At 37.7% G+C, this 72,089-nt stretch overlaps 2 protein-coding genes, 1 long non-coding RNA gene and 1 other non-coding gene across 4 annotated transcripts; 1 reads left to right on the top strand and 3 right to left on the bottom strand.

Annotated features, from left to right (window-relative positions):
* Positions 1-25,065: 25,065 nt before the first annotated feature.
* LOC110892978 lies at positions 25,066-25,695 on the bottom strand. Its single transcript, XM_022140105.1, has one exon. It carries the CDS (start codon positions 25,693-25,695, stop codon positions 25,066-25,068), a length of 630 nt encoding a protein of 209 aa, XP_021995797.1.
* Positions 25,696-28,157: 2,462 nt separating this feature from the next.
* On the bottom strand, positions 28,158-43,905 carry LOC110895130 (uncharacterized oxidoreductase At4g09670). The gene is made up of 2 exons (XM_022142412.2): positions 43,375-43,905; positions 28,158-28,876 (listed from the first exon to the last, which is right to left on the bottom strand). Exons 1-2 carry the CDS (start codon positions 43,834-43,836, stop codon positions 28,253-28,255), a joined length of 1,086 nt encoding a protein of 361 aa, XP_021998104.1. The 5' UTR covers positions 43,837-43,905; the 3' UTR covers positions 28,158-28,252.
* LOC110895131 lies at positions 37,284-37,679 on the top strand. The gene is made up of 2 exons (XR_002566914.2): positions 37,284-37,362; positions 37,445-37,679. It is a non-coding gene; the product is annotated as an uncharacterized LOC110895131 (long non-coding RNA).
* Positions 43,906-48,471: 4,566 nt separating the features above from the next.
* On the bottom strand, positions 48,472-48,578 carry LOC118491750. The gene has a single exon (XR_004892195.1). It is a non-coding gene; the product is annotated as a small nucleolar RNA R71 (small nucleolar RNA).
* Positions 48,579-72,089: the final 23,511 nt, after the last annotated feature.

The following is a 72,089-nucleotide window of genomic DNA, read 5'->3' as shown; positions in this document are numbered from 1 at the left end:
AAGTAACCTCTGAGTGACCTTTTAACGAACCCAAAAACATTGTAATGATTATATATTTTTCTCTCCAGAATATTGGATATTAATTTTGTGGAGTTACGAAGAAAACAAGACTTTTCGGGTGATCGTACAACTAACCGGGAGCTTAACGGAGTTAGTTTATGACCCAAGGCCCTTAAAAGTTAACTATGGGGGTCATAAGTGCAATAAATATAAGTTAAATAAACTTATTTTGGACCAGGGACTGAAATTGCAAAGCTTGCAAAGTTGTTACCGGAATTACCCATTGTCGCGGTCCGCGTAGACTCCTTAGGAGTCTTACGCGGCCCGCGTACGACTGCCAAATGCAGAAAACATGCACAGCTGCAGGTTCAGTCAGTTCCACCGCCTTTGCATGCCTCAAATCGATACCAGGGTCTGAGCCAACAGTTTTTCATGCACTAGGGACACCTGGTAACATATGGGATCAATGTAGGGGCATGTGGAGTGATCTTATGAAGTGAAAAATCCTATATAAGGCCCTTGTTTTTCATTGTTCATTTGCACATTCTCAAAATCACTTCACAACTCATTCCATGGAGTCCCTTGGAGCTCTAGGAAGCTTTCCTCGGTTCATATTTCCTGCTAAGAGTTCTTGTATGCATTATTAGCCTCTCTAGTTTAAGTTTTATTAGCTTAATGACCGAAAGTCAAAGATATCATAATTAAGCTTTGACTTTGTGATTAATCACAAACGGTCCAGCCATTATTCGAATTGAAAGTGGCTATGAGTTGGTAATTATGTAGGTAATAAACCCTTAAAAGGGGCACCTACTGATTTTCACTCTAACTTGGTCAATTGTCGGGTCAAACTTATTAAAAAAAAGTCAACATAATCTATTTTTGCAAATAAATTCATAACTAGCAATACAGATGTTATGAAACATGTTTAAACACTAAAATAACTTGGTCAATAATATAAGAACATGTTTAGGCATGTTCAACCCGACAATTCCGAGTTTAGGCTCGGTTCGCAACCGAAAGTCGCAAAAGTAGACTTTTGCTTTAACTTTCAGTTCTGACCCGAATTAGCTTGTTTTAGATATGCCTTAGGGTTCCTTTAGGACCATATTACATGTTAGTGTAACCCTCTGAGATTATACTATATGGTTCCTATTAAATCCGAATCATTTGCATATTTCTGTTATTTGCTTAAAAGTTGACCATTATGCCCTTTTGATATAAAAACGAGATTTTTGAAAATGTGAGAGGACAAAAACCTTTATTACTGATTTATAAGCATATCCTAAAAAATTGACATTAGTTTATGGTCTAAATTAGGAGTTATGCTCGATATCGTAAATTGAAGTCTTTTTATTAATTAAATGACATTTTTAGCATAAATCACATTCAAACCCAATTTTTGTCACCAAACTTTATACCTACTAATATAATATAATATTTAGGAATTTTTGGAAATTTTTATTGAATTTTAAACTGATTAAACTATAGAGTTTTAATGTAAATTCGGTATTGACAAAATTGCCCTTTTCTTGGATAAAATGAGTTTTACATAACATTTTGATACCAAACGTTTTCCTACTGACTTCATATGTTAAATCAAATATTTTAAGCCTTATAGACTGATCAAAATCTCAGCTTTCCTTATATAACCCGAAAATCGCCAAATACCGACTTTTACGCTTTTTAAACGCATAGTACGAGTTAAAACTATATTTGACACTTAAGACTCATTACCTACTGATATTTTAAGTAAATTTTTATACTTTAATAGTAAGTAAAAATTTTGAAGTCAGATTTCCAAATTTGACCCTTAAAGCTTATGTGAAATGACCAAAATGCCCCTACGGTGCATAGTTTGGCCATAGATGATAAATTTCACATATATACAATATCTTACTGACATTGGCTGACTCGTTGGCTGACTCGTTGTTCAATAGTAAGGAATTACTAGTAGGGTATACAAACCCCCACATACCGGCAGCAATTGTAGAATACATAGGCTCAATCACTGTTAAGTATAATTGAAAACATTTGAGGTTTTGGTTAAACAGTTTGATAGAAAAAGAGAATGACTCACATTGTAGACCTAGGTGTTTCTATAGCTTCCTTGGGGTGTTCCTGATTATAATCTATTAAAAATAAACAATGCACACGTGTTAGTAAGATAACCCAAATCACATTAGCCATACAACACGAGACAGAACTCCAACGAACTTAGCCAGGCAAAGCCTCGACATGTGTTACGTAGCCCTCGATCAATCGGGTAGGGTAATGAATTAGTGATCGGGGGTTAAAATACTTACAACGAGGCAGAACTTCATGTTTTAGGTGTATAATACCTGATTATTTTTGCACTTAAAGGGACAGGGAGAAAGAAGATTTTGAACGATTTGAAATGAAGCTGGAAGCCTCAATATATATAGGCTGGTTCAGGGACTCGCTCGCGCCCCGCGAGCCCCGTCCCTCTCTCGCTAGCGCCCCGCGAGCCAGACCTAGCTAGGGCTAGGTCTGGTTAGTCACCAGTATAGGTTCAACACATAACCGGACACGTGGCAACCTGAGGTTTCGCCAGGCAACAGATCCTCGCGGCCCGTGAAACTTCTGGTGGGCTTGGTCGCTGCCCGCGAGCGACCTATATTGTTTGCTTTATTTTATTTTTGTTAAAATTAAGGTTATTCGGGTCCGTTTATGTATATACGGGGTATATTAGGAGCGTTTTTCGAGGATTGTTATATCTGACTGGCCCAAGATTTCTCCACCCGCGTTTAATTTGGAACGCCGCAACCCAAATTCGCAACAAAACGCCCCTAGGGGCGATGGAAGGGCGTGGTTGGGCATTTTTTTTGGGGGGGGGGGGGGGACCGCCAAAAACCCCCTACTATGGGTGGTGTAAGTAAAATAAAACAAAACATCAAATGATGTTTTAAATCCAAGACTAAGAAACAGAATTTGTTGTGCTATGAAACAGATGCATTAATTGGTTAGAATTTTTTTTTTTAAATCCAAGACTATTTATATAAAACTCATCCTCCTTTAGAATATTATTATTATTATTATTATTATTATTATTATTATTATTATTATTATTATTATTGTTGTTATTATTATTATTATTATTATTATTATTATTATTATTATTATTATTATCATTGTTATTATTATTGTTATTGTTATTGTTATTGTTATTGTTATTGTTATTGTTATTGTTATTGTTATTGTTATTGTTACTGTTACTGTTACTGTTACTGTTACTGTTACTGTTACTGTTACTGTTACTGTTACTGTTACTGTTACTGTTACTGTTACTGTTACTGTTACTGTTACTGTTACTGTTACTGTTACTGTTACTGTTACTGTTACTGTTACTGTTACTGTTACTGTTACTGTTACTGTTACTGTTACTGTTACTGTTACTGTTACTGTTACTGTTACTGTTACTGTTACTGTTACTGTTACTGTTACTGTTACTGTTACTGTTACTGTTACTGTTACTATTACTATTACTATTACTATTACTATTACTATTATTATTATTATTATTATTATTATTATTATTATTATTATTATTATTATCACAAAGAGGAGGTAATACCAATTTGTGCTGTCCAAATCTTTGTTCATCAGAAAGGAGCTGCTTCAGCTTTGTTGTCCGCAATGGCAAAGCTTGAAAAAAATTTCGGGGGGTCGGAAGGTAACGGACCTAAAAAAATTTCTATCACGTAGTTTCGAGGTGTATGTTCGGGTCGGACGTTGGTGATTTGATTCGGGTCGGGTTGGGTCGGGTCAAATATTAATATCAAATAAAAAACGTTCTCAAACATTAGAACATAAACATTGTTTAAAAAGGATAGAGGAAAGTGGGTACCCGGTTCTCCTAGATGAAGAATTATAGTTCTGCCTGTCTTCCTTTAAGATTTTTGAATTTTTCAATTATGGACTCCGAATCAAAGTTCATAGCAATCTCCTTTTCTATGTAAATCACCATACTATTTGCTAGATACTGATCTAACATCTTATTGCGAAGCTGATTGTTAAATATTTTCATTGCTGAAAATCCTCTTTCCGTTGTTGCAGTCGAAACTAGAAGTGTCAAGATTAGCAGACACACGCTTTCAACCAATTTGTACATGTTATTTTTTTGACATTCCACAAGAGTTTTGCAAAGATCAGAAAGTTGATACCCCACTTAGCTTGGGATTATTTATTCTTTCAACTTTAAAATTATCCAATTGACCATGTTATAGATTCCTCTCTTGCTCTATAAAATCATTAGGATAATATTTCTGTAACAACTCAAAAATATAAAACTTTATATTTTATTATAAAGTATTAATCAAACAAGAATCAACTAACTAGAACCTATAACCCAGTTAGCTACAAGTCTTGAAGTAACTTATAATAAGGTTAAAACACTTAAACTTAAAGTTAAATAAAAAGTTGAGGGACTAAACTTGTAAAAACTGAAACTTAAATGCTAAAATAGTAAACAAAACACACCAAACACACACTTGTGTGTGTGCTTGGATCAAACAGAAGGAAGGGCGACCAGGAGTTTTCCCCAAACCCTGGTTTCACACAAAATTCAAGAATTGAAGCCTCTAATCTACTCTAAATCAAGTTCCAAACACGAATTAGTGATCACCTCGTTGCAGGGATCAAAAGGTAAGCACAATTTTGGTATTTTGATTCAAGTTCAATCTTAGGTTAAATGAGAAAATCAAGAATTGAGCTTGAATGTATGTTATATAGTTGAAATAAGAAGTTAATGAGCTGGAATGTCTTGAATGGTGGCCTCCATTCGGCATCCAAACGGGTCAAAACAAGTTGTGTTGTGAACATTGAAGTTAATGACCATCACTTGATGAATGGTTAAAAACAAAGTGTAAGTTGTGTAGCGGATACGCTAAACTCGTGTGAAATTGAGCCCTTAATATGCGAATTCAAGTTTGGAAATTTAAGCATGTCAAATAGAGTATTAAAGCAAGTTAGAAATTTTGAAAACAAGCATGAAGGTTATTGCGTAAGCAATCCCTCGAGAGGGAAGCGAAACGCCATAGTTGGTAAAATCTAGACATGTGTAAAAGGCCCTAATCATGTGGTGACTAAAACACAAGTTGTGGAACTTGTAAACAAGTGAGTCAAATAAACAAGGAACCGAATTGTATGCCAAATTATCCTTGAACTGATATTTTATGTAAACGGCATAGATAACCGGGTCCGTAATTAAATTACGGACGCATAGGAAAAAGAATCGGCCAAATCGGACTTACGGATCCAAAGCTATGACCATTTGAAGCTGAACTTAGTGAAAATCCGGAGCTGGCAGGAAATGCAGGTTAATAACCTGCATCTGCTGGAAAACCGTTTCCCTCGCGCCACGCGACAGGATCGCATGGATCCGGCGCGACACGCGAGAGCTGTCGCGCCACGCGAAGACCCGTCGCGCCACGCAACACTTAATATAAATGTCTAAACTAATATTTGAAGTGGTTTTGACCTTAGGTGACAATGGGACTTTCCAGATGGCGATCAAGCAACAATTGTCAAGAACCGAACGCACTAAACGAAGCTTCCGCACTTGATCTATTTTGTCTTAGTAATTTGTAAACACTTGAAGTTATGACTTGAAAGTTCATTCAGTAGGTTGATAACTTGAATATTATGAACATGTATGGTCTTAAAACACGAATCTTTTTGTAAACTCGAAATTTTGTACGAAATGCATGTAATATATTATTAAATTCAGTCCTTTCTAAGAAGGGTCTTACAAGTTGGTAATTAGAGCGCCAGGTTATCAATAAGTGTGTTTGGTTCAAGCTTGATCAAACATTCGGTAAGAGTTAATAGTTTTAAGTAGATTTAGTGAATATAGGAATGAAACATGAATTGATATGCACGAAAAGAGTGTGTAAACTCACTCAAACACGAGAAGTGCATTAAACAAGAATGGTTGAAGCAAGTCATGAACTTGATTAAACCAAAACAAGTAAACCATATGTTATAAATGAAATGTTTAACGGTTGATGTAAACATTTCAGTATTAATGATGGCGGATGGAGGTAACTATGATGCGGTGCCAAGAGTCACCGAACAAATGAGAGAAGTGATTGCCGAGGAGGTTGGAAAGGCAATCGAAAATAGTTTGTCGGGTTTTATCGATAAGATTCAAAACACGGTTCTGTCGATAGTAGACGAGAGAATCACGAAATTGGAAGATAGCGCTAATCTAGCAAAGGAAAAGTCCGGAGGACGAAAGCCTTGTTCATACAAGGAATTCATGGCGTGCAAACTGCCAGTATATAATGGGGAGGTTGACCCAGTGGTATGCCAGCGATGGCTAAGCGATATCGAGGGGGTATTCGAGAGGACCCATTGTGATGAAGATGACTATGTAGCCTATGGTACGGGTCAATTAAGGGGTCAACCGAAAGACTGGTGGGATAACAAAAAGAAAGAATTGGAAGTGAAGCGGCTAAGGCCATGACATGGGATGAATTTAAGACGCCGTTTCTTAAACATCATAGTCCCAAGGCGGTCATTAATCGAATCAAGGAAGATTTCATGCAACTTAGGCACAAGGGCGAGTCCACAGACAAGATCACGGGAATGTTTATGGATAAGATGAAGTTTTGCGACGAATTGGTGACAAATTAAGAACAGAAGATATATTATTACTATAACATGTTGAGTGCCGAGTATAGGGAGTTTATGACTCCTTCAAAATACGAGACCCTTACCGAGATCATAAACGTTGCTCGGGAACGGGAGATTGAATTGAAAAAGCAGGTTGAATGGGGCGAAAGAAGGGCATATATTGCTAATCCAAGCCCTACCAAGAAGGCGCGAACGAATGAAACGGGGAAGAAATCGGATGTAAAAGGCGGATCGCCAAGTTGCAAGATTTGCGGAAAAGGTAATAAAGGCGAGTGTCACTTCAAGGATAAACCTTGCCCCATATGTCGGAAAACAGGACATATGGCTACATCATGCCCGGAAAAATTGACGGTTTGCTACAATTGCTATCGACCGGGTCACAAAAAGTCGGAATGCCCGGGGCTAGTGGGAAAGAAAGACGGGTAAGACACGAAGGGTGAAGCCCCAAAGGCAAAGGCTAGATCTTTCCACTTGACTGCCGCAGAAGCAAAAGTTGAACCCGAAGTGGTCTCAGATATATTTGCTGTAAACTGGATTCCTGCACGTGTATTATTTGATACGGGTACGAATAAATACTTTATTTCGTATGAGTTTATTCGACACCCTTCATTTGTTCTAACAAAATTACCTATGCCTTTAGAAGTAAAGATAGGTAATAACAAGAGTTTTATCGTTTGTGATGTATGTGAAAATTGCAATTTGAGCATTGATGACGAAGAATACACAATAGACTTGATCCCGATGTCGATGGGTGAGTTTCAAGTGATCGTGGGTATGGACTGGTTGTCCCGATACCACGCAAAAGTGGCATGTTTCCGAAAGGAAATAAAACTGACGTCTCCTAGTGGAAAGCACGTTACGATACATGGTGAAAAAGGCAGTAGCCTGGTGGTATACACTATGCTAGATGCTCACAGACTTATAAAACGTGGATGCAATGCTTATATGGTGTACGTAAGTGAGTCGAGGAATGAATCCCTAAAAATTGGAGATGTGCCGTTGGTACGTGATTATGAGGATGTGTTCCCGGAAGATTTACCGGGAATACCACTAGAACGAGAGGTAGAGTTCGGAATCGAATTGATTCCGGGCGCAAAACTTGTGGCCAAGGCACCGTATTGGCTCGCGCCGTCGGAGCTGCAAGCACTGATGTCTCAGATCCAAGAACTACTCGACAAGGGGTTTACCCGACCGAGTGTATCCCCGTGGGGCGCACCGGTACTATTCGTGAAAAAGAAAGATTGTAGTATGTGCATGTGTATCGACTACCGAGAGTTAAACAAACTCACGGTGAAAAATCGATACCCACTTCCAAGAATTGATGACTTGTTTGACCAGCTACAAGGAGCGAGTTGGTTCTCAAAGATTGACCTCAGATCGGGTTATCAGTAGTTGAAAGTCAAAGAGGAAGACGTACCAAAGACGGCCTTTCGTACGCGGTACGGGCATTATGAGTTCCTCGTAATGCCCTTTGGGTTGACTAATGCACCCGCGGCTTTCATGGACCTCATGAACCGGGTTTGCAAACCTATGCTGGATAAGTCGGTAATCGTATTTATCGATGACATTTTAGTGTATTCGAAGAATGAAGCTAAGCATGTTTACCATGTGCACGAAGTGTTAGAGACACTCAGACGAGAAAAGCTGTATGCAAAATTCTCAAAGTGCGCCTTCTGGTTACAAGAAGTGCAGTTTCTCGGGCATATCATTAGTGCTGACGGGGTACTAGTGGATCTGTCAAAAGTAGAAGCCGTGTCAAAATGGAACACTCCAAAGAATCCCTCAAAAATCCGAAGCTTTCTAGGGCTCGCGGGATATTATCGGAGATTCATACAAGACTTCTCCAAAATGCCTTACCATTGACCAAATTGACTCACAAGGAGGAAAAATTTATGTGGGGCGTTGAACAAGAGAAAGCCTTCCAAACACTTAAAGAAAAGTTAAATCACGCTCCGGTGTTAACATTACCGGAAGGGGTTGACGACATGGTGGTTTATTCGGATGCGTCGCATTTGGGACTTGGATGTGTTTTAATGCAACGAGGCAAGGTCATAGCCTATGCCCCGAGGCAACTAAAGATCCATGAGAAGAAATACCCGACTCATGACTTGGAGCTGGCAGCAGTGGTATTTGCTTTAAAAATATGGAGACATTACTTGTATGGGGTAAAATGTACCATCTTTACCGACCATAAAAGTTTGAAATGTTTCTTCGATTAGAAGGAATTAAACTTGAGGCAGAGGAGATGGTTGGAAACGGTCAAGGACTACAATTGTGAAATACACTATCACCCCAGGAAAGCTAATGTAGTGGCTGATGCGTTGAGCCTAAAGGCTACGCCCCGATACGAGTACAATCAATGCAGCTTATTGTGACCTCAGGCTTACTAGAACGAATCCGAGAAGCACAAGTTGAAGCAGTGAAGGTGGAAAACTGGAAAAAGGAAAGAATTATTGGCCAAATTAAGGATCTCGAAGAAGGCAACCACGGTTTGAAAACACGTTTCAATAGAATTTGGGTTCCCAACACGTGTGGAGTTAAAAAGCTTCTACTCGATGAAGCTCACAAATCTCATTATTCCATTCATCCGGGAGCGACCAAGATGTATAACGATTTGAAACAAAACTATTGGTGGCCCGGAATGAAAAGAGATGTAGTGAAATACGTGGAGAAATGTCTGACATGTCTGCAAGTCAAGGCGGAACACCAAAAACCATACGGTAAGCTCCAACCGTTGGAAATTCCGGTTTGGAAATGGGAACATATTACAATGGATCTGTTAACCAAACTACCAAGGACGAACCACGGATTTGATGCAGTATGGGTAGTTTTTGATAGACTGACAAAGAGTGCTCACTTTATTCCGATACGTGAGACTTATACGTCAGAAAAGATGTCGGAGGTTTACACTCATGAGATAGTGGCACGCCACGGAGTACCGGTATCCATCGTGTCCGATAGGGATACCCGGTTTACTTCAAATTTTTGGCGAGATTTCCAAGAGCAAATGGGAACAAAATTGTTCATTAGCACTGCGTACCATCCTCAGACGGATGGATAGAGCAAAAGAACAATACAAACATTGGAAGATATGCTATGGGCATGTATAATCGACTTTGGAGGCAGTTGGGATGTCTATCTACCGTTAGTCGAGTTTTCATATAATAACAGCTACCACGCCAGTATTGGGATGGCACCGTACGAAATGCTTTATGGTAGGAAATGCCGGACCCCAGTATGTTGGGGTGAAGTGGGTCCACGCGAACTTGCCCACCAAGATATAGTTCGAGCCACGATTGAAAAGATTGATATGGTTCGGGCACACTTGAAAGCAGCTCAAGATAGACAAAAGTCGTATGCGGACAAAAGGAGGAGACCGATCGAGTTTCAGGTTGGCGATAAAGTCATGCTTAAAGTATCCCCATGGAAGGGGGTTATTCGGTTTAGAAGGAGAGGAAAATTAAGCCCGAGATTTATCGGGCCGTGTACAGTTGTCGAACGAGTAGGAAAGGTAGCATACTGATGTGTACAAAATGCAACATATCAAATACCTCAATTGTGGCATAAAACTAATCCTTTTTTAGTACAAATGTTGGAAAAAGGGTGTTTTTGTCTTCATTTTGTATTTTCAGGATTAAATGAGCTCAAATGAACAAAAGAAGCAAAAAGGCAGCTAAATCTAACATAAATACAAGAAAAGGAACAAACGTGGCATGCCCGACCCCCCGACAGCATCTCCCCAAGCAAAAACAAGAGAACAGAAGGCTGAACACGCCCCGTGCTCAATGAGCACGGGGGCGTGCCCAAGTGTCAGCAGAAAAGACAAAGTTGTAGAAGCTTCTATCACCCACCACAGGGGCGTGCCCAGCGGACACGGGGCCGTGGTCAACTCTAAGATTCGCAGAACCTGAGGAAATCTCGAAAGTATAGATACGCTTCTGCACACGGGGTCGTGCCCAGCGGACACGGGGGCGTGGTCAACTAATGCAGACAAACTGCAATTAATGAAGAAAGAGAAGAGGGATGGACACGGGGCAGTGCCCGAGCTTCTGTTCAGGCTATAAATAGGGGTGCAGGGCATACTTACAAATCATCCCTTGGCACAAGACCTCTCTCACACTTCACCCACACTCCACCACCACCACAACACCATCATCCACCACCATCATCCATCATCCATCATAGAGTGTGTGAGTAGTCTCGGGATCCAAGATTGATTGTAAGAGTTCTTGACAATCAAAGGCCATGTTTGCCTAAGTCTCTTACATCACTTGCTGAAGACAAGCATTTAGTGTAATACTTTTTATTTTTAATCTTTTCGCACTTTTTATTTGGTTATGTATTAATGACTTTAACAACTAGTTTTATATGTTGAAGGTGATTCTTCCTTATCATTTGTCCGTGGTGTCTTGGCATTATTTTACTGTCTATATAAATTAAAAGATTTTCACCATTCGTATCTCCACGGTCTATATGGAGATATGTTGGCTACCTGGTCGGGGGTTAAGGGAATGGTTTGGTAAGAGTCTTGCCATTGTTCAGTGTATAGATCCTGCAAGGACCTGGGTCAAATTTAGTAGGACCTCCTTCAATACCTAATGGTATTGGATGGAAGGGCTCCAAACTCTTTGATCCCCTCATATGTAAACTACTATTAAAACTTTAAGCATGCTACTTAGGACTGCATTCCTGCTAACTCAGACTACTTAGCCGAGGGTAACGTCACCTTCAAAAGAGGGGCCAACCACATTATGCATTAATAACTTAATTAATTATCTTTTAATAATCCGACCCTTTAGGATTGTATCCTTGCTGACTCAAACTACTGGGTTGAGGGTAACATCACCTTCAAAAGAGGGGCCTACTACAATAACTAAGATAATCTCTTAAAAAGTGCAGAAGTGCGGAAATAATCAAAGGTTACACTAAAGGCGAGTCGGATCCAAGTGATTCATCTTGTCTATCTGTTTTTATTTTTATTTTTATTTTCGGCATTTTAGTTTTTATTTTCTAGTTTAAAACCTTTTTCCAAAATTTTTGATTTGATTAGACGTTGAGGATAAATCGGTATTAAAAGCTCTTGTGTCCTTGGACGACCTCGGTATCTTACCAACACTATACTACGCTCACGATGGGTGCACTTGCCCATATGTGTGTTTGGTGTTAGTAAATATCGTGTTTTATAAATTTAAAACTTGACTAAAGTGGTTAAAAAGGGCTAAAAATATACATAAAAATATATCACACCAACTACGCATCAAGTTTTTGGCGCCGTTTTCGGGGACACAAGGATTTTAAGAGAGCTTAAAATCAACGGCCTAATCATTTTTTCTTATTTTTCTATTTTTTTAGGATTTTTCTTAATTTTTCAGCTTCTTCAGAACTCAGCACGGGCCGTGCCCGCTGAACACGCACCGTGCCCAATCTTTGGTACCGGCAGTCTTGTTTTAAGTCAGACAGTAGCTGAACACAGGGTCGTGCCCACTCAACACGCCTCGTGCCCAAGTTTCAGTTACTGCAAACAGAACCGTAAGATCCCGACGGTTGGTAATTTCTTACACAAACATGAGTGATACTGATATTTTTTACTTTCGGCACTCTTATGGTACGTGGTGTCAAATATGTGGTGGCCCCCATAAAGAATTAGAATGTTATTTTCTAAATTACAAGCCCCACTATATAGACTCGTTGTTTTCCTGTAGCCTTTAGAGGGGCGAAAGTAAAAATAATCCCTATCTCTCCCTCGAATGCTCTCAACCAGACCTTCTAGGAGAAATGCTTCTTGATTAACTATTTCAATTAGAAGATCTAATTCCTAATTGGTTAAAAGAACTTGAGATGGATTTCAATTCATCTCAAGACGATACCCAATTAGAATTATTGAAATTGCATTCAGATAAAAACAACTTCGTTGTTCCCGACATCACCTCTAACTCTAGAAAAGACTTGAGCGATAGTCGTCCCTGTGTCGATTGTGCCGTGAAGGACTCCCCATCGACTTCATTTGATGCATACATAGACCCGAGCGATTCGACATACACCTTCTTTAACGATAGCCCGGGAAAGGGTTGGACTTGTCCACCTACATTTAGCATAGGAATCACCCTTACCGACAACCTCTTGCATTCTCGTCTTAATTTAGAGCAATTAAGGTATCTCAGGCACTTCGGTGTTGTTCCGTCCAGTAAGGAACCACCCGATCTGAGTAAATTCCTTAAAAATAGACAAACTCTATAGACAGCCTCTAGACACGGGGCCGTGTCTAGGTCAGCACGCCCCCGTGTCCACCAAAAGATTCTCGTCTGATCTATGGTCAGAATACAGACAAAATGTGTCAGGATTTTGTCTGCACACGGGGTCGCGTCCAGCCGACACGGGGCCGTGTCCAGCCGACACGGGGCCGTGTGCAGCGTGCTGTCGTTTTCCATAAATACAACAAGATTCCTGCACATTTGGACCACCCCAAAGACAAAGATCTGGTAAGATATTCACACATACCATCCTAGGTATATTCTAAAGAAGGTTCTCAACAACCATCTTGTCTTTTCCACTTTTGTTCATTACCTTCTTTTTCAATTTTCACTCAAAGACAAAGATCTGGTAAAATACGTTATACAACTCTGTTTTAAATTATTTATGCTTAAAAGTGCCTTATAAATTGGAAAAATAATTTAAAACCCCAAGATTCCTTGCTTGAAAAACCTGCAGACAGCTGAACACGGGGCCGTGTTCATTGAACATGGGGCCATGTCCGAGGTACTGTGCAAATAAAAATTGAAACCTTTTCCATCTGTTTTCTCAGAATGGCGAGCAGAACTAGCGGAACATCTTCGTCGCAATCAAGGAACAACCGACAGGGGAGGAGGTCATCAACGGTAAAGGACTCTCTTGTAAACTATGTCTACGCTTTAATATTGATGAAATGACGGGGGTGGAAGAAGCATTGGTCGACCGTATCAATCACTTAATGGTGGGACTAGAAGGGTGTCTTCGAGAGGTCAACCTTTTGCACCAAAGGTTGAACATTCTCGCATCTCCTCCTTTGGTACCAATCATCACCCAAAGGGCATGGAACGTGGTGCCTGAAGTCATCATGCCTGTCGAGTGGTACACCGTACACCCGGGGCCTCCTCACGACATACTACAAGGGGTCCCAGTTGGTGCTACTCCCCCTCCGCAAGATGCTGAGGAGAATAAAGCCACCTTCTTCCTCCCTAGAGAAATAGAAGAATGGCTTTAAACAACATCTAGGGAACACTTCTCGGCTCGGAGTTCTACTAAATCGGAAAGCTATTTCCGGAATTTTGATGAAAAAAGTAGAACTCCTTAGGATGATTTTATGTATCACTTGACCTATCTCATTTAGGACCTTTAACTTTTATTTTTCTGCTTTGTTTTTAATTTTCTAGGACTTTATGTAATGTGTTATTTTAATAAATGATGGTTTTAATTGGTGTTTGGATGATGATGTAATGGATAACACACACTCAAGATGGTGAAGGATACTAGGGGAAACTTGCACCAGCACCCCATGCATAAAAACAGAACGTCCCGAAGATTTTTCTTCGTTACAGCAAGTTCAGCACGGGCCGTGTCCACCCAACACGGCCCCGTGCTGCACAATCTGCAAGAAATGCCCAGTTCAGGTAACTGGACACGGGACGTGCTCGTTGAACACGCCCCCGTGCCCAGGCTTCTGTTTCTTTTTGCCAATTTCTGTTACTGGCGATCTGAACACGGGGCCGTGCCCGGACACCACGGGGCCGTGTCCAGACGCCCAGTAACATAAATTTTTGCTTTTCCACACCTTTTTAAACATTCAATCAATCTAAAAACTTATTTTTTGGGACACATTGATGACAATGTGTAATTTAAGTGTGGGGGGGATGCTAAAACCTTGAATTTTTTGCAAGTCCTAATCACAAGTCTTACACAAAACTCTATTAGAACCGCTAATCACCCCAAAATTTTTCAAAATTTTCATTTTTTTTACTTCTCTTGGTTTAAGTTGGGAATTACAAGTATTAAAAAGGTTATGTTTTTACAAGTTTACAACCGATAGCGTCGTGATAAAAAGAACCAACATAAGAAATTATGAAACGGCATGACAAATCTAGTTAAAATTTGATTATATATACTTGATCACATAAAAACCCATTCCCACAAAAAGTGAGTTTTGAGCCTTTATTGAGCATATAAATACATATCCTTAAACTAAATGCTCATTTTTCATTTCTTGTGTGAATAGCCGCTTGGTTTCTTACAACTCTAGAACTTGCCACGACGATACATTCTCGGTCCTTACCAACTTAAACCCAAGTAAGTAAATGATGGAGGCATTAGGACTAACCCTTTTTATTTCTACACCATTATTTTTCTTTTTTTTTTACCACCTACCCAAAATCCCCCTAGTTAACCCCTTTGAGCCTAAACCTTTTCATTTCTTAACCCAAAACAAACACCTTTTTACCCACCAAAACATCTTTATTTTAAACCCTTTATTTTAGTAACAATGCTCAGTTTTTATTAATGACTTCATAAAAAAATTGATAATGATGCTAAAAGAAATAAACAAACAACTTTGTCAAAGAACTTTGTTTGAAAGAAATGCTTCATCAAAATAAAAAAGTTATGAAAAATAAAAAGTCTTACGAAAACCGATGCTTTTTACGCCTTTCGCCCTTTTTCTACTAACCACTAACCCAACCACCTACCTTTAACCCAAGCCTAACCTTTCACCCCAAAAGTCCTCTTGATATTTATAAAGGTATATAGTTAAAAAGCAGGAGGATTGATTGCTTGGCAAGCTTATGGTAGGAGTAAGCTCCATGCCACTCTCGAGTGTTTCACAAAAATACATTTTCGGCCGAGTGTTGAGTGATCTCCTGTGAGGTATGTGAACTTGTATATAAATGGAATTTTAAAAAGGCATGTTATGCCCTAATAAAAACTAATAAAAATCTTGGAATCCTGGCACTCTATGACAAGCCCAAAAACCTTCTCTTTTACCCATTCCATTTGGGAGTGAAAAGCCACATTATAAAGAGTTTTGCTTGAGGACAAGCAAAGATTCAAGTGTGGGGGTATTTGATGTCTAGAAAATGCAACATATAAATTACATCAATTGTGGCATAAAACTAACCCTTTTTTAGTACTAATGTTGGAAAAATTGTGTTTTTGTATTCCTTTTGTATTTTCAGGATTAAATGAGCTCAAATGAACAAAAGAAGCAAAAAGGCAGCTAAATCTAACATAGATAAAAGAAATGGAACAAACGTGGCATGCCCGACCCCCCGACAGCATCTCCCCAAGCAAAAACAAGAGAACAGAAGGCTGAACGCGCCCCGTGCTCAATGAGCACGGGGGAGTGCCCAAGTGTCAGCAGAAAAGACAAAGTTGTAGAAGCTTCTATCACCCACCACGGGGGCGTGCCCAGCGGACACGGGGCCGTGGTCAACTCTAAGATTCGCAGAATCTGAGGAAATCTTGATAGTACAGATACGCTGCTACACACGGGGTCGTGCCCACTCAACACGCCCCGTGCCCAAGTTTCAGTTACTGCAAACAGAACCGTAAGATCCCGACGATTGGTAATTTCTTACACAAACATGAGTGATACTGATTATTTTTACTTTCGGCACTCTTATGGTACGTGGTGTCAAATATGTGGTGGTCCCCATAAAGAATTACAACGTTATTTTCTAAATTTCAAGCCCCACTATATAGACTCATTGTTTTCCTGTAGCCTTAAGAGGGGCGAAAGTAAAAATAATCCCTATCTCTCCCTCGAATGCTCTCAACCAGACCTTCTAAGAGAAATGCTTCTTGATGAACTATTTCAATTAGAAGATCTAATTCTTATTTGGTTAAAAGAACTTGAGATGGATTTCAATTCATCTCAAGACGATACCCAATTAGAATTATTGAAATCGCATTCGGATAAAAACAACTTCGTTGTTCCCGACATCACCTCTAACTCTAGAAAAGACTTGAGCGATAGTCGTCCCTGTGTCGATTGTGCCATGAAGGACTCCCCATCGACTTCGTTTGATGCATACATAGACCCGAGCGATTCGACATACACCTTCTTTAACGAGAGCCCGGGAAAGGGTTGGACTTGTCCACCTACATTTAGCATAGGAATCACCCTTACCGACAACCTCTTGCATTCTCGTCTTAATTTAGAGCAATTAAGGTATCTCAGGCACTTCGGTGTTGTTCCGTCCAGTAAGAAACCACCCGATCTGGGTAAATTCCTTAAAAATAGACAAACTCTATAGACAGCCTCTAGACACGGGGCCGTGTCTAGGTCAGCACGCCCCCGTGTCCACCAAAAGATTCCCGTCTGATCTATGGTCAGAATACAGACAAAATGTGTCAGGGGGTCGTGTCCAGCTGACACGGGGCCGTGTCCAGCCGACACGAGGCCGTGTGCAGCGTGCTGTCGTTTTCTATAAATACAACAAGATTCCTGCACATTTGGACCACCCCAAAGACAAAGATCTGCTGAGATCTTCACCACATACCATCTTAGGTATATTCTAAAGAAGGTTCTCAACAACCATCTTGTCTTTTCCACTTTTGTTCATTACCTTCTTTTTCAATTTTCACTCAATACCTCCATTAGAGCTTGAAATCACCATGATTCCAAGCTTTATTGAAATGTTTGTAAGGTTATTATTCAAGAAGTCTTGTTTAAAATACGTTATACAACTCTGTTTTAAATTATTTATGCTTAAAAGTGCCTTATAAATTGGAAAAATAATTTAAAACCCCAAGATTCCTTACTCGAAAAACCTGCAGACAGCTGAACACGGGGCCGTGTTCATTGAACATGGGGCCGTGTCCGAGGTACTGCCCAAATAAAAATTGAAACCTTTTCGGTTTGTTTTCTCAGAATGGCGAGCAGAACTAGCGGAACATCTTCGTCGGAATCAAGGAACAACCGACAGGGGAGGAGGTCATCAACGGTAGAGGACTCTCTTGTAAACTATGTCTACGCTTTAAGAGAGGCTATTGATGAAATGACGGGGGTGGAAGAAGCATTGGTCGACCGTATCAATCACTTAACGGTGGGACTAGAAGGGTGTCTTCGAGAGGTCAACCTTTTGCACCAAAGGTTGAACATTCTCACATCTCCTCCTTTGGTACCAATCATCACCCAAAGGGCATGGAACGTGGTGCCTGAAGTCATCATACCTGTCCAGTGGTACACCATACACCTGAGGCCTCCTCGCGACTTACTACAAGGGGTCCCAGTTGGTGCTACTCCCCCTCCGCAAGATGCTGAGGAGAATGAAGCCACCTTCTTCCTCCCTAGAGAAATAGAAGAATGGCTTTAAACAACATCTAGGGAACACCTCTCGGCTCGGAGTTCTACTAAATCGGAAAGCTATTTCCGGAATTTTGATGAAAAAAGTAGAACTCCTTAGGATGATTTCATGTATCACTTGACCTATCTCATTTAGGACCTTTAACTTTTATTTTTCTGCTTTGTTTTTAATTTTCTAGGACTTTATGTAATGTGTTATTTTAATAAATGATGGTTTTAATTGGTGTTTGGATGATGATGTAATGGATAAAATACACTCAAGATGGTGAAGGATACTAAGGGAAACTTGCACCAGCACCCCATGCACAAAAACAGAATGTCCCGAAGATTTTTCTTCGTTACAGCAAGTTCAGCACGGGCCGTGTCCACCCAACACGGCCCCGTGCTGCACAATCTGCAAGAAATGCCCAGTTCAGGTAACAGGACATGGGGCGTGCTCGTTGAACACGCCCCCGTGCCCAGGCTTCTGTTTCTTTTTGCCAATTTCTGTTACTGGCGATCTGAACACGGGGCCGTGCCTGGACACCACAGGGTCGTGTCCTGACGCCCAAGAACATACATTTTTGCTTTTCCACACTTTTTTACACATTCAATCACTCTAAAAACTTATTTTTGGGACACATTGAGGACAATGTGTAATTTAAGTGTGGGGGGGATGCTAAAACCTTGAATTTTTTGCAAGTCCTAATCACAAGTCTTACACAAAACTCTATTGGAACCGCTAATCACCCCAAAATTTTTCAAAATTTTCATTTTTTTTACTTGTCTTGGTTTAAGTTGGGAATTACAAGTTTTAAAAAGGTTATGTTTTTACAAGTTTAGAACCGATAGCGTCGTGATAAAAAGAACCAACATAAGAAATTGTGAAACGGCATGACAAATCTTGTTAAAATTTGATTATATATACTTGATCACATAAAAACCCATTCCCACAAAAGTGAGTTTTGAGCCTTTATTGAGCATATAAATACATATCTTTAAACTAAATGCTCATTTTTCGTTTCTTGTGTGAATAGCCGCTTGGTTTCTTACAGCTCTAGAACTTGCCACGACGATACATTCTCGGTCCTTACCAACTTAAACCCAAGTAAGTAAATGATGGAGGCATTAGGAATAACCCTTTTTATTTCTAGACCATTATTTTTCTTCTTTTTTTTACCACCTACCCAAAATCCCCCTAGTTAACCCCTTTGAGCCTAAACCTTTTCATTTCTTAACCCAAAACAAACACCCTTTTACCCACCAAAACCTTTTTATTTTAAACCCTTTATTTTAGTAACAAAGCTCGGTTTTTATTAATGACTTCATAAAAAAAATTTGATAATGAAGCCAAAAGAAATAAACAAACAAGATTATCGAAAGAACTTTGTTTGAAAGAAATGCTACATCAAAATAAAAAAGTTGTGAAAAATAAAAAGTCTTACGAAAACCGATGCTTTTTACGTCTTTCGCCCTTTTTTCTTCTAACCACTAACCCAACCACCTACCTTTAACCCAAGCCTAACCCTTCACCCCAAAAGTCCTCTTGATATTTACAAAGGTATATAGTTAAAAAGCAGGAGGATTGATTGCTTAGCAAGCTTATGGTAGTAGTAAGCTCCATGCTACTCTTGAGTGTTTCACAAAAATACATTTTCGGTCGAGTGTTGAGTGATCTCCTGTGAGGTAAGTGAACTTGTATATAAATGGAATTTTAAAAGGCATGTTATGCCCTAATAAGTAATTTATCTTATGTAATGTTTTAGATAAATCATGACGAATAGGATTGTAAATAAAATAAAAATAAAACCTAATAAAAATCTTAGAATTCCGACACTCTATGACAAGCCCAAAAACCTTCTCTTCTACCCATTCCATTTGGGAGTGAAAAGCCACATTATAAAGAGTTTTGCTTGAGGACAAGCAAAGATTCAAGTGTGGGGGTTTTGATGTGTACAAAATGCAACATATAAATTACATGAATTGTGGCATAAAACTAACCCTTTTTTAGTACTGATGTTGGAAAAAGTGTGTTTTTGTCTTCCTTATATATTTTCAGGATTAAATGAGCTCAAATGAACAAAAGAAGCAAAAATACAGCTAAATCTAACATAAATACAAGAAAAGGAACAAACGTGGCATGTCTGACCCCCCGACAGCATCTCCCCAAGCAAAAACAAGAGAACAGAAGGCTGAACACACCCCGTGCTCAATGAGCACGGGGGCGTGCCCAAGTGTCAGCAGAAAAGACAAAGTTGTAGAAGCTTCTATCACCCACCACGGGGGCGTGCCCAGCGGACACGGGGCCGTGGTCAACTATAAGATTCGCAGAATCTGAGGAAATCTTGATAGTACAGATACGCTTCTACACACGGGGTCATGCCCAGCGGACACGGGGACGTGGTCAACTAATGCAGACAAACTGCAATTAATGAAGAAAGAGAAGAGGGATGGACATGGGGCCGTGCCCGAGCTTCTTTTCAGGCTATAAATAGGGGTGCTTGGCTCACTTGCAAATCATCCCTTGGCACACCACCTCTCTCACACTTCACCCACATTCCACCACCACCACAACACTATTATCCACCACCATCATCCATCATCCATCATAGAGTGTGTGAGTAGTCTCGGGATCCAAGATTGATCGTAAGAGTTCTTGACAATCAAAGGCCAAGTTTGCCTAAATCTCTTACATCACTTGGTGAAGACAAGTGTTTAGTGTAATACTTTTTTTTAATCTTTTGAACTTTTTAATTGGTTTTGTATTAATGACTTTAATTACTAGTTTCTTATGTTGAAGGTGGTTCTTCCTTATCGTTTGTCCTTGGTGTCTTGGCATTATTTTACTGTCTATATAAAATAAAAGATTTTCACCATTCATATCTCCACGGTCTATATGGAGGTATGTTGGCTACCTGGTCGGGGGTTAAGGGAACGGTTTGGTAAGAGTCTTGCCATTGTTCAGTGTATAGATCCTGCAAAGGATCTGGGTCAAATTTAGTAGGACCTCCTTCAATACCCAACGGTATTGGATGGCGGGGGTCCAAACTCTTTGATCCCCTCATAAGTTAAACTACTATTAAAACTTTAACCCGGCTACTTAGGACTGTATCCCTGCTGACTCAGACTACTTAGACGAGGGTAACGTCGCCTTCAAAAGAGGAGCCTACCACATTGTGCAATAATAACTTAATTAATTATCTTTCAATAATCCGACCCTTTAGGATTGTATCCTTGCTGACTCGAACTACTGGATTGAGGGTAACGTCACCTTCAAAAGAGGGGCCTACTACAATAACTAAGATAATCTCTTAAAAAGTGAAAAAGTGCGGAAATAATCAAAGGTTACACTAAAGGCGAGTCGGATCCAAGTGATTAATCTTGTCTATTTGTTTTTATTTTTATTTTTATTTTCAGCATTTTAGTTTTTATTTTCTAGTTTAAAACCTTTTTCCTAAATTTTTGATTTGATTAGACGTTGAGGATAAACCGGTATTAAAAGCTCTTATGTCCTTGGATGACCTCGGTATCTTACCAAAACTATACTACGCTCACGATGGGTGCACTTGCCCATATGTGTGTTTGGTGTTAGTAAATATCGTGTTTTATAAATTTAAAACTTGACTAAAGTGGTTAAAAAGGGCTAAAAATATACATAAAAATATATCATACCAACTACGCATCAAGTTTTTGGCGCCGTTTCCGGGGACACAAGGATTTTAAGAAAGATTAAAATCAACGGCCTAATCATTTTTTCTTATTTTTCTATTTTTTTAGGATTTTTCTTAATTTTTCAGCTTCTGCAGAACTCAACACGGGCCGTGCCCGCTGAACACGCACCGTGCCCAATCTTTGGTACTGGCAATCTTGTCTTAAGGCAGACAGTAGCTGAACATGGGGTCGTGCCCACTCAACACGCCCCGTGCCCAAGTTTCAGTTACTGCAAACAAAACCGTAAGATCCCGACGGTTGGTAATTTCTGACACAAACATGAGTGATACTGATATTTTTTACTTTCGGCACTCTTATAGTATGTGGTGTCAAATATGTGGTGGCCCCCATAAAGAATTAGAATGTTATTTTCTAAATTACAAGCCCCACAATATAGACCCATTGGTTTCCTGTAGCCTTAAGAGGGGCGAAAGTAAAAATAATCCCTATCTCTCCCTCGAATGCTCTCAACCAGACCTTCTAGGAGAAATGCTTCTTGATGAACTATTTCAATTAGAAGATCTAATTCTTAATTGGTTAAAAGAACTTGAGATGGATTCCAATTCATCTCAAGACGATACCCAATTAGAATTATTGAAATCGCATTCGGATAAAAAACAACTTCATTGTTCCCGACATCACCTCTAACTCTAGAAAAGACTTGAGCGATAGTCGTCCCTGTGTCGATTGTGCCGTGAAGGACTCCCCATCGACTTCGTTCGATGTATACATAGACCCAAGCGATTCGACATACACCTTCTATAACGAGAGCCCGGTAAAGGGTTGGACTTGTCCACCTACATTTAGCAATGGAATCACCCTTACCGACAACCTCTTGCGTTCTCGTCTTAATTTAGAGCAATTAAGGTATCTCAAGCTAAATTTGTAAAAACTGAAACTTAAATGCTAAAATAGTAAACAAAACACACCAAACACACACTTGTGTGTGTGCTTGGATCGAACAGAAGGAAGGGCGACCAGGAGTTTTCCCCAAACCCTTGTTTCACACAAAATTCAAGAATTGAACCCTCTAATCTACTCTAAATCAAGTTCCAAACACGAATTAGTGATCACCTCATTGCAGGGATCAATAGGTAAGCACAATTTTGGTATTTTGATTCAAGTTCAATCTTAGGTTAAAAGAGAAAATCAAGAATTGAGCTTGAATGTATGTTGTATAGTTGAAATAAGAAGTAGTGTGATGTCTAGGGATAAACCCTAGATGAAATTTTGTTAAAAACCTTGCATAGATCACCTCATTGCAGGGATCAATAGGTAAGCACAATTTTGGTATTTTGATTCAAGTTCAATCTTAGGTTAAAAGAGAAAATCAAGAATTGAGCTTGAATGTATGTTGTATAGTTGAAATAAGAAGTAGTGTGATGTCTAGGGATAAACCCTAGATGAAATTTTGTTAAAAACCTTGCATGATGTTTGTGAAATTGAAATCACCATTTTAGGTGATTAATGAAATTATAGAAACTAGATGGACCCTAGGCTTGTGGTTACTGTTCTAGTGAAAAACTAGATTTATGTATTAAAAATTCAGTTTTTATTGATGTCAAAAATTGTGAAAATTTGCCTAATTGAAACGAAAGTGGAAGTAAATAACATGTCAAGAGCAAAGTAATGATTATGTACAAATCGGATCCGCTAGGTGTTTGTTGACACGCCTAAGTGAGGATCAAAATGTTAATAATCGGACAAAAACGCAGATTCGGATATCATAAGGAATTATGATAAATGATTGTAAAAAGGGTTCTAAAATAGTTGTGAATGGAACTCTTTAGGTAAAGAATCCGGATCATCAAGCGGGCAAGCCGGAGGTGATACACGTTCGAAGGGTGCGTTTTGAAGGTACGCAACCTATGGTTTCGTTATGTTATGTTATTTATTTATTTTAGTCTGTTGTGTTGGAAACTAGCTAAACAGGAAAACCCGTTAAGTCACAGAAGTGACGATGTGAATTAGATGATTAAAACGGGTCAAAACATGCATTAGAAATAGATTTTGGAATGTCTTGAATGGTGGCCTCCATTCGGCATCCAAATGGGTCAAAACAAGTTGTGTTGTGAACATTGAAGTTAATGACCATCACTTGATGAATGGTTAAAAACAAAGTGTAAGCCGTGTAGCGGACACGCTAAACTCGTGTGAAATTGAGCCTTTAATGTGGGAATTCAAGTTCGGAAATTTAAGCATGTCAAATAGTGTATTAAAGCAAGTTAGAAACTTTGAAAACAAGCATGAAGGTTATTGCGTAAGCAATCCCTAGAGAGGGAAGCGAAACGCCATAGTTGGTAAAATCTAGACATGTGTAAAAGGCCCTAATCATGTGGTGACTAAAACACAAGTTGTGGAACTTGTAAACACGTGGGTCAAATAAACAAGGAACCAAATTGTATGCCAAATTATCCTTGAACTGATATTTTATGTAAACGGCATAGATAACTGGGTCCGTAATTAAATTACGGACACGTAGGAAAAAGAATCGGCCAAATCGGACTTACGGATCCAAAGTTAAGACCATTTGAAGCTGAATTTAGTGAAAATCCGGAGCTGGCAGGAAATGCAGGTCAATAACCTGCATCTGCTGAAAAACCGTTTCCCTCGCGCCACGCGACAGGATCGCATGGATCCGCGTGTCGCGCCACGCGAAGACCCGTCGCGCCACGCGACAGGGCAGAATTTTATTTTTATTTTATTTTTGCATGATTCAATGATCGGGACTTGTTTATACACTTAATATAAATGTCTAAACTAATATTTGAAGTGGTTTTGACCTTAGGTGACAAGGGGACTTTCCGGATGGCGATCAAGCAACAATTGTCAAGAACTGAACGCACTAAACGAAGCTTCTGCACTTGATCTATTTTGGCTTAGTAATATGTAAACACTTGAAGTTATGACTTGAAAGTTTATTCAGTAGGTTGATAACTTGAATATTATGAACATGTATGGTCTTAAAACATGAATCTTTTTGTAAACTCGAAATTTTGTACGACATGCATGTAATATATTATTAAATTCAGTCCTTTTTAAGAAGGGTCTTACAATTTCTCAACAAGAAGAATAATCTTATCAATATTAATCTTTTTTAACATAAACCCGCACTAAGAGATAACAACTCTATCGCTTACTCATTGAATCTACTATCCAGCTCATGTAGTTGTTTGTCCAATGTCTCTGTAAACAAATCTACCCGGTAATAATGTTCAAATGTTACATGAAGATCTTTTTTACGAGGCCGATACCGAGTAAAAGTATATGGAGCACTCATATCAGGCATATCTATGTCATGCCTTTCACAAAAAAAAAACGAACCTTTTCATATAAAGAATCCGATCCAGTGTTTCTAAAATTAGTTAGACTAACCTGTGTTGCAAAAACTAACTCCATTGCATTAAGGATGTCTTGGGATTTCTTTTGTAATGCTTGACAAAGTGTATCCGTTTTTCCATTACTTCTTTCATCAAGTGAAGAACAATCTGATCAATATTAATCTTTTTTGAACATAAAGTCGCACTAAGAGATAACAATTCTTTCGCTTGCTCATTGAATCTACTATCCAGCTCATGTAGTTGTTTGTCCAATGTCTCTGTAAACAAATCTACCCAGTAATAATGTTTAAATGTAACATGAAGATCTTTTTTACGAGGCCGATACCGAGTAGAAGTATATGGAGCACTCATATCAGGCATATCTATGTCATGCCTTTCACAAAAAAAACGAACATTTTCAAATAAAGAATCCCATCCAGTGTCTCTAAAATTGGTTAGACTAACCTGTGTTGCAGAAACTAACTCCATTGCATTAAGGATGTCTTGGGATTTCTTTTGTAATGCTTGACAAAGTGTATCCGTTTTTCCCATTACTTCTTTCATCAATTGAAGAACAAGCACAAACTCAAATGATTGTAAGTAACCACAAGCTTTATTAGCATCTCCACGTTGAGAACTAGTAGCATGAGATGTGTCTTCAATTATTCCCTTGAGAACAGCACGGGTGACATCAAACATGTTAACCAAACTATAAATAGATTTAAAATGGGAACCCCAATGTATATTACCAGACCTTCTTAATGTCCCAACCTGATTTTGTCCTGATATCTTTAGACACCAGATACTTCACTTACAGACTCCCCCTTGACCAAGGATATCATGCCTGCTTTCCACTTTGGCAAAGACTTGATCTTTCCGGTAGAGCACAACGATCTTCAACCCTTCTAATGAAAGACTTGTTGACGATCACTTAAATGGGCGCTCTATGAGACCCGAAGAATCCAACATCAAGCACTGTAGATCCATCCCCTCAAACTAATCATGAATCAAGTTAACGCGAACCGACAACCAACTTCAAACAATTGTAAGAATATCGCTCGATCCTTGATCTTCAAACTTAACTCAGAGAAGAACAAAACGTAAGATTTCCAATGCCCAACATCGAACACTTCAAATTCCACAAAGACATGATGTTCAGTTCGATAAGTTAATAACAAACTGAACTTTGAAAAGTTACATCCACATTCTTGATCAATGTCTTCAACCTTACATGTATGATCTCATTTCGTCACGCATCTTCATGATTCAATCTCATATCCTCACGAATCCACTAAATCCCCGATGGCTTTCATTTCCGATCCCCCCTCAATGAAAGAACCTCCAAATTATTTCAAGAATTCGACTAGTCACTAACTTGGAAGAGGGACAAAGAAGACTAATCTTCTCTACTCTAACCGGCATATGATAAAGGCTCAATCTTCAACTAATCAACAAACGCACAATTAGCTATAACACGAACAAGCTTGATCAAACCTCGAATGAACTTGATGAAACTCAATCACACACTAGCTCTAAATTGTATCATGTTTTAAACTTTTCTGCACAGGCCAGATTAAACTTCATTTAAACCCAGGATTGTAAACACGAACTAGTTTCACTATCGCACCACAAAGCTGTTAGAAATTTACAAAGAAAATAAGATATATGAAATTTTTATTCCCCCTATTGTTTTGTAAACTTTCGAAGTCTAAGTCACTTCACCTTCATTTCTCTTTGAATGCCCGATAAAAGTCCCAAATTGTCCGTAAACTCTAATAAGGATCAAATCTAAATACCTAGAATCTAGTAAACAACCATGGTCCACCATTACAGTACCAAAATTTTAAAAAAATTTCTATCACCATCTTTACTCCTGAAATCACACTATCCTTCCGACCTACTGACAAAAATTCTGAACATATCATAAACTCGGAAAAATCTAGTAATTCGGAATCTTGGTTAAGTAACTCGGAATAAGTGCAAACTGGGATAACCAATTACAAATTCAGAATAAATAGTAAACCCTAAACAATTTCACAAACCCTGAACACTCCAAAAGCCCCTGAAAGGTTTACAAACCCTGAACACTTCACAACCCCTGAAAGGGTTACAAACCCTGAACACTTTATAAATCCGGAACAAAAGATAAACCCTGAACACTTTCATAAACCCTGAACACTTCACAAACCCTGAAAAGTTTACAAACCTTAAACACTTTATAAATCTAGAACAAAAGATAAACCCTGAAAGGTTTACAAACCCTGAACACTTCAACAAATCCAGAATTAAACACTATCTTTACAATCTCGGAATCAAAACAAACTAGTAAACTCAGAATATATTAACTCTAACAAACTCGGAACTCCCTTCCACCTTAACTAACAAACTCGGAATCAAGTCAATTGACAAACTATTAATAATCTTTCTTGGTAAAATCAGAATACTTGAAACAACAAACTCGGAACAATATGATAGTTGTGTAAATTCAGACATTTGAAAAACTCGAAATTAATTCAAAACCCGGAGTATCTTAAACCCAGATTTAACAAACTCGGAACAAGAAATTTCTAGATTCATTTTCAAGTTAACAACATACACTACTAACAATAATTTTTTGGGTTCAAAGATGAAGAAGAAGAGTGAAAACTTATTTATCTTTGACTCTAAACAACAAAAGACTTCAAATCTTGTTTTCAAACCTTCAATCCTTGGTTTGTTCAATCGTCGATTACCCATCACACACACACACACACACACACACACACACACATCTTTTTGAAGATTACGTGGGTGTTGGTCATTGAGTTTGGAAATGACTTATTGGCTTTTTCAAAAAGCCAATAAGTTAAAAAAAACTGTTTGGCATTGATAAAAATGCATTTTATTGGGCTTTTTGAGATCGAGTAAAAAGTTGTTTTCCAAAAACCATAAAAACCTGACTTTTTAAATGACTTTTGATTTTTTGAATATAAAATTACCAATCTAACCACACTCTTTAGAATAGCAATCAAACATTTAAACTTACCTCATCCTTTTTGGTTATTTTACTTTTCCCACTACAAATAAATTATTTAGCCGTCATCCGATTTTTGAAATCACTTCGACCAATTAACCGGTAAGGTAACCGGTTAAACCAACAACCTGATTATAAAAATAACATGTCGCATTAAGATCCTTTATTTCAAAGTACCACATTCGTCAACCAATGTATTATGACATATGCTAAGATACAAAACTAAAACCAAATATATGACATCTAGTAAATAACTTTAATAGGCACGAAACCATTCTTGATCGAAGCAACAACTGCATCGATGATCAGTTGGGTTTTTCTACTTACGATGGACCATTTATTCTCAGGTTTAACCTCACCACTCCTGACTCCAGCAACCAAACGACCAAATTCTTGCACCATCAATGCTTCCTGGGGTAAATCGGTTGCTATCTTAAACTCACTCGGTTCAGGAGCACACCCAAGTGCCAGTTCTATCCATTTTGAATTATCCACTGCATAAAAAGATCCCACTTGTTCACTGAATGGTATAATAAAGTCATGGACACGGAAGTTCCCTTTGGTTCCAAGCACTGTTATGTCCATGCATAAGTTCGACAAGAATGAACAGTAAAAAGTTGCAACTTTCCCATTTGTTTTCCAGTTTAAAGATGCACCACATGACAAGATGACTCCTGATTCGTTGTACCCAGGGTCATGAAAAGCGGTAACTGTGTTTGGAAGCTCGTAATTATTAGCCCATAAGATAGCACGTATGCAGTACCATCCACTGTCTCCAAGAGCTCCAAGGGAATCGAGATTAGGGTTTACACGAATATCATTCTTCAGAAAATCTTCATCTCCTAAGAATGAGTACGTGCTATGTACCTATTAAAACAAAGAGTAGATTGATAGCAAATGATTTATTGGTCATGTGTTGGTGCGAGATATATGATATATAAGGCTATTCATTGGGGTTCCTCTTATTCCCTTCATCCCCAATTGTCACCTTAACATCATATCACAATCCCTTTCCTCCTTCCCCTTTATCCTCAAACCTATGTTAAGATCATCCACATTCCCTCCCCCTTTTATAATGTCTTTAATTTTATTTTTTTTTATTTTAAAGTATAGGATTTTATATATATATGAACTGGCCGAGTTACATCAATATCGCAGGTAAGCGAGCAACAAGCTGTGCCGCTACCCCTTTCTGAATAGCAAACTCTAGCCTATTAAAGACAAACCCCTGCCCCCTGTTGATGAGCAACTGTTGTGGACAACCTCTTGGACCCTAGTCAACAATTTATTTTATTTTACTTTTCATTAATAACTAGTAACTAGACCCGCGCACGTTGCGGCGCGGGTACATTGCAAACATCGAATGAATTAGTTCAAGCGTTATGTGACATATACATCATATGAAAATGCGTGTTTTCACGTATCCGATTTAACTCAATAGTATTGTGGTTGGATCAAAATGTAAAGTTAAATTGATACAGTACACTCATAACGTATTTATATGTGACCCGACTCATATATAGGAAACATTCAAGAAAAATAGCATAAAACATGTATAAAGGGAAAACTAACACGTGTACTCAGACATGTTCAAATCAAGGGTTGAAATTTTATCCCTAGCAATTGCGGCAGGGCCAAAACGTAGAGTAACTCAAATTTATACCGTGGAATGAGAACGCATTATATTTGACCCCATTCGATTCAGAACTAAATTTACTGTGAAACGTAGACCAACTGAAAACGTCATAAAATAAGTACGAAAACGTATTATATTTGGCATGACTTGCTTAAAAAAGGTTTATGTCTAAACATAAACCAACTCGGCTTTAGATCGACACACAAATAAAAATACGCACGTAAAAATCATTTTTAGGTAAAGGAACGAAAGGGCTAAATTCAGAACTTTATAACTCGGGTGGGTTAAATGATATTTTTACAAAGTTCTTAAACATAACGACAAATTATAACAGTTTTTAAAATAAAACTAGCGAAAGAAAATTTAGTTAACTCTTTAGACTGTGGGGTGTGGGCTTTGGTTGGGGGCATGGGTTGCCCTTCAACGCCAGCTTTTCCACCCCTGGTTGGCGTTGGGCTGGGTGTTGCCCCTTTGGCGTGGGTATTCTGCCTGGCGTGGGGCGGGGGGCAGGTGAGCTGGTTGGCTTTGGTTGGCTGGTCCAATATCCACATGGCTGGCCATGCAACACCGCACCTCTCCACACCCCACTTTTCTTGGGGTGACCTGGTGGAGCCCACCTTCGCCACATGTCGTGCAAAGCCCCCAAACCCAAGCCCCCCACACCCCGCAGTCTTAGGAATTAGTTTGAGTTAGATAAAAATTGCAATTTTCAGAAGTTAAGTTATAGGCGTCGTAAAATAAACTAATAGTGTAGAGGTTAAAATCGTAATTTTTAAAAGTTGAGAGGTTGTATAGTGAGTGGAAAAAGAAGGGACTGTTTTTATAAATGCCACCGACTTTTGAATGAGTTGTAAAATGGATTAATAATACAGGGGTTAAAATTATAATTTCAAAAGTTTAGAAGATAGCATGATAGGTGAAATAAGGCAAGGGGTTAAAGTGAAAATTTTTACTAAACTTTAGGAAAGCCGGTGGAAATTTCCACAGACTTTCTCTTTTAAGATGTATGGTTGAGTTATAATACAAAGTATTTAAAAATAAGAAGTGTAAGAAGCCACCAGAGAGTGACAAGTGTCCTAGGAGGAATTAAATGAAAAGGGTAATTTTGTCTACAAGAGCAAAGAGAATATGCACATGCAAGTCACATGTTATTTCCCCCCCCCCCACAATTTTTAAACGTCCGTAACTTTTTTATACATCATTTGATTTTAAAAAAAATTATACCATAAAATCGAGCGTTTTTTTATCTTTAATATGAGTACCATATTGTTATATTTTTCAAAAAAAAATTCAAAAACCCAGTTGTATATTACACAATGGACATGATGTAAAACACAATGTAAAGTAGATCAAAAACACAATCAATCACAACAGATAAAGACACAATGGACAACATACTAAAACACAATGACTATAACGTATAACACAATAGCGATAACATATAACACAATAAGTATCAGACTAAATAAAAACACAATTGATGACAACAGATAAAAAACACAATTAATGACAGCAGATAAAAGACACAATGGAGAGCAGATGAAGACAAAATGGAAAACAAACTAAAAACACAATACACAACAAACTAAAACACAATGAACAAAGATAATAAAAAAATTGAACAAATTATTAAAACACAATGGACAACATATTAAAACACAATGAATAACATATTAAACACAATGACCTGAACTAATAACACAATGTATAGAAAACCCAGATATAACACCATCTTCATTGTATCATATATTGTGTTATAGGTTCTTAAAAAAACGCAACGGATAGAACCCAAATTAACATTGTGTTATAGGTTTTGATAATTACACAATGGACATGATGTAAAACACAATGTAAAGTAGATCAAAAACAAAATCAATCACAACAGATAAAGACACAATAGACAACATACTAAAACACAATGACCATAACACAATGGCGATAACATATAACACAATAAGTATCAGACTAAATAAAAACACAATTGATGACAACAGATAAAAAACACAATTAATGACAGCAGATAAAAGACACAACAGAGAGCAGATGAAGACACAATGGAAAACAAACTAAAAACACAATACACAACAAACTAAAACACAATGAACAAAGATAATAAAAAAATTGAACAAATTATTAAAACACAATGGACAACATATAAAAACACAATGAATAACATACTAAACACAATGACCTGAACTAAGAACACAATTTATAGAAAACCCAGATATAACACCATCTTCATTGTGTCATATATTGTGTTATAGGTTCTTAAAAAAACGCAATGGATAGATCCCCAATTAACATTGTGTTATAGGTTTTGATAATAACACAATGTATAGAAACTCTACTTACCAAAACCTAGTTAAAAGATACACTGACCTGAATCTTTAACACAATGCAAAAAAAAAACCCAGTAAAAATGAAAATTTTTATTTTATTTTTATATGATAATATGATACTCATATTAAAGATAAAAAAACGCTCGTTATTATGGTGAATTTTTTTTTAAAAAAAGATGGCGTATGAAAAAGTTATGTACGTTTTAAATCGATGGGGGAATTGGCATGTGCCTTGCATGTGGAGAGAGAAAATCCATAAATATAGGATTCCCTTTTATGCCCTTCTATTATCTTATTTTCCCTACAACAAATCTCAACCCTCCAAATCTAAGATCAATGGACTATAGAATCCTTCCTACCCTTCTTATTTATTTTATCCTTTGTATTTGATCCTAACCCTTAGTGGTTTATATATATATTTTTAATTGTTATAACTTTAACTAAAAGTGGATTGATCCAAAATTTGTTTTTTAAGTAATCTATATATATTCTAAAGTTTAGTTATATGTTCTATTTTAAAACCAAAATTTATGGTTGTTTTAAATGCATCATCCTATAAAAATCCTATTAATTGCATTTAATTTATATTAAATAAATAAGAGATAAGATAAAAAATAAAATAAAATAATTATATATCAATAATCATTAAAATTAATATCATCAATAACACATTATACTAAATAATATATTATAGATAAAGGTAGATTAGTTTAAAGTTAACTTTGATCTTAATTTGTTTTAATAATTGGTTTAAAGATAATTATTCCAAACTTATGATTATTCTATAAAATGATCTTTGACAAGGTAACCATAAATTTAAATTTCGAAGTAACTAATATATTAAAAGTAGCTCAAATATAATTCGTAATAAAAACACAACAATATATTTTCAAAGAAAACATATAATAAACAAAAATAGGTAAAGGGATCCAAATGATAACAAATATTAAGAACTTATCCATGATATTAGTATCAGAATTTAATAGATTAGGATAAAATTTAAACCGAAAGATCATAAGTATCATAAAAATATCATTAAATTAAAGTTAAAAAGTAAAGAAAAGAATTATTATTATAATATTAAAATAATAAAAATATATAAAAAACTATATATATTATTAAAATATTAAAATTACTATTTGTACCGATACCAAACAAGACCGTACCGGTATTTTCGATACCAGTACCGGTTGACACCAAGCTTATCCCACCCCGTGATACTAAAAAATCATTAAATTAAAGTTAAACAGTAAAAAAAAGGAATTATTATTATAATATTAAAATAATAAAAGTATTAAAATAACTATATATATATATATATATTATAATATATTATTAACAAGATTTTGGCTAAATTAATTAGATTATTATAAATAATAATAATAATTTACAAATAAAACAACACAATTTGCAACAAAGCAATGCATGAAACACCATATTAACATATAGTACAGTACATTAATGCTAGAACCTAATCTATACTATATTATAAAGCATTTCATAAGGATACCAACCAAATTTAAGTAATTACAATCTTTTATACTTATGGTACAACAACTTAATGATGTTAGTAAGGGGTGAAATGGTCTTTCTACATTAATATTAAAAAATAAAAAAAATAATTATCTATATCTATATCTATCTATCTATACTATATTATAAAGCATTTCATAAGGATACCAACCAAATTTAAGTAATTACAATCTTTTATACTTATGGTACAACAACTTAATGATGTTAGTAAGGGGTGAAATGGTCTTTCTACATTAATATTAAAAAATAAAAAAATAATTAAATGAGAATATAATCACAATTAATTATAATAATACAATAATAAGTTCGGTTCTTAAATGCAATTAATAAACGAAACCTATTGGGATAAACCGCAAAAGCACTCCAAAGGTCCAATTTCAATCAATATGTAATAAATTTGACCGATTAAGGAATCTCCTATCATTGCTATAAATTCACCATTTCACTCAACATCAACTCCTTTGTCTACTATTGTGCGAGTTAGAGTCGAAAAGAAAGAGATAAGAAAGAGATAAGTTGATAAAATCCTATTAATTGCATTTAATTTATATTAAATAAATAAGAGATAAGATAAAAAATAAAATAAAATAATTATATATCAATAATCATTAAAATTAATATCATCAATAACACATTATACTAAATAATATATTATAGATAAAGGTAGATTAGTTTAAAGTTAACTTTGATCTTAATTTGTTTTAATAATTGGTTTAAAGATAATTATTCCAAACTTATGATTATTCTATAAAATGATCTTTGACAAGGTAACCATAAATTTAAATTTCGAAGTAACTAATATATTAAAGGTAGCTCAAATATAATTCGTAATAAAAACACAACAATATATTTTCAAAGAAAACATATAATAAAAAAAATAGGTAAAGGGATCCAAATGATATCAAATATTAAGAACTTATCCATGATATTATCTATATATATTCTAAAGTTTAGTTATATGTTCTATTTTAAAACCAAAATTTATGGTTGTTTTAAATGCATCATCCTATAAAAATCCTATTAATTGCATTTAATTTATATTAAATAAATACGAGATAAGATAAAAAATAAAATAAAATAATTATATATCAATAATCATTAAAATTAATATCATCAATAACACATTATACTAAATAATATATTATAGATAAAGGTAGATTAGTTTAAAGTTAACTTTGATCTTAATTTGTTTTAATAATTGGTTTAAAGATAATTATTCCAAACTTATGATTATTCTATAAAATGATCTTTGACAAGGTAACCATAAATTTAAATTTCGAAGTAACTAATATATTAAAAGTAGCTCAAATATAATTCGTAATAAAAACACAACAATATATTTTCAAAGAAAACATATAATAAAAAAGTAGGTAAAGGGATCCAAATGATATCAAATATTAAGAACTTATCCATGATATTATCTATATATATTCTAAAGTTTAGTTATATGTTCTATTTTAAAACCAAAATTTATGGTTGTTTTAAATGCATCATCCTATAAAAATCCTATTAATTGCATTTAATTTATATTAAATAAATAAGAGATAAGATAAAAAATAAAATAAAATAATTATATATCAATAATCATTAAAATTAATATCATCAATAACACATTATACTAAATAATATATTATAGATAAAGGTAGATTAGTTTAAAGTTAACTTTGATCTTAATTTGTTTTAATAATTGGTTTAAAGATAATTATTCCAAACTTATGATTATTCTATAAAATGATCTTTGACAAGGTAACCATAAATTTAAATTTCGAAGTAACTAATATATTAAAAGTAGCTCAAATATAATTCGTAATAAAAACACAACAATATATTTTTAAAGAAAACATATATATATTCTAAAGTTTAGTTATATGTTCTATTTTAAAACCAAAATTTATGGTTGTTTTAAATGCATCATCCTATAAAAATCCTATTAATTGCATTTAATTTATATTAAATAAATAAGAGATAAGATAAAAAATAAAATAAAATAATTATATATCAATAATCATTAAAATTAATATCATCAATAACACATTATACTAAATAATATATTATAGATAAAGGTAGATTAGTTTAAAGTTAACTTTGATCTTAATTTGTTTTAATAATTGGTTTAAAGATAATTATTCCAAACTTATGATTATTCTATAAAATGATCTTTGACAAGGTAACCATAAATTTAAATTTCGAAGTAACTAATATATTAAAAGTAGCTCAAATATAATTCGTAATAAAAACACAACAATATATTTTTAAAGAAAACATATAATAAAAAAAATAGGTAAAGGGATCTAAATGATATCAAATATTAAGAACTTATCCATGATATTAGTATCAGAATTTAATAGATTAAGATAAAATTTAAACCGAAAGATCATAAGTATCATAAAAATATCATTAAATTAAAGTTAAAAAGTAAAGAAAAGAATTATTATTATAACATTAAAATAATAAAAATATATATAAAAACTATATATATTATTAAAATATTAAAATTACTATTTGTACCGATACCAAACAAGACCGTACCGGTATTTTCGATACCAGTACCGGTTGACACCAAGCTTATCCCACCCCGTGATACTAAAAAATCATTAAATTAAAGTTAAACAGTAAAAAAAAGGAATTATTATTATAATATTAAAATAATAAAAGTATTAAAATAACTATATATATATATATATTATAATATATTATTAACAAGATTTTGGCTAAATTAATTAGATTATTATAAATAATAATAATAATTTACAAATAAAACAACACAATTTGCAACAAAGCAATGCATGAAACACCATATTAACATATAGTACAGTACATTAATGCTAGAACCTAATCTATACTATATTATAAAGCATTTCATAAGGATACCAACCAAATTTAAGTAATTACAATCTTTTATACTTATGGTACAACAACTTAATGATGTTAGTAAGGGGTGAAATGGTCTTTCTACATTAATATTAAAAAATAAAAAAAAAATAATTATCTATATCTATATCTATCTATCTATACTATATTATAAAGCATTTCATAAGGATACCAACCAAATTTAAGTAATTACAATCTTTTATACTTATGGTACAACAACTTAATGATGTTAGTAAGGGGTGAAATGGTCTTTCTACATTAATATTAAAAAATAAAAAAATAATTAAATGAGAATATAATCACAATTAATTATAATAATACAATAATAAGTTCGGTTCTTAAATGCAATTAATAAACGAAACCTATTGGGATAAACCGCAAAAGCACTCCAAAGGTCCAATTTCAATCAATATGTAATATATTTGACCGATTAAGGAATCTCCTATCATTGCTATAAATTCACCATTTCACTCAACATCAACTCCTTTGTCTACTATTGTGCGAGTTAGAGTCGAAAAGAAAGAGATAAGAAAGAGATAAGTTGATATGAAATTTATTTATCTTGGTGGAAAGGTGTGTTCTTTTTTACCCATTTCAACATTTATTCGAAAAAACTTTGGTTTGTTTCTTAAAATATTCAAATGGGATAACAGTTTTCTTTTACATAATCTATGAGTTTATATTGATGTTTTATTATGTTTTTGGTGATTTAGTGATTTTTTTTTCAAATTATGATTTTATATTACATATAAAGTATACACACAGGTTATTGGATACAAAAAGACAGACACTTCATACTTCATCAAGGTACCCTTGCATGACTATAGTATCTGGAACCATTTACCAATGTATTGTTTAATTGTTCATAAATTTATAGTCTTTTTCCTTTTTGCAGCTTCATGTATATGGAGGTGTAAAAGGGTGGGTACGAGAAAAGTTATTCATTTGGAGATAGACATTTATTTGGCCTATTGGTATTTCCTTTTTTAATTTCTACTTTACTATTTTTTTTAAACATATGATGCTTTTGTGTGATTTAATTGATACTATATATAGGCAATATAGATGCAGAGGAAATATTTGAGGAGGTATTGTTTGACAGGATTGGGCAGCAAACTTTAAGGGCTCGGATGTTTTCAACTCGCGCAAAAGATTTAAATTGATTGCGTTTATCTATACTATCGTATAAAGCATTTCACAAGGGTTCCAACCAAATTTAAATAATTGCAACATATTATGCTTATAGTACAACAACTCAATGAAGTTAGTAAAGGGAATTAGTCTTTCTACATGAGTATAAATTGATAAATACAATTAAATTGATAACTTTATAAATTAAGTATTATTAAATACTTGATAAAGAATTAAATCATTTGACTTAGTTGAACATCATCACCTTCCTCATATTTACATTGGTTTTCCATTTCAAGTTCTCCGTAACCGATTACTTGATTGAATTTTATAATTAAGTCATTATTATTTGGTTTAGTAATTGCTAAACATCACACAAATAAGGTTACAACCTTTTTTGCAATTTTATCAGATAGTTGATGAACATCATATGAAATAAAAATAAAAATAAATAATAATAATAATTAAATATAAAAAAACTTAATCAACGTTATTATGAATTTAATTATAACTATAAATGGTTTTAAAACTTAAAAGATGCTAACCAATTAGAAACGAAAATTACTAAAAGGTAATTTCATGGGGTATTATTATCTATAATACCTAATAATTGCAACAATAATGATTAAATAATGAACTTAATTACAGATGGTTTAAAACTCAAAAGAATGCTCTTTGCATCTTACCTCAAGTCTCATGGAATAAGGTTCAAATGATAACCATTGCATAATTAGGAACCACTTTTTAGCCCTTGGATCGTATTTTGATGGTTGAGACCTTTAAGTGCAATATCTATATCTCTAAGATGAAGCTAATGTATGGTAATGAAGATTTGGAGCAGCAAGAGGTAAAAACAACCCGAATTTTTCCTTTTATAAATTCGATTCGATTCGTGAGTGTTAGTGTGTGTGTTTATATTGATTAGGGTTTCATCAAATGCAATGTGAGGGTTTCCAATCGGTGTTTATACAAATAATATAGAACCCAATTTTTATGTATGTGTATGTAGTGTGTAGTATGGGGTCTTGCTTACCTCATTCAAGGAATAACAATGAAAGACAGGGGTCATTGATTTCGAAAAACTCCGCCCTTTTGTTCGCCTTCTTCCTGATTTTAAGTTACGGTGAGTCAATTTCCTTTTTTCTGATTCTAATCGATTAAGAACTATACGTGATTAACCAACGAATTGTGGTAGATTTTATGTTTCTATTGCAGTATTTGGATTGAATTGACTGTTGCAATTTAATAATCGTCAGTTATAGTTCGTTTTTTGAATATAGAGAAACACTGACTTATTTAAGGTGCTTGATTTGGGTGAATAGTAGCAATATAAACTGCTATTGTAATTTGGTGTGATATTCAATTCAATATCAGCAACCTAATCAAATTGTTCCCTAAACATAGAGTAAATGTGTTCACCAGCAAGGTAATAATATGTACTAATTTTCAATTATAAGAGACTTCTAATAAGGAAATATAGCTATTAGGTTATGTCAAGGTAAGCATAGTTTATAAAGAATATGTTGCAGAATAAAGTTAATACAACATTTTAGTAATAAATAATAAACTGTTTTCTTATCTATAAAAGGGAACAAAACCTGCAATTTGACTTTTAGATGTCAAAACTGAATTTATATGTATATGTGTATGTAGTATAATATATATATTTAACATCTATTTTACACCATCTAAAACAATGAAAAAGAAAAAATAAAAATAAAAAAATTTGAAAACTGTGACGTCTTTTGAAGAGGGTTGAGAAACCACACGTCCATAGAATTGAAGTTTTGTGAGACCACATGTGGTGGGGCGCAAACCTCTCTCAAAGCGTCTTAAAAACGCGGGGGAACACTGTACCCTCGGGCGTTTTGGGCCTTTTTTTGACTGGTAGTGCTACCACAAAGCGCCGAACGAGGAGTGGACTTTGGTCAAAATAACCATGGTCAAACGGCTAACTTTAAAAAAAACCGGTTTTTGTTTTAAAAATCTATACTATTCGCACTTTCGTACCGTGTCACGCACTATCTATATCAGTCGTCGTTCCAGGAAAAACAATAACTATTATGCATGTCGTGCATCGCACGGGTGTTCCCCCTAGTTAACTAAAATATGGAGTGAATGAATTAAAGTTGCTAAACGTGTCAAATTAAATATGAAAAATAGCTAAAGACATGACTTCCCCCTCCATTCTTCTCTTTCTCCAACTTTCAACATCCATCGCTTCCCCCTCTAGGGTTGAGATCCTGTACAAACAGTGCTAATTATAAGAACCGTAAGAACAGATCTGAACCATTGTTAATTTAAATCAAAGGTTGATATTGATTATAAATAAAACTCTTATAATTAAAAATTACTACTAACAAATTAGGGGTAATTTTGTAAAATTGCTAGTCATTTGACCATTTTCTATTAAATACAAATTCCACCAAGGTTTTTTAAACTAAAATAACTTTTATATACTTCATTATTTTTTTTAAAAATATATACCATAAATTCAAGTATTTTTTTATCTTTAATATGAGTACCATATTGCTATACCTTTTTGTATTTATAAAAGTGTTTTTTTAAAAAAAGTTAACAAAAGGTGTTTTATATTTGTGCTAATAAGGTGCTGATTATGTGTTAATTACAAAATAATACAAACAAACACCAAAAGTAGATATAATCAGCACATCTGGTGTGCTGATAATGGAGAACGATTGAAGATGTTGTGCTAATGTCGTTTATGTTGATAATGGAGAACGATTCGAGGACGATGTGCTGATAATGAAGAACGATTAATGATGTTGTGCTAATTATATAGTGTTGTGCTGATTATATTTTTTGTAATTATTTTTAATTAGTTATAAATAAATATGGTCAAAAAGTCTAAATTACCCCTAAACTAATTTTTTATTGATGGACATTTGTCAATTATGTATTGGTTCTTATGGTTCTTACAAACTTAAGTGTTTGTATTTGATCCTATTCCTCCCCCTCTATACATCTTCTTTTTTCCGACCTCCATGGGATATAAAGTGTTTTAAAACTATAGAAATAAAGTTGACAGAGAAAGAAGAAAGATAGTGAGACAAAGAGGCTCCTGATCATTGGTGTCTGACCCATCATCTACACAAAACTCCATCCATATATGGGGATGGTTTCCTTCATACTGATCCGACAAGGGCACCCTGGTCCCCTTCCCTGAACCAAATACTGGATAGTCTAATAATAACTTTGACATTTTTATTTTCTTTAAACTATTTAAAAATATATCCCAATTGCGTTTTTTAAGTAGTTATCTTTAGAGTTAATTGCTCGGATGGTCTCTGTGGTTTCAACTTTTTTTACGTTTAGTCCTCACCTTTTGAAAATAGCAGGTATGCTCCCTATGGTTTGTCATTTTGTTACTCGGATAGTCCCCGAGTAGATGTCAGTTAGTTTGAAAATAACAGGTATGCTCCCTATGGTTTGTCATTTTGTTACTCGGATAGTCCCTAGAGTAAATGTTGGGGGACTATCCGAGTAACAAAATGACAAACCATAGGGAACATACATGCTATTTTCAAAATGTGGGGACTAAACGTGAAAAAACGTGAAACCACAGGGACCATCCGAGCAATTAACTCTTATCTTTATATTTGCACTTTTTCATTTTCACTTTTATATATCGTACTTGTTTGTATTGCTATGGTATATATTCTTTACTATCTTTATATAGTCTAAATACTAGAGTTACCATCCGCCGCAATGTAGTGGGTAATTCATTAGTTATATATCATGTTAGATGAAAGGCAAATGTTTCTCACATGACCACGAGCCTATGTGTAAAACCGAGAAAAAAACAATTAATCACACGTTGCGACAGACCTATCAAACGGGAAAAATAGACACGCTGCGACGGACATGTCAAACAGGAAAAAAATAGATGAAAAAACGTTGAACCCCACACGCACGTTGCGGCGTGTTAACTCGGAAATTTAGAACGACACATTAAACGGGGAACTTATGAAAGATGAAAAGTATATAAGAGACTAAAGTTGAAAGTAAAAAAGTGTTGAGATTAAATTGCGAAATATGAAAAGCTTTGTGTTGAAAGTAAAAAAAAAAATTAAAGAGGTTAAATTGCAAAAGATGAAAACTTTTGAATTAGAAGTGAAAAATCAAATTAATCAAAGAGATTAAAATACCAAAGATTGAAACTTTAGACTTAAATTGCCAAAGATTGAAACTTTAGAGTTAAAAAAGAAATCAATTTCAGATTATGAAAATAAAAGAGATAAATAGATTTAGTTAAATTGATGTTTAATATTATTATTATTATTATATTGCGAAAGATGAAAAGTTTTGGGTTTAAAGTAAAAAAAAATAAAGGGGTTAAATTACAAAAGATGAAAACTTTTGAATTAGAAGTGAAAAATCAAATTAATCAAAGGGTTAAAATACTAAAGATTGAAACTTTAGACTAAAATTGACAAAGATTGAAACTTTAGAGTTAAAAACGAAATCAATTTCAGATTATGAAAATAAAAGAGATAAATAGATTTAGTTAAATTGATGTTTAATATTATTATTATTATTTAATAAAAAAGATAAATAAAAAAATAAGGGTGAAAAATTACTAGAGAATGACACGTGTCTAAAAATGATTTTTATTTATTAGTGTAGAAAGATTAATAAAAACTTCATGTCACATGTCAATCTCTCCCATAATCTTTCATATTTTATATGTTTTAATGTCATATAAAATTCTCTCCCACAATCTCTTATTTATTTATTTATTTAAAGATTAATAGAATTTAATCAAACTCATCTCTTTCCATTTAAATTTTAGAAAATTAATTATCTTTGTCCTTGTCTTTTATCCTTTTCTATTAGGTCATGACCTTCCACATCAGTATCATGTCATTCACCTCTAATCCGTCATCCAAAACCACTATCATAAAGGTGTGGTCATTACCCAAACCACTATCCCCTTATTTATTTTAATTTATCTTTGTCTAAAGAAAAAAGAAATGATTTTTGGAAAAATGGAAAGGAGAACCATGGTTGTCATGGTTTAATCCATGCAAACCATAGTGAATCAGGCAAGGGGGTGGTATAGTCTTCCATTCATGTTCCTACATGCCGAATCATGTTTCAACCATTACCCCCACACCCTTTAGCCTTATTATCGAAATTATAGTTCATGATACAATTGAAATGTAAAGCAAAATATGAGTTTAAATATTTTTCATATTTAACCATATTACAATTAATATTTTTTTTATTTTTTTTCAATATAGCTTAACAGTTTATTAATATAGCCTAACAGCTTTTTACATTATACGTGAGACAAGATAGGTTAATTTATATTATAAAATAAGGGAAAATAAACTTTTGGGTTATAAAAATATGTTTTCAGCGTCTAACTACACGATGTAAAAATAATTACAAAGCTTCTTAAAGAATTGATGATTACGCACTTTAGAAGCAGGTTGGGTATTGTATAGTATAAGCAAATGATTGCAACTTTGAGAGATTATTGTTATGTACATCAACTTGTCTAATTATGTTGTGAAAACAAATAATTTTTATTATTTAAATCGTGTAATACACGAGACTGTAATCTAGTATTTTAATATAAATAGATATAGTAATGTTATTAAAAAGAATTTTTTTACAAAACAATTATAAAATTTTAAACAGATGTAAAATACTAGAAAACATTAAAAAAAATGTTTCTAAAGTAAGTAAACGTAATGGGAACGCAGAGAAATGTATTTGTTGTGCTTAGAAACACATGACAGACATTGATTTTTTATTTATCTATTTTTTTTATAAAAACTCATCTCTCATTTTGAGTATTATTATCACACAGAGGAGAAAATATATACCGACTTGAGCTGCCCAAATCTTTGTTCATCAGAAAGAACCTCCTTCATTTTCACTGTCCGAGGATGATGCATCCACATGGTAGCATCCATAAACTGAACTCCACTGGATTCACAAGCCGCCAGTATCGTATCAAGTTCACCAACGTTAAGCGCCACCGGTTTCTCTAACAAAACATGCTTCTTCTTCTCGGCTGCCAGAACCGCCCACCGCACGTGGAGGCTTGTCGGTAAAGGAACATAAACCGCATCAACATCAAGGTCGTCCAACACGGCGTCGTAGCTGCCATAAACCTTAGCGGATTCTGGAAAATGGTTTTCTGATGCGAATGCTATCGCCTTTTCCAGAGAGCGGCTGCCAATGGCGGAGATGGTGGTGTTAGGGGAGAGTAACATAGCCCGTGATACCTTGCGGGCTATGTTAGCACACCCCAGAATCCCGAATCGTATTTGGGTTTCCGGCATTTTTGTTGGTCGGAGTTTTTAGTGGGATATGGAAGTATATAAGTTGACGATGTGTAGATATAGTGAGTCTGGTGGGTTGCACTCCTACTTTTTTTTATTGTTTTTACTAATGTGTTTTTACTAATGCTGGTTAAAATATTTACAAACCTCCACGTCACGAAAAAATATAAAACAAACATTGTTTGTAAGAGTTGTCCCTCCCACACCCATCACATTTTCGCAGCCGGGTTCATGGCTGCGATTGGGTGCAGTGGCGGATCTAGGATTCGCGCCAAGCGGTAACGTTTTATAAATAAGCGGTAACGAAATCAAAAAAACGTTAAATTTTTCCAAAATTTACACTAATTTTACACTACCGCCGGAGCGCCAAGCCGTAGCGGAGGCTACCCCTTTGCCCTATGTACATCCGCCCCTAATTGGGTGGCAGGCGATAAGGGGTGGTGTAGATACTCTCCGTCTCCGATTTACTCGTTCTCTACCAAAGATGTCCTGGAGGTTTGCGAGGTGAGCAGCTTAGGGGACCCCTTTAAAGTTGTGATTTGTGGCATTACATATGTAGCGTGTTGGAGATTGTGGAAAGCTCAAAATGAATAGAGTTTTCAATATACAAAGGTGAAGATAGGGGAAATCATTGGAGACGTCAAAGCGCTTGCGCTTGAGAGCCAGTAATTTCGAGGGGCACGTGTTTTTTTTAAATAATCCAATATGTATATGTTAATTTTTTATTTTTTTTTAAATACTAACTCCAAGATATGTCAATTTACTAAACAATTTTTTTATGGTTTAGAAGTTAGCCAATTGACATTAGATTTAATGAGCCCCAATACCGATTTGATTTTAAAAAATAATAACAATAATAATAATAATAATAATAATAATAATAATAATAATAATAATAATAATAATAATAATAATAATAAACATTATAAAACACACATTTTTTCGAGCTCGAACACCATACAGAAATTCTCATTTACAACTTAGATCTTTGGTTCAAAAGTATATTTATACATAATTCGAGACTTTGGAAAAAGTGGTGTAGGTTTTGTATTATGTAATTCTGTTGGTTTGTTTTTGGGTGCCAGCATGTGGGTTTGGTTTCTGTGAATGAAGTTAGACTAGTAGGTACGGAGAGCCTCATCCCTAAGGGGATGGGTCGCTACGTCAGTGCCATGTAGGCTCGGCTTGGAGGGGATGAACCCCTTTATGTATATATATGTATGTATGTATAGGTATATGTGAGAGAAGGAAGGAGAAGGGAGGACCGGCTACCCCGGCTGTGCGGTGCCGGTTGTGCCGAGCCGAGCCCCAGGGGGCGGTGTGGGGAACCGGCGCTGGTCCTAGCCGGGCCTCAGCCGGCCCCATACCCTTTAGTCTTAACTGTTTGAAAAAAAAAATGAGATCAACTCCACCTTCCGTAAAGCATGTATAAGTGTCAACGGGTTTTAAAGCATGCACATGCTGTTAACGTGGCAAAGGTCTCATTTGCGTTGTGGGTGGGGTCTTCAAGACCGTAGACAAGGACCTCACATGTGGCCCTATTCTCATCTCCCTCACACACAATGACACAAACTATTTATATAATGTTATTTTATTTTGTTAGTTTTTGAAAAGGTTTGTAGAGATTTGTTCTTATGAGAAATTTAGAGGTTTACAAGTGGAGTTTGAAATATGATGTGACATGGTTAGGCGAAGATTTATAGAGTTTTATAGATAATAGCGTTATGGATGCTCTTAATCATTTTGCACTTTACTCGTATAATAAATTAGTATTTGTGCCGAACTCCTTTCGACCATTAAGTTCACACTATAGTTATACCTTTCGAAGCTGCCAGCTATGTTATCAATAATTCACCAAAATTGGAGCGCTCAATGTTGGTAGAGTAGTTAGATGCTTTTTAGTTCATTGAAGGTTATTGTTTGTCCGTTAAAACTTATTCTTCCCGAAGCTCTTTCAATGCATTTATATAATTACAAAAAAGACATAGTTCACTTTTTTTTTTTTTCTGGAAAGAGACATTGTGTTTTTCAATTTTCTGAAGTGTTTAGGCCAACAACCATCCATAGAGTGTTTAAGGGGGTTGGGGCGTTCGCTAACTAGATGAACATGCGGATTCGGGTGGTTCAACTAGAACATCATCACATCCTTTTTGATTTATTGAAGGTTGACAAGGTTCACGAAGTAGCTTTATATGAATTAGATGTGAAACCTAACATATAATATATATATATATATATATATAGAGAGAGAGAGAGAGAGGCCAGTTAACATACAATACGGCTTAAAGTACATCATGTACGACAGATAATTACGCACGTTCATTTGAAAATCACGCATGTTATAAACTAAAAAACCCAAATCACGCATGTTGGAAAACATTAATCACGCATGATTAAAACATTAATCACGCACGTTATACACATAATCACGCACGTTGTCGTACGTGATGTGCACAAAATGCAACATATAAATTACATCAATTACGTGATGTGCACAAAATGCAACATATAAATTACATCAACTGTTGCAGACGCATTTAATGAAATTGCGAATTGCAATTAATGAAGAGAGAGTCGGATGGACACGGGGCCGTGCCCAGGCTTCTGTTCAGCCTATAAATAGGAGTGCTTGGAGCTCTTGCAACTCATCCCTTGGCACACCACCTCTCTCACACTTCACCCACCACCCACCACCATCAAAACACCATCATCCACCACCATCATCTATTGTCCATCATAGAGTGTGTGAGTCGTCTCGGGATCCAAGATTGATCGTAAGAGTTCTTGACAATCAAAGGCCATGTTTGCCTAAGTCTCTTACATCACTTGGTGAAGACAAGTTTTTAGTGTAACACATTTTTTTTTAATCTTTTGAACATTTTAATTGGTTTTGTATAAATGACTTTAATTACTAGTTTCTTATGTTGAAGGTGATTCTTCCTTATCGTTTGTCCGTGGTGTCTTGGCATTATTTTACTGTCTATATAAAATAAAAGATTTTCACCATTCATATCTCCACGGTCTATATGGAGGTATGTTGGCTACCTGGTCGGGGGTTAAGGGAACGGTTTGGTAATAGTCTTGCCATTGTTCGGTGTATAGATCCTGCAAAGGATCTGGGTCAAATTTAGTAGGACCTCCTTCAATACCCAGCGGTATTGGATGGCGGGGGTCTAAAATCTTTGATCCCCTCATAAGTTAAACTACTATTAAAACTTTAACCCGGCTACTTAGGACTGTATCCATGCTGACTCAGACTACTTAGACGAGGGTAACATCGCCTTCAAAAGAAGGGCCTACCACATTATGCATTAATAACTTAATTAATTATCTTTCAATAATCACCTTCAAAAGAGGGGCCTACTACAATAACTAAGATAATCTCTTAAACAAGTGCAAAAGTGCGAAAATAATCAAAGGTTACACTACACACGAGTCGGATCCAAGTGATTCATCTTGTCTATTTGTTTTTACTTTTATTTTCTTTTTCAACATTTTAGTTAGTTTTATTTTTCTAGTTTAAAAAAATCTTTTCCTAACATTTTGATTTGATTAGACGTTGAGGATAAACCGGTACTAAAAGCTCTCTTGTGTCCTTGGACGACCTCGGTATCTTACCAACACTGTACTACGTCCACGATGGGTGCACTTGCCCATATGTGTGTTTAGTGTTAGTGAGTATCGTGTTTATAAATTTAAAACTTGGCTAAAAAATGTAAAAAGGGCTTAAAATATACACCTAAATTTTATTACACCTAACGCACATCAAGGTTTTGGCGCCGTTGCCGGGGCCTAATCATTTTTTTCCAATTTATTTTTATTTTTTAAGATTTTCTTAATTTTTCAGCTTCTGCAGAGCTCAGCACGGGCCATGCCTGGTCGGACACGGGCCGTGCCCAGCAGTGTCACTGGCAGTTTTTATTTTCCGAGTTACAGAGAGCTGAGCACGGGGCCGTGTCGGTGCAACACGGGGCCGTGTCCAACTTTCCAGTAACAAGGATCCGGAAAACAATCGCTATATCTCCGACCACAGGCCGTGTTCACTGAGCACGGGGCCGTGGTGAACTTCCTGACAAACATTCTTTTCTGTTTTTATTGCAGGACTTGGAACCGGACACCACATCTGAACCTTCTACGTAGTGTATGAGCTCCAGTTCTAGTAGAGACATAAAAGAACCTCTAGAAGAACCCGAACGCTTTCTCAGAAAAAGACTTAAAGCTAAAAACCAAGAGAAGGTTTCGAGGGACCCACTTCCAATGGCGGACCAACGTACCCTCATGGATTACCTACGACCCACCGTGGGTAATCTCGGCGCCGCTATCAATGCACCGAATGTTGAAGCTAACAACTTCGAACTTCGGCCACATTTGATACAAATGCTTCAAAACTCCGCAACCTTCCATGGGCTTGCGGACGAGGATCCCCATCTGCATATTACTAATTTCTTAGAAATATATGATACCTTTCGGATCAATGGAGCATCAAATGACGTCATCCGCCTTCGAATGTTTCCATTTTCACTAAAAGACCGAGCAAAAGCTTGGCTCAACGCCCTCCCAGTTGGTTTGGTAAACACCTGGGATGAACTAGCCCAGAAATTTCTATATAAGTATTTCCCTCCCGCTAAAACGGCTAAATTAATGACTGAAATTAATATATATTCACAAGAGGATGGGGAATCCTTATATGAAACTTGGGAAAGGTTCAAGGAGCTATTGCGAAAGTGTCCTCATCACGGTCTTGCGGTATGGCAACAAGTATCCACTTTCTACAATGGGTTGTTGCCACACACAAGACAAACACTTGACTCTAGCTCCGGGGGATTTTTAGGTAATCGCTGCCCACATGAAATATACAATCAAATTGAGGAAATTGCTCAAACCAATTTTCAGTGGCACACTCCCCGAGTTAATAAATCTATTGCCCCGGGCGCCCATAAGGTTGATGAAAGCACTTCTTTACAAGCCCAAATCGAGGCCCTTTCTTCAAAAATCAAAAAGTTAGAAATGACAAAAACGGTCTCGGTTATGGCTTATGAAGGGTGTGGAGGGCCACATGAAAATTGGAGTTGTATGAAAGAAACAGATGATCAACCAGAGTCGGTAAACTACATTGATAATAGACCTAGGCCGTCGGGTCCTCCAACGGGTACCTACAACCAAGGATGGCGTAACCACCTTAACCTTTGTTGGAGAGAACCCGGCAATAGTAGTAACCAACAAAGCCTAAACCAACGAACAAACTTTCAACAACCAAGAAATGAGTCAAAAAATTTCCCTCAATAACAAGGTGGACAAGAAAGGCTTGAAGATACTGTATCTCGCCTCATCTCCGACACTGAAAAGAAAAACTCGGATCGATTTCAACAATTGGAATCGAATTTTAGAAATCAACAAGCTAGTATACAAAACATTGAAAAACAACTAAATCAATTAGCTCAAAATTTCTCTGAGAGACCACAAGGCGCATTACCAAGTAATACCTAAACAAACCCAAAAGCACAAGTCCATCTCATAACATTAAGAAACCGTACCGTGGGTTCGGAAGAAGCTCCACCACCGCCAACTGAGGGAAGCACAACACCGCCCCAACAAGAGAAGACTTCTCCTCTAATTCAAGAGCCTACCAAGGCTCCTCCGGTTCCATACCCCGGTAGGTTAATTCGTCAAAAGACCAATGAGCAATTCGCAAAATTCGAAAATCTACTAAAACAATTGCATGTTAATATTCCTTTTATCGAAGTCCTAACTCAAATGCCAAGGTACTCAAAATTCATGAGGGACTTCCTCACTCATCAAAGGAAAATTGAATCATTGCAATTAGTTAACTTAGGTGAAGAATGCTCCGCCCTCGTACTCAACAAGCTCCCACAAAAGAAGATTGATCCTGGAAGCTTCACAATTCCTTACTCGATCGGGGAATCCCCCGTTCGTAATGCACTAACCGACCTTGGGGCTAGCATTAACCTCATGCCTGCGTTAATGTTCAAACGACTCGGCCTAGGAAAAACAAGCCCTACCAAGATGAGTATACAACTTGCCGATAGATTCGTCAAATACCCACAAGGTGTCGCTGAAAATCTATTGGTCAAGGTCGACAATTTCGTCTACTCGGCCGACTTTGTCATACTAGATATGGAACAGGACACCGAAGTCCCCCTCATACTAGGGAGGCCATTTCTAGCCACCGCGCAAGCAGTGGTAGACATGAATGACGGAACACTTACTTTGAAGTTTGGGGATAAGGAAGTGAAGTTTGGAGTTGGTAAGAGAGTAGAGGACGATGACCCGGTCAATTACATGAAGGTCATTGATTCGAGTTTGGATGATGCTCTCCGACGGTGCAACATGGGATGCGAAACATCCCGCTCGGAAAATATATAACCTCACTTTGGGTCTAGCCAAGGACCCTTATAAACGTGGCGCACCACGGAGGCATTCCGTGGAACTATCCTTAGTTTAACTTAGATTTTTAGTTTAATTTGCAGGAATAAAACACACTCGGGATGGTAAAGGATAACAAGGGAAACGAGAAACATCACCCCATGCACGAAAACAGGGTCATCCGACAAAAATTTCTTCATTACAGCAAGTTCAGCATGGGCCGTGTCCGCCCAACACGGCCCCGTGCTGTACAATCTGCAGAAATCGCCCAGTTCAGGTAACTGGACACAGGCCGTGTTCACTGAACACGCCCCCGTGTCCAGGCTTCTGTTCCTCTTTATTAAATTTTGTCACTAGCACCTGAACACGGGGCCGTGCCCGGTCACCACGGGGCCGTGTCCAGAGTGTCAGTAACATAAAATTTTGCTTTTAACACCCTTTTACACATTCAATCAACCTAAAAACTTATTTTTGGGACACATTGAGGACAATGTGTAATTTAAGTGCGGGGGGGATGCTAATACTTTGAATCTTGCAAGTCCTAATTAACAAGCCTTACACAAAACTCTATTGGAACCGCTAATCACCCCAATTTTTTTTTCAAAAAAAAAAATTCATTTTTTTACTTGTCCAAGTTTAAGTTGGGAATTTCAAGTTCTAAAAAGGTTATATTTTTACAAGTTTACAAGCGATAGCGTCGTGATAAAAAGAACCAACATAAGAAAATTATGAAACGGCGTGACAAGCTTAGTTAAAATTTGATTATATATACTTGATCACATAAAAACCCATTCCCAAAAAAGTGAGTTTTGAGCCTTTATTGAGCATACAAATACATATCTTTACACTAAATGCTCATTTTTCATTTCTTGTGTGAATAGCCGCTTGGTTCGTACGACTCTAGAACTTGCCACGACAATGCATTCCCGGTCCTTACCAACTTAAACCCGAGTAAGTAAATGATGAAGGCATTAGGACTAACCCTTTTTTCTTTCTACACCATTATTTTTTATTTTTTTTACCACCTACCCAAAATCCCCGTAGTTAACCCCTTTGAGCCTAAATCTTTTCATTTCTTAACCCAAAACAATCACCCTTTTTTGTAACACCTCGAAATTTTGTGTCCAATAAATAAAAGACACGTGTCAAATACGACAAAAATAATATAAACCCGGATTTCATTAAGATATGCAGTAGGATTTTCGAATATGTCGACATGTTAATTTTATACCTCTGAGCGACTTCGTTATTATAAATCCCGAGACCCCAAGCAAATTATAAGCACTTAATCTAAATCGGGTCATTAGTAATAATTAAAAGGATCTAAGATAATAGTTGGGTCTTAAGAAAATAATACAAGACAATCATCTAACCAAGAGCCCACCTTTCTTACAAACCCATATTGCATAATAGGCAGACATCTGGTCAGGTATGGGCTAAAGGCAACCCATCAAAATTATTAATGTCAAGCTGACTATTCAAACCTTGAAAGGTTATTTTTTTTGCCACTGATGATCGCTTACAGACCATAAGGGTTATGCCTTACGGACCGTAAGGAGGGTGAAGGGGTAAAAGTTTTCCGCCACAGGCTTACGGACCGCAAGGCCCAAGCCATACGGTCCGTAAGCGATGCCCAGCGACAGAAAGTTGGCTGTTGGCTGTGTAAAATGGTAAACAATAAATGTAGAGATCTTCCAAAGATATGGGCGACCTCTAAACACCTCCTAGGACCCAGGGACACTTGGTGATCATCCAAGGACCCTTGTAGACCTTGTTGTGATGATCTTGATGATCCACATTGCCTATAAAAGGCCCCTTTGTGCAACAAGTTTTCCTCACACCTTCTCTTGCTCTTCTGATCATCTCTGGAGCTCCAAAGCAGAACCAATCCATTCCTAGTCGTGCATAGGACCTTGGTAAGCTTCCTTAACCATTCTTAGTTGAGTTCTTGCTTAGTTTAGCTTAAAAGTCAATCCGTCGTAATTAACGATTGACTTTACGATAAATCACGAATGGTCCAGTGATTTGTCGAATCAAAGATAGTTATGTGTTGGTATTTATGTGGGTAATAAACCCCTAAAAGGGTTCCCTCTGATCACCATTCTAACTAGTTCAAATAACGAGTCAAACATGCTTAGAAAAAGTCAACAGAAAGCTATTTTGCGATTTTACATATAATCTGTAATGTATATGGTATGCAACCTGTTTGAACACTCATAAAACATGATAATAAGTATATTAACTCATCTAAGCTTGTTTGATCCGGCCATTTGCTATATTGACCCGGTTCGGAGCCGAATATCGCTAAAGTTTGACTTTTGCTTTGACTTCAGTTCTGACCCGTTAAAGTTTGATTTAGATATGCCTTAGGACTCTCTTAGGACCAGGTTACATGATGGTATAACCCTCTGTGACCGGTTCGTTGTTGTCCGAGTCTTTTACGCGTTTCCGTTAATTGCTTAAAAGTTGACCGTAACGCCCTTTTTAAATTAAAACGAGAATTTCGGACATGTGAAGGAATCATAACCTTAGTTACTGATTTCTAAACATGTCCCTAAAATTTCATGTCAATCCGAGGTCCAGAATAAGAGTTATGCTAAATAGCGCAAATTACGGAACTTTAGTAATTTAATAGCGCAATTAGCATAACGCCTATCTAAACTTCGACACCAAACCTTTTACTCACTGTTGTAAAATAATATTTTGGGATTTTTAAAGATTTTTATTTATTTTTAACCTGCTCATAACCTGCGGTTATGGCTACGGTTCGGTAAATACCGAATATGCCCTTTTCGGCCATAACTTGAGTTCTACAAGGTCTTTTGACCCGATTCCAGTTGCTACTGATTTTAAATAATAAAAAAAGTATTTTAGACTTTATAAACTGTTCGGGAAACTCAGATTTCCTGTAGAACTCTAAAAACCTCTTTTTAATCTTTAAAAAGACCGAAATACCCCTACGGGGTATAATATCAACTTAAACTCGTTACGGGCATTATGGAAGGTATCCTACTGATACCACAACCTATTTAAAGTATATTGACTTAGGAAAACAGTGTAGGACTCTTACGGTTACCTGTTGCGCCTTTTGCGCGCACGGTTCGGCTTATGTAACTAGTTTACATAAATTAGCCGATACGGGCCAAACCATATTGTTTTGACCCCAAAATCCAGAGTGTGAATATTAAACCCATATAAAACAGGCCTTCAAACTTGTTGGGTCAGAATCACATTCCAGTCCCGGTTTTCGCCTTTCACGCGATTAAACCGTATCTATCCTTTGAAACTGACTGGTCTAGGCCATGGCTAATATAAAGACCCGTTAGGATTCTAATAGGTTATTTTAAAACCTTCGTTCCAGAATAGGAGCCCAGTAAAAGATATCTGTGATTTAATCAATTAAGGACTATACTTGCAAAGGTAAATACTTTTAACTTATTTTCCGTTATACGGGCTTGGGGTACGGTATCTAAAATACCGCTTGGTCGGGAAATTGACCCCAACTCATTTGTAGTTGGGTATTATTAATGTGACCTGTTTAAAAACTTGTTTTGTTGGCTTAACGCCTTTGGGGGCTTAATGACCATGTCCCGGATATCCTTGGCATCATTTTACGAAATGGCCACGACCTCGACATCCGGGTGTAGGCGTACACCCGGCATTGTGTCTATATTAATTAAAGGTGTAACCGTTGGTTTACCCACCTCGGTTTTACGCTATGTGGTGTGTCTATTAAACTTTAACCCGGCACGACCCGGGCGACCGAACGCATAGCAAGCATGTAATTCTTTACAAGATTTAATTATAAATTATCCCAAGTTATAAAAGAGTTTGTGCCTTGTGCATTCAAATCAATTTTAATAAACATTTTACAAAAGTGTCGGTTGAATGTATTTACCAGTGTAAACTGACGTATTTTCCCAAAAAGATTAAATGCAGGTACTAAACGAAATCGGCTGGCTATAGCTCCTTAGCGTCTTAAGGAGTCTCGCAAGCTCTTGATGCCTTGTCTGTTGAACAATGTTTTTATGTATTATTTTGATCCCCTGTGGATTTTTATTCAACAATGGTGATACATTGATATACACTTAAATGTTGAAATACATTATCTTATTGCTTCCGCTGTGCATTCATATAATTGTGTGGTTTGACTATATTGTTGCCAACTACGTCACGGTAATCCCCCACCGGGCCCACCGCTGATACACGTGGAAATCGGGGTGTGACAGGTTGGTATCAGAGCCTACATTGAGTGAATTAAACACTATCCTAATGTGTTTAATCTCAGTGACACAATTGCACATACTTGAGTCTAGACAAGAACCTAGGACAAATTCGAATTGTTATTCCAAGTTTGTCTTTTATTGTTTATTGTTATTTAAAGTTATGAAAGCAGGAAAATGCCACCTGCAATCAGACGAGGAGGAGGAAGAAGAGGCAGAGGAACGATCATTACTCACAATGATCACGAAGCTGGACCATCAAACACTCGAGCTCCTTCCAGCACAAGGAGTGAAGAACCCCAGAGACGGAGAAACCTTTTTGAACCTGCTCGACATTCTACCTCGCATAGCTCGACGCCATCATACCGTCACTCGTTCGGGCCAGATTCCGAAAATGATCCCAATAACCCTCAACCCTCCTACATACCTCTGCAGCGTTCGGTATCGCACCGTGCTTTTGACTATCCCACTCCTTACTTCAGAGGTCAGTTTAACCCAGCAGATTACATTCAGGAACCTGCAGGCTTTGTCCCGTTAGGACCACAGGATCACTTCTCAGAAGACCACATGGATGAGGACACAGATCCAATAGAACCTGCTCGTGGTACGCCCACACATCCTATCGAGATCTCCGATGGGTCTTCTTTTCATGGGACACCTTATCAGGGCCCAGATAGCTTCCAGGCGTTGTTCAACCAACATGAGTGGTACTATACACCATCTCATCAGACATCACAACACCAGCAACAACAACAGCAAGATCCTTCCGAGGATCCACGTTTCGTGGCAGTTACGCCACCACCACCGCCACCGGTTCAACCAGTAGTTCCAGATCCGCCAAGGCGAAGAAGATCAGGCGCACGGATGTCTACCCGAGGAGGGGAATTTCATTTCAGCACCCCTCGCCACTCGAGTGCTAGTCACTATCCGTCAGTACCTGAAGAAGGACCTTCAAGTCCAGTACAGGAGGCGAACTCCGCACCAGTTGCACCATCTTCGCCACCATTTGGGTATGACCACCCAATACCTGCATACACGGGTCCAACGGCATACAACCCGTTCGAACCGTCATCGCACGCGCATTACAATTACAACTATGATCGCGACCCATATGTGATAGCAGCTAGGTATAATGCCCGCTATCCCGACGGAGCTTTTGGAAACCTAGGGATACTGGACTACTCAGCTCATGGGTATCCAGCACCTCCTAGACCTCCAGTTCCGCAACCAGCGCCACAACCACGTTTCTCTCCTCCTGAACAAGAAGAAATCCTCCATCGGTTAAGTCATGTGGAGCGAGATTTCGAGGAAGAACGAAAGAACAACAGGGGATTCCTTAAGGGCCTAGCAAACCTGTTGAAAGGCAAGAAGAAGAAACGTGACCATTAGTTTATATATGTTCTAATGTAATGCCTATTTTAAATAAGTCCCTACGTGGACATTTATCGTATTTCAGTCCCTACGTGGACTTATCTTTTAGTCCCTGCGCGGACATCTATCTTGTATTGGTCCCTGCATGGACTTGTCTCTTTATTAACCTCTATATAGGTATGTACTTGTTTAAAAGTCCCGTTTAGGGCAGCGTGCAATCGTATTTGAAGTTTATGGAATGTTATGTTATAATTTCATTTTTGTTATTACTATATATGAAATAAATCAAAATCATTCCTTTTAAATTAAATCTGCCTAAAAAAAAAGAATCTTAAGAATGAAACCTAGCCAGGTGTCTTTATAAGATCTGGCCAAGATGGTAAGACCTGATTAAAAGATTCAGAATTCCAGTTAACCTCTGTAATCATGTTAACGTTCGTGGCAGATGTGATTCGTTAAAATCGCACGCGTCATTCATGTATAAGAACCCTTCTAAGGATTCCAAGGCCCAAATTAATGATATAATAAATCATGGGTTAAATCATCAATGAATATGATCACTTGTTAAACATCCATTAGCGATGTAGTGCCTACGGGGCCGAATTATCAAACATCCATTAGTGATGTAGTGCCTATGGGCCATAATCATTGTCATAATAAGACAAAATGGTCTATGACTCCCTGTCAGAAAGGGTAAAAAGGACTACGGTTCAAACCTTCATACCTTGATTCTCTGTAATCTCGGCTAATATTATAATAACGTCCTCGTGACTAGGCTTTTATGCCACTAGCAATATTAATTGTAATTAGGATAAGTATGTTCAAATCCTAAATAAAAGCGAGTAACAAATTAACCAGATATGGTCTTTGTTACCATGGTTAATGAATTGCCATAAAAGATAATTCAATAATAAACTCCTAAATAAAATTTTCGTTATCTTCTGTAACAGATTCAAGTTACCATGGCTAACCCTAATGGAGAAGATAGTCATACGAATGAAGACGAATATGATAACGCCCAAGTACATTTAACGGGCGCTCAATTAAAAGCTCTTGTCGACAACGCTGTTCAGGCAGCTCTAGATCGACAATACGAGGAACATACCGAATCTCGGAGAGCAGAACCGTATCCAAACCACTCTCCAAGCCGAAAACACACTCAAAATCCCACAGCAAACCACTGTCCAAGCCCAAAAAGGACGATGATAATCACTCGTCCAATGAAAACAGTGTTCGTCGTGAAAGGAAGTATACTGATGCATCTCGTGCCAGGGGCTGCACCTACAAGTACTTTGTGTCTTGTAAACCCCGAGACTTCACTGGGGAGAAAGGCGCAGTCGATTGTATGACGTGGCTGGATGAGATGGACACCGTGATGGACATCAGTGGCTGTGCGGAAAGAGACGTGGTAAAGTTTGTGTCGCAATCGTTTAAGGGCGAGGCCCTTGCTTGGTGGAGGGCTTTGGTTCAGGCCTCGGGAAAGGCTGTGCTATACAGCATGACATGGGAGGAATTCATTTCTCTCATCAAAGAAAATTACTGCCCTCAACATGAGGTGGAAAAGATAGAATCCGATTTTATATCATTGGTGATGACGAACCTTGACTGCCAAGCTTACCTAACGAGCTTCAACACGATGTCTCGGTTGGTTCCATATCTATTAACCCCGGAGCCAAAGAGAATCGCTCGTCTCATCGGTGGGTTAGCCCCCGAGATTAAGGCAAGCATGAAGGCCTCTCGGCCAACGACCTTCAGATCTGTGACCGACTTATATTTGTCCCTCACTCAGGATGCGGTCCGGCGACGGTCGCTGAGGAACAAAGAGGCCGAGAAGAGGAAGCGTGAGGACGATACCTCACGAAGGTCGGGCAAGAAACACCGTGGGAACGGTGATAGCAAGAGAAGGTCAGAGTCAAGGAAAGATGGGCAGCAATCTGGAGAGAAACCCAAGTGCAAAAACTGCCAGAAGTATCACTTTGGGAAGTGTAGGCTCGGGTCAAACTGGCAGACCCAGTCGAAGTCGTATACTGGTGGACTGTGCAAGTCCAAGGACCACAAGACTGTGGACTACAGGAAGATAAAAGATGTGACCTGCTATAACTGCAATGAGAAGGGGCACATTAAAAGCAACTGCCCCAAATACGCCAAGAAGCCTGAAGAAGCCAAAAAGAATAATGCAAGAGTCTTCAAGATGGATGTGAAGGAAGCTTTGCAAGACGATAACGTAATCACAGGTACTTTTCTCGTAAATAATATCTTTGCAAGAGTACTTTTTGATTCAGGCGCTAATAAGTCCTTCGTAGACCAAAAATTTTGCAAATTGCTGAATATGCCTGTCAAAACCTTAAATGTGAATTACGAGGTAGAGCTAGCAGATGGCACAGTAGAAACCGTCTCCACTATACTAGATGGATGTGTGATATCCATTAAGAACCACTCTTTTCCTCTATCTCTGCTTCCCTTTAAACTGACTGGTTTTGACATAGTTCTGGGTATGGACTGGTTATCCCACAACCAGGCCCAAATCGTCTGCAACAGAAAGCAGATTGTGATAAAGACTCTGGCTAGTGAATCGCTTACCATTCGGGGAGATACCCAGTACGGATTGCCTGAGCAAGTAACTATGCTCAAAGCTTCTAAATGTCTGAAGAAAGGTTGTGTCATCTACATGGCACAAGTGATTATTGAAGAGCCTATACCAAAGATAGAAGACATTCCCGTCATTTCGGAGTATCCAGAAGTTTTCCCTGAAGATCTACATGGGTTGCCACCAGATAGACAAGTGGAATTCAGGATTGATATCATTCCCGGAGCAGCACCTATGGCTAGAGCGCCTTACAGGCTAGCACCGACCGAAATAAAGGAGTTAAGGACCCAGCTGGATGAACTGCTAGCTAAAGGTTTCATCAAACCTAGTTCGTCTCCCTGGGGAGCACCTGTCCTGTTTGTTAAGAAGAAGGACGGATCGATGCGTCTGTGCATCGACTATCGCGAACTTAATAAGGTCACGATAAAGAATAGATATCCCTTGCCGAGGATCGACGATTTGTTCGATCAGTTACAAGGGGCAAGTTACTTTTCGAAGATCGATTTGAGGTCAGGCTATCATCAACTGAAAGTCAGAGATGAAGACGTACATAAAACAGCATTTAGGACTCGCTACGGTCACTACGAGTTCCTAGTGATGCCTTTTGGGCTCACAAATGCACCGGCTGCGTTCATGCCTTTTGAGCTGACCATGAGAAACACCTTCGCTGTATTCTCAAGCTGCTACATCATGAGAAACTCTATGCCAAATTCTCCAAGTGCGAATTCTGGCTACAAGCAGTCCAATTTCTAGGACACATTGTCAGCGAGCGTGGTATTCAGGTGGACCCCGCTAAAGTAGAGGCTGTCATGAATTGGCAAGAGCCAAAGACGCCTACTGAGATTCGTAGTTTCCTGGGGTTAGCAGGATACTACAGGCGATTCATTGAAAATTTTTCAAGGATTGCTACACCCTTAACTTCCTTGACCAAGAAGAAGGAAAAATTTGTTTGGGGCCCTAAGCAGCAAGAGTCCTTTGATATTTTAAAGCAAAAGCTAAGCAACGCCCCTGTGTTGACACTACCGGAAGGTACCGAAGAGTTCGTAGTTTACTGCGACGCATCACACACTGGCATGGGGTGTGTGCTCATGCAAAAAGGCAAAGTTATTGCCTATGCTTCGAGACAGTTAAAGGTGCACGAGAAGAATTACACCACCCATGACTTGGAGCTGGGTGCCGTTGTGTTCGCACTAAAACTGTGGAGGCATTACCTGTATGGTATCAAGTTTGTGATCTATTCAGATCACAAGAGCCTTCAACATTTGTTTAATCAGAAGGAATTAAACATGAGGCAACGCTGTTGGATGGAAACCTTAAATGATTATGATTGTGAAATCAGATATCATCCCGGCAAGGCGAATGTAGTCGCTGATGCCCTGAGTAGAAAAGAAAGGGTGAAACCCATCCGAATCAATGCTAAGAGCATCGAAGTAAAGAATAATCTAATTGAAAGGGTGTTAGCTGCACAGAGAGGAGCTGTGTTGGAAGCTAACTATCCTAAGGAGAAGCTGGGAGTGACTGAGGAGCAGTTAACTCTTAGCAAGGATGGAATTTTGCGAATGAATGGGCGAATATGGGTTCCAATTTATGGGGGACTACGAGATGTTATCCTCCAGGAAGCCCATAGCTCCAAATATTCTGTCCATCCTGGAGCAGATAAAATGTATCAGGATCTAAAGGCAAATTATTGGTGGATAGGCTTGAAAAAGTCTGTAGCCGCTTATGTAGCCAAATGCTTGACTTGTGCGCAAGTCAAGGCTGAGCATTAAAAGCCGTCTGGCTTGCTACAACAGCCTGAACTTCCTGAATGGAAGTGGGAATGTGTAACTATGGATTTTATTACCAAGTTACCCAAGACGAGGAAAGGAAATGACACAATATGGGTTATAGTTGATAGACTGACTAAGTCAGCTCATTTCTTACCCATCAAGGAGACGTATAGCTCCGACATGTTAGCCCAGTTATACGTTGATAAGATTGTATGTCACACCCCGGTTTCCACGTGTCACCGGTGGGCCCGGTGTGGGGTACAGTGACGTGGTTGGCATCGTCATAGACAATCAACACAATATAATAATGCACAGCGGAAGCAGAATAGATACATTTCAACTTTAATTAAAATGACATAATAAACATCATAAGTAGTTGAAACGGATCCACAGGCGGATCAAATAAAAATAAGAATAAATTGTTCAACAGTTATTTGTCGTCCGAGCTTGCGAGACTATAGTGGACGCTCTTAGGAAACAGCCAGCCTATTTCGTATAGTACCTGCACTTAACCTTTTGGGAAAAATACGTCAGTTTACACTGGTAAATACGAATCTACTGACTCATTTTGAAAATGATTGAAAATTGATTTAAATGCACAAGGCATAAATATTTTTATTAACTTGGGATATTTATGCAATATAAACTTGTGAACGATTTACATGTACCCGTACTTCTGGTGGCCCGGGATCTGCTGTCCGGGCTAAAGATTAAATGACACACCACATTAAAGAGTTATACACGCCGGGTGTACGCCTACACCCCGTGCTCTGGTCGTGGCCATCTCGTAAGATAATGCCAAGGATATCCGGGACACGGTCAATAACCCCCCAAAGCCTAAAGTAAGACAAGACTGTTTAAAAGAGTCGCACAAGCTATTCAAGACTGTACACCCATAAGGTGCAGGACTTGTGCGCCCGATCAAGCGGTATTTTAAATACCGTACCCCAAGCCCGTATAGGGAAAATAAGTCAAAATGTATTTACCTGAGCAAGTATAAGTCACAAACAGTAAGTGTAGGTAGCTTTTACTGGGCCTCCTAATCTAGAACAAAGGTTTATAATAACCTATTAGATTCCTAACGGGTCTTTTATTTAAGGCTAAGCTTTGACCGGTTAGTTTTAAGGACGATACGGTACATGCGCACGATTAAGCGAAGGACCAGATAGAATGTGATTTAGACCCGACAAGTTTGAATACTTGTATAATATGGGTATACTAAATACATTCTGAATTTTGAAATAAAAATGATAACGTTTGACCCGTTTCGGTCAATTTACGCAAACTAGTTACGTAAACCGAACCGAACGCAAAAAGGGCGTTACGGGTAGCCAAAAGAGTCAAATGCAAGTTCCCTGAGATAATATGCTTTAAATATGATATAATATCAGTAAGTTATGTTCTATATTGCCCGGAATAATTTTAAACTCAATTTATGCCTTATAAGGGCATTTTGGTCATTTAAAAGATTATAAAAGAGTCAAATTAGAAATCTGAGTTTCGGGTCTGGTTTATACAGTAAATATACTTCATTTAACATGTTATAACAGTAGGGTATGACCCATATACCAAACTTAACATTTAAAATCAAACTTTGCACCGTAGGGGTATTTTAGTAAATTCACAAGGGCTAAAAATGCCAAAACTGGAAATCTGAGTTCATATACTTATACTTACTGTTATTATATGAAAATATGCTAATTACATCAGTAGGTATAACTCTTATATGTTTAAAAAGAGTATAACGCTTACTATGCGTTAGAAATGCTTAAAATGCGATTTAACGCCGTTTCCGGGTTTTCAAAATAAATCTGGGATTTTTATATTTCCAGAATACTTAAAATAATTTATTTAACATATAAAATCAGTAGGAAAAGGTTTCGGGTCAAAAGAATGCATAAAACTCATTTTATGGCTTAAACGGTCAAAACCGACATAAACCGAAATAACTAAGCGATCTAAGATACGACCAGCCAAAAATTAAATAAAAATCATCCAAAATCCCAAAATATTATATAACATCAGTGGGTACAAAGTTTTATATCAAAACGTGGCTTGAAATGGGTTATATGCGAAATACGCCGTTTATTAAACATAAAGCTTTATTTTTACGCTATTGGCCATAAGTCGAAATCTGGACCACCAACTGATCCGAAATTTTCGGTGCAAGTATATATATTAGAAATAAAGATTTCTACTCTTTCACTTTTCCAAAAATCACGTTTTATATCAAAAAGGGCAAAATAGTCAACTTTAAGCATAAATCGGAAACATGCAAATGAATTGGCTAAACATAGACTCAAGCAATAAAAATTCCAGAGAGTTTTACCAAAATATAAATGGTCAAAAATACTCTCCAATACAGATCTCAAACATGCATGTACGAATCCGAATCGATAGTCTACGAAATAGTCGTTTTACAAGACTTTCGGTTCCGATTCGTATCTATACTAAAGATTTGTCGAGTTTATTATGATAAAACATATTCTTACATGTATTATAAGTTGTTTATGATGATCAAACAGATTGCATGTCCTTTACATTATCATTTAAGCTATTTTTCATAAAAACAACTTCTGTTGACTTTTTAGAAACAAGTTTGACTTGACAATTAGCATGCATAAAGTGGGAATCAGAGAATACCCTTTTGAGGGTTTGTTTCCCACATAAATACCAACATATATGTGGTTTCAATTTGAGAAATGACTGAGTTAAATTCGTCTAATCGAAAAGTCAAAGTATAAGAACAACAGTTTGACTTTTACTAATAATCGATGCAAGAACGAATTAGAGACTGAATTAGAAGCTTACAAAGGTCCTATTGAAGCTTATCTAACTCTAGGAGGTGGCCTTGTCGTTCAGATTAGCTCCAGAAGTCTTGAGAGAGTTCTTGAGAGTTGAGAGCTCTTTGTTTACAAATGCAAATGCCAAGAAAATGAGTTTTGATCTGATTTAAAGATGGATTCAGAGGTTATAGAGAGGCCACTGTTACCATAGGCATGCATGAGGTTTTATTGGAGCTTGTGGAGGTGGAATGAGCTGTTACACACTTCAAATTCGGGCCAAAAATGCAAAATTCGTGAAATTCTGATGCTGGTAGTCCCACGCGGCCCGCTTGGGCCTGTCCAGGCGGGTCGCCTGACCTGCTGCTCAGCCAAACAACTTTCAAACTTGGCAGCTTTGGTCCCTGTCCTTGCACGCGATGTTTCGGCTGCTTATTTTGACTCGTAAACCCCCAAACTTGGTTTTTAAGAACCTTGGGACATTTACTAACATGGAAATGTCCTTGGATAACTTTGCGCTCAACCAAAAAGCCATGAAATTCGACGTTGACGCTTTTAACCCCTCAAGTACGGTTTTGGCCATAACTTTCTCATACGTTAACGAAACTTCACGAAATTTTAACCACATATTCTAGTGAGTATATTTTAGCATTAAAAAGCTTCGGGTCTGCCAAAAGTTCACTCAGAGATACAAATTCAACATGTTGACACTTTTGGCCCCTATAGTTTGCAATTCCTCACTTTTGTGCAATTTCCGCGTCGTATGATCCATGAACCATCCGTTTAAGGCTATGAACATTATGTAGGGTTATCATAGAGTCTATTTATCCATTGTTGACACTTTGGACCCTTACGTTCCATAGTTTTCACTGTTTGTCACTTTTAGTCCCTCTAAAGTTTGTTTTCACATACAGGAACCTTATGACACGTGTCAAGACATTATTGGACGAAATTTTTCGAGGTGTTACATCCTCACCCCCTTAAAAGAAATCTCGACCTCGAGATTTACTGAAACAAATGAGGGTATTTCTCTTGCATCGTGGATTCCACTTCCCACGTGTATTCGGGACCTCTACGGGCATCCCATTTGACCTTAACAATAGGCACGTGCTTCCTTCGAAGCTTTTTCACCTGTCGATCCTCAATCGACAAAGGTTTTTCCACAAACTTCAGACTCTCATCTATGTGTATATCTGTATGCGGTATAACCAGTGATTCGTCAGCGAAACACTTCTTCAAATTACAGATGTGGAACACATTGTGGATAGCACTAAGCTCTTCAGGCAAGTTTAACTTATAAGCAACTGACCCGACACGTTCGATAATCTCGAAAGGTCCTATATATCTCGGGCTTAGCTTGCCTTTCTTTCCAAATCGCATCACACCCTTCCAGGGCGATACTTTAAGCAATACTTTATCACCTACATCGAAGTGAAAATCTTTGCGCTTAGGATCCGCATAACTTTTCTGCCTATCCCTGGCAGCTTTCAAACGATCACGAATCTGAACGATCTTGTCTGTCGTCTCAAAGACGATATCTGGTCCTGACAGTTGGACTTCTCCAACTTCTGCCCAACAAATGGGCGATCTACACTTTCTACCGTATAGGGCCTCAAATGGCGCAGCCTTTATGCTGGAATGGTAGCTATTGTTGTAGGAGAATTCAATCAGTGGTAGGTTCTTATCCCAACTACCACCCAAATCGATCGCACATGCACGAAGCATGTCTTCCAAAGTTTGAATAGTACGCTCGCTCTGACCATCGGTCTGAGGATGATAAGCCGTACTAAAGTTCAAACGAGTGCCCAACGATTGTTGGAAGCTTTTCCAAAAATGCGACGTATATCTAGTATCTCTATCGGAGATAATAGATATAGGTATACCATGTAACGCTACAATCTTATCAACGTATAATTGAGCTAACATATCGGAGCTATACGTCTCCTTGATGGGTAGAAAATGAGCTGACTTAGTTAGTCTATCTACTATGACCCATATCGTATCATTTCCCTTTTTCGTCTTCGGCAACTTGGTGATGAAATCCATTGTCACCATTTCCCATTTCCACTTGGGAATTTCAGGTTGTTGAAGCAAACCTGACGGCTTCTGATGCTCAGCCTTGACTTGCGCACAAGTCAAACATTTAGCTACATGCTCAGCTACTGACTTTTTCAAACCAATCCACCAGTAGTTTGCTTTCAAATCCTGGTACATCTTATCAGCTCCAGGATGAACAGAATATTTAGAGCTGTGTGCTTCCTGGTGGATAACATCCCGAAGTCCTCCATAGACTGGAACCCATATTCGTCCGTTTAGTCGTAGCATTCCATCTTTGTCGTAGGATAACTGCTCCTCAGTTACTCCTAACTTTTCTGCAGGATAGTTAGCTTCCAACACAGCTTCCTTCTGTGCAGCTAACACCCTTTCATTCAAATTATTTCTTATTTCAATGCGCTTGGCATTGATCCTGATTGGTTTCACCCTTTCCTTTCTGCTTAAAGCGTCGGCAACCACATTTGCCTTGCCTGGATGGTATCTTATCTCACAGTCATAATCATTCAAGGTTTCCATCCATCGCCTTTGACGCATGTTCAATTCCTTCTGATTGAACAAGTGCTGAAGACTCTTGTGATCCAAATAAATTATACACTTGGTTCCATACAAGTAATGTCTCCATAGCTTCAAAGCAAACACAACCGCACCCAATTCCAAATCGTGGGTGGTGTAGTTCTTCTCGTGCACCTTTAGCTGGCGAGAAGCGTAGGCAATGACTTTGCCTCTCTGCATGAGCACACAGCCCATACCAGTGTGCGATGCATCGCAATACACTATGAAATATTCTATGCCATCGGGCAGTGTCAACACTGGAGCATTGCTCAACTTCTTCTTCAAAATATCGAAGGATTCCTGCTGCTTAGGGCCCCAATCAAACTTAATCTTCTTACGAGTCAACGAAGTTAGGGGCGCAGCAATTCTTGAAAAGTTCTCGATAAATCGCCTATAATATCCTGCCAATCCGAGGAAACTGCGAATCTCGGTAGGAGTCTTCGGCTCCTGCCAGTTCATGACTGCTTCTACTTTAGCGGGATCTACTTGGATACCTCGCTCACTTATGACATGTCCAAGGAATTGGACTTCTCGAAGCCAAAATTCACACTTCGAAAATTTGGCATAAAGCTTCTCTTGATGCAGAAGTTTGAGAATACAACGAAGGTGCTTCTCGTGGTTAGCTTGGCTCTTCGAGTAGATAAGGATGTCATCAATAAAGACGATGACGAACTTATCTAAATAAGGCTTGCAGACGCGATTCATGAGATCCATGAACACGGCTGGTGCGTTTGTGAGCCCAAAAGGCATCACTAGGAACTCGTAATGTCCATAACGAGTCCTAAACGCTGTCTTGTGCACATCTTCGTCTTTGACCTTTAGCTGATGATAACCTGACCTCAGGTCGATCTTGGAGAAATAGCTTGCTCCTTGCAACTGATCGAACAGATCGTCGATCCTGGGTAACGGATATCTATTCTTAATAGTGACCTTGTTAAGCTCACGGTAATCGATGCACAGACGCATCGACCCATCCTTCTTTTTAACGAACAAGATTGGCGCTCCCCAAGGAGACGAGCTAGGTCTAATAAAACCTTTAGCTAATAAATCATCTAACTGCGTCCTCAACTCCTTCATCTCCGTTGGTGCCAATCTATATGGTGCTCTTGCTACAGGCGCAGCGCCTGGAATGATGTCTATCCGAAACTCCACTTGCCTATCTGGTGGCAAACCGGGTAGTTTTTCAGGGAATACTTCAGGGTATTCTGAGATAACAGGGATATCTTCAATCTTCGGCTTCGGCTCATCAATGGTAACTTGTGCCATATAAATGACACATCCCTTCTGCATGCATCTGGATGCCTTGAGCATGGACACTTGCTCAGGCAATCCATGCTGAGTATCTCCTTGAATAGTGAGTGACTCACCTGACGGAGTCTTCACTATCACTTGCTTTCTGTTGCACAGAATCTGGGCTTGGTTACTTGACAACCAATCCATGCCTATCACTATATCAAATCCAGCTAGCTTAAAGGGAAGCAAGGATAACGGGAAAGAATGATTCCTAATGGATATAACACATCCATCTAGAATGTCGAGGCGGTTTCTATGGTTCCATCGGCTAATTCCACCTCATATTTCACGCTTAAGGTTTCAACAGGAAGGTTTAACAATTTACAAAACTTATCATCTACAAATGACTTATCAGCCCCTGAATCAAACAAGACTCTAGCAAAAACATCATTTACAAGAAACGTACCTGTAATGACGTTGTCGTCAAGATCTGCCTCCTTGGCGTCCATTCTGAAGACTCTTGCATTAGTCTTCTTCCCGTCGTCAGCTTTCTTTGCATTCTTTGGGCAATTTGGCCGGATATGCCCTTTCTCGTTGCAACCAAAACAAGTTGCATCCTTCATCTTCTTGCAATCTAAAGCTTTATGGTCTGTGGACTTGCAGATTCCACATCGCTTTTCGCGAGACTGGGAATTCACTTCCAAACGACATTTCCCAAAATGGTGTCTCTTGCAGTTTTTGCATCTGGGTTTTTCACCCGTCTGATCTCCTTTCTTGAACCCCGACCCTTTCTTATGGTCGTTGTTCCCTCTGTGTCGTTTCTCAGATCTTCGTGAGGTGTCATCCTCACGTTTCCTTTTGTTTTCCTCTGAGCTCTTCATAGCTCTCAGTCTGACTACATCTTGAGTGAGGGAGAGGGATAGATCAGCTACGGATCTAAATGTCGTAGGCCTTGAAGCCTTGACGCTTGCCTTTATCTCCGGTGCCAGACCCCCAATAAATCGAGCAATCCTTCGCGGCTCCGGGGTCACCAGGTAAGGCACTAACCGAGATAAAGTGTTGAACGTAGTAAGATACGCTTGACAATCGAGGTTCTTCATAACCAGAGATACGAAATCCGATTCAATTCTTTCGACCTCATGCTGCGGGCAGAAATTCTCTTTGATCAGGGCCACAAACTGTTCCCATGACAAACCGTACAGTGTGGCCTTACCGGCAGCTTGTAGGAGTGACTTCCACCATGCTAACGCATCTCCCTTGAACGACTGGGACACGTACTTCACGACGTCCCTATCAGCACACCCGCTGATGTCAACAATTGTATCCATCTCATCGATCCATGTCATGCAGTCAACTGCTCCTTTTTCCCCAGTAAAATCTCTGGGTTTGCAAGAAACGAAATACTTGTACGTACAGGACTTGCTGTACGTATCATGCTTCAGCTTGACTTCTTGCTTAGGAATACTGCTGTGGTTGGAGGAGTAATTATCCTCCTCATCTTTCTTCGGCTCACTCTTTTTAGAAGGTGGCTTACTATGAGCCTCAGAATGAGTCTTGGGCTTTACGTGCGATACTGTTCGGGTCCTACTCCGAGTACCGCTAGATTCTCTGAATTGCCTATCCATAGCTTTGGCAACAGCGTTCTCAACCAGTGCTTGCAGTTCCGCACCAGTGACGTGAATCTTTGTATCATCTGGGTGTTCTCCAGAATGACTGTTAGTCTCCTCCGATTTGGCCATTGTAGCTTTAAGCTACATAAAAGGACAAGGTCTTATTTAGAAACCTAACAGTATTATCGTTCTAGACGATTTATTAACCATGATATTAAGAATCATAATAGTTAATTTATTTAATCTCATTCAAGGCTTTTATTAGCAACTATATTATGGAATGAAATATATATTGGCACAATAGGCCTAGTCACTTCGGACAACTTACTAAATTATAAATTTAGATTTTTATAGGATTAGCATCGTATAATTAAACAAATAATCCTTTACTAGGCAGGGAGTCATAAACCACAACTGCCACTATATGACATAGTCATAACCCGTAGGTATCAAGTCATAAACAGACTTGTGTACAGATATAATCTGTAGATAATTTATTAAAAAGGGTGGCTTGTGTGATTTTACAGATCACGCTTGGCCAGGAATGTTAACATGTTTTCAGATGTTAACAGAGATTTGAATCTTTTCAACAAGGTTTTACCATATTGGCTAGGCCTGTAAATAAGGCATTCAAGCTAGGTTCTACCTTACTAAGATTGTTATAAAAAAATGGCAAATCAAATAAAAATTGATATTTTCCATTTATTTTAATATTATATTCATACACATAAATAAAATGAGAAATTCAAATTAACCACTTCAAATTTTAAATAAAGTAACTAGTACATCTTTGCCCTAAACGGGACTTTAATTCAAATAACATGAATAACATGCCCGCGCAGGGGCTAAACCAATAACAACAACAACAAATAAAACAAAACAAACCCACGCAGGGGTTAACAGAACAACATACCCACGCAGGGGTAGAATAAGAGAAATATACCCACGCAGGGGTAGAATACAGGAATAAATGTCCACGCAGGGACATGAGTAAATGAGATAACATTCAAAGGATTTAATAATCCTTCTTACTCTTACCCTTAATCAAGTCAACCATCTTCTTGAACATACCGCGGTTGTGACGGCGATCATTTTGCAATTCCCGTCGCACGTCGTGTATCCCTTGCAGGATTTCTTGGACTTGCGGTGGCGACATCATTGGCGCCGGCGGCGGTGGCTGATACTGCTGTGGCTGTGGAGGAGGCGGCTGCTGGTATCCCTGTGGTGGGAATCCAAAAGCTGATTGTCCCGTACCCCAGGGACCTCCAAAAGCACTCTCCTGGTTGAGAGGGTTGTAGCCTGAAGCTAACCAGTAGGGATCTCCCGTATAATCATAACCGGGAGGAAAAGTCGGCTCAAAAGGGTTGAACTGTGTTGCGCTAGCATACGCAGGAATGTGCTCTCCAAAGTTCTGCGGCGGCAGTGGCGCAATAGTCGCAGAAGTAACCTCTGAGACGGGATGCTGAGACTCTCCCATCTCTGACTCCTCGTGGAGCGGCGAGTAGCGGCCGCTACCAGAATGTCGAGGGGTGGCAATGCGAATCCCTCCTCGCGTAGACATACGCGCGTTCCTCCTTGGCCTCTGAGGCAGAGGAGGCAAAACCGGTGGTGGTGGTGGCGACGGAGTAATCACGTCGCGCCAAAAGGCCTCAGATGGGTCCTGCTGCAAAGGCGGCTGCTGAAGCTGCTGCTGCTGAGAGTGGTGCTGCGAGTGCACCGGAGAACCATGGTGAGACTGGAGCATCGGAGAGTTGTGGTGGCTGGGGGTGTAATACCAATCGTGCTGCCTGAACCTCTCCTCATAGCTATCAACACCATTGAATGGTGATCCCCTGTATGGTGACCCATCCGATATCTCAATGGGATGGTTAGGCGTGCCTGACGGTGGCAGGGAAGGGTCAGTGTCCTCGTCGACCTCCATCTCGTTACCACCAGAGAAGTGGTCTTCAGGTCCTAGTGGGTTATGACCCACTGGTTCATCCAAGTAAGCATCAGGGTTGTATAGGCCCTGATAAGCTGGTGCTGGGTAGTGGTGAGGTGACTGGTGCAATGGAATGAAAGATACATGGGAGTCGTGGGGCCCATTTTCAGAGTGGGGCCCAAAGGAGTGAGGTAGGGATGGTGAGGTGCTCAAAGATACCGAGTGCCTGGCTGGCTCGGCGAATGATCTCCAAAGATCATGGGCTGCAGTGTTGTGCGAAGCTGATGGGGCTCGCCTGTGTGAGGGTCCTGCCTCGTGGTCATGTGATGTGGCGAATCCTCCTCGTCCTCGCATACGTGGCGGCATGATGAACCTGTCAAAAACCAAACAAGTTGCACAACAAAATATATAAGATAAGCTAATAATAAATAAAAATAAAACAACCGAAATTTTGAACATTTCCTAAGTTCTTTGTCTAGACTCGAAAATCGAGGAATGTGCAATTGTGTAACTGAGATCAAACACAAAAGACTAGTGTTTAATTCACTCAGCGTTGGCTCTGATACCAACCACCCCGGTTTCCACGTGTCACCGGTGGGCCCGGTGTGGGGTACAGTGACGTGGTTGGCATCGTCATAGACAATCAACACAATATAATAATGCACAGCGGAAGCAGAATAGATACATTTCAACTTTAATTAAAATGACATAATAAACATCATAAGTAGTTGAAACGGATCCACAGGCGGATCAAATAAAAATAAGAATAAATTGTTCAACAGTTATTTGTCGTCCGAGCTTGCGAGACTATAGTGGACGCTCTTAGGAAACAGCCAGCCTATTTCGTATAGTACCTGCACTTAACCTTTTGGGAAAAATACGTCAGTTTACACTGGTAAATACAAATCGACTGACTCATTTTGAAAATGATTGAAAATTGATTTAAATGCACAAGGCATAAATATTTTTATTAACTTGGGATATTTATGCAATATAAACTTGTGAACGATTTACATGTACCCGTACTTATGGTGGCCCGGGATCTGCTGTCCGGGCTAAAGATTAAATGACACACCACATTAAAGAGTTATACACGCCGGGTGTACGCCTACACCCCGTGCTCTGGTCGTGGCCATCTCGTAAGATAATGCCAAGGATATCCGGGACACGGTCAATAACCCCCCAAAGCCTAAAGTAAGACAAGACTGTTTAAACGAGTCGCACAAGCTATTCAAGACTGTACACCCATAAGGTGCAGGACTTGTGCGCCCGATCAAGCGGTATTTTAAATACCGTACCCCAAGCCCGTATAGGGAAAATAAGTCAAAATGTATTTACCTGAGCAAGTATAAGTCACAAACGGTAAGTGTAGGTAGCTTTTACTGGGCCTCCTAATCTGGAACAAAGGTTTATAATAACCTATTAGATTCCTAACGGGTCTTTTATTTAAGCCTAAGCTTTGACCGGTTAGTTTTAAGGACGATACGGTACATGCGCACGATTAAGCGAAGGACCGGATAGAATGTGATTTAGACCCGACAAGTTTGAATACTTGTATAATATGGGTATACTAAATACATTCTGAATTTTGAAATAAAAATGATAACGTTTGACCCGTTTCGGTCAATTTACGCAAACTAGTTACGTAAACCGAACCGAAAGCAAAAAGGGCGTTACGGGTAGCCAAAAGAGTCAAATGCAAGTTCCCTGAGATAATATGCTTTAAGTATGATATAATATTAGTAAGTTATGTTCTATATTGCCC

This window comes from Helianthus annuus, chromosome 4 (assembly GCF_002127325.2).
Source record: "Helianthus annuus cultivar XRQ/B chromosome 4, HanXRQr2.0-SUNRISE, whole genome shotgun sequence".
Classification (NCBI taxonomy): domain Eukaryota; kingdom Viridiplantae; phylum Streptophyta; class Magnoliopsida; order Asterales; family Asteraceae; genus Helianthus; species Helianthus annuus.
Note: the sequence above shows the minus strand (reverse complement) of the source record. Positions and strands in the feature narration are given on the sequence as shown.

Coding starts and splice junctions, on each gene's coding strand:
- LOC110892978 (XM_022140105.1), bottom strand. CDS start 25,695: ATGTTTGATGTCACCCGTGCTGTTCTCAAGGGAATAATTGAAGACACA.
- LOC110895130 (XM_022142412.2), bottom strand. CDS start 43,836: ATGCCGGAAACCCAAATACGATTCGGGATTCTGGGGTGTGCTAACATA. Junction 28,877..43,374: donor GATTTGGGCAGCTCAAGTCG/GTATATATTTTC, acceptor TTGTTTTAATAG/GTACATAGCACGTACTCATT.